The sequence below is a fragment of the Pelophylax lessonae genome, assembly GCF_965119305.1.
Source record: "Pelophylax lessonae genome assembly, chromosome: 6".
Lineage (NCBI taxonomy): Eukaryota > Metazoa > Chordata > Amphibia > Anura > Ranidae > Pelophylax > Pelophylax lessonae.
In genome coordinates this window covers 91477172-91549260 of record NC_138773.1, presented here as the reverse complement: position 1 = coordinate 91549260, position 72089 = coordinate 91477172, and the positions used below count along the sequence as shown (strand labels likewise).

General features: G+C 43.9%; 1 protein-coding gene across 1 annotated transcript; it reads right to left on the bottom strand.

Moving 5' to 3' along the window:
- Nucleotides 1-23974: 23974 nt before the first annotated feature.
- On the bottom strand, nucleotides 23975-55597 carry LOC309557883 (uncharacterized protein; the record flags this gene model as incomplete). The annotated part of the gene is made up of 9 exons (XM_082260701.1): nucleotides 23975-25947; nucleotides 26028-26074; nucleotides 30510-30582; nucleotides 34564-34663; nucleotides 36725-36878; nucleotides 39548-39696; nucleotides 45864-46036; nucleotides 48886-49024; nucleotides 55492-55597. 9 exons carry the CDS (start codon nucleotides 55595-55597, stop codon nucleotides 24156-24158), a joined length of 2733 nt encoding a protein of 910 aa, XP_082116827.1. The 3' UTR covers nucleotides 23975-24155.
- Nucleotides 55598-72089: the final 16492 nt, after the last annotated feature.

Below are 72089 nucleotides of genomic sequence, written 5' to 3'. Positions count from 1 at the left end.
TTAGGGTGCAGTGAACACAATCTTTGTGGGGTACAGTGAACAGAATCTTTGTGGGGTGCAGTGAACACAATCTTTGGGGGGTACAGTGAACACAATCTTTGTGAGGTGCAGTGAACACAATCTTTGTGGGGTGCAGTGAACACAATCATTGTGGGGTGCAGTGAACTCAATCTTTGTGGGGTACAGTGAACACAATCTCATACTTCTGATTTGAGGGTGCTGCCTGTTCCATACCCCCCCTACTCCTCATCTAGCCTTTTAGGGGTACAAACAATAGTAATTGGGGCCTAGTGTGGTTGTGTACGTGTGATATACATACACTTTTTTTGGATCATATTTTCTATTCCGCTATTTAATCAAAAACCTTTGGGGATCAGTTAAATTGGGGGATAGTCTGTGTTGGTACGTGTGAGAGAGATCCACCTTTCCAAGTTTTTGGGGTTCATCTCATACTTCTGAAGATTTGAGGGTGCTGCCTGTTCCATACCCCCCCTACTCCTCATCTAGCCTTTTAGGGGTACAAACAATAGTAATTGGGGCCTAGTGTGGTTGTGTACGTGTGATATACATACACTTTTTTTGGATCATATTTTCTATTCCGCTATTTAATCAAAAACCTTTGGGGATCAGTTAAATTGGGGGATAGTCTGTGTTGGTACGTGTGAGAGAGATCCACCTTTCCAAGTTGTTGGGGTTCATCTCATACTTCTGAAGGTTTGAGGGTGCTGCCTGTTCCATACCCCCCCTACTCCTCATCTAGCCTTTTAGGGGTACAAACAATAGTAATTGGGGCCTAGTGTGGTTGTGTACGTGTGATATACATACACTTTTTTTGGATCATATTTTCTATTCCGCTATTTAATCAAAAACCTTTGGGGATCAGTTAAATTGGGGGATAGTCTGTGTTGGTACGTGTGAGAGAGATCCACCTTTCCAAGTTGTTGGGGTTCATCTCATACTTCTGAAGGTTTGAGGGTGCTGCCTGTTCCATACTCCCCCTACTCCTCATCTAGCCTTTTAGGGGTACAAACAATAGTAATTGGGGCCTAGTGTGGTTGTGTACGTGTGATATACATACACTTTTTTTGGATCATATTTTCTATTCCGCTATTTAATCAAAAACCTTTGGGGATCAGTTAAATTGGGGGATAGTCTGTGTTGGTACGTGTGAGAGAGATCCACCTTTCCAAGTTGTTGGGGTTCATCTCATACTTCTGAAGGTTTGAGGGTGCTGCCTGTTCCATACTCCCCCTACTCCTAGCCTTTTAGGGGTACAAACAATAGTAATTGGGGCCCAGTGTGGTTGTGTACGTGTGATATACATACACTTTTTTTGGATCATATTTTCTATTCCGCTATTTAATCAAAAACCTTTGGGGATCAGTTAAATTGGGGGATAGTCTGTGTTGGTACGTGTGAGAGAGATCCACCTTTCCAAGTTGTTGGGGTTCATCTCATACTTCTGAAGGTTTGAGGGTGCTGCCTGTTCCATACCCCCCCTACTCCTCATCTAGCCTTTTAGGGGTACAAACAATAGTAATTGGGGCCTAGTGTGGTTGTGTACGTGTGATATACATACACTTTTTTTGGATCATATTTTCTATTCCGCTATTTAATCAAAAACCTTTGGGGATCAGTTAAATTGGGGGATAGTCTGTGTTGGTACGTGTGAGAGAGATCCACCTTTCCAAGTTGTTGGGGTTCATCTCATACTTCTGAAGGTTTGAGGGTGCTGCCTGTTCCATACTCCCCCTACTCCTCATCTAGCCTTTTAGGGGTACAAACAATAGTAATTGGGGCCCAGTGTGGTTGTGTACGTGTGATATACATACACTTTTTTTGGATCATATTTTCTATTCCGCTATTTAATCAAAAACCTTTGGGGATCAGTTAAATTGGGGGATAGTCTGTGTTGGTACGTGTGAGAGAGATCCACCTTTCCAAGTTGTTGGGGTTCATCTCATACTTCTGAAGGTTTGAGGGTGCTGCCTGTTCCATACTCCCCCTACTCCTCATCTAGCCTTTTAGGGGTACAAACAATAGTAATTGGGGCCTAGTGTGGTTGTGTACGTGTGATATACATACACTTTTTTTGGATCATATTTTCTATTCCGCTATTTAATCAAAAACCTTTGGGGATCAGTTAAATTGGGGGATAGTCTGTGTTGGTACGTGTGAGAGAGATCCACCTTTCCAAGTTGTTGGGGTTCATCTCATACTTCTGAAGGTTTGAGGGTGCTGCCTGTTCCATACCCCCCCTACTCCTCATCTAGCCTTTTAGGGGTACAAACAGTAGTAATTGGGGCCTAGTGTGGTTGTGTACGTGTGATATACATACACTTTTTTTGGATCATATTTTCTATTCCGCTATTTAATCAAAAACCTTTGGGGATCAGTTAAATTGGGGGATAGTCTGTGTTGGTACGTGTGAGAGAGATCCACCTTTCCAAGTTTTTGGGGTTCATCTCATACTTCTGAAGATTTGAGGGTGCTGCCTGTTCCATACCCCCCCTACTCCTCATCTAGCCTTTTAGGGGTACAAACAATAGTAATTGGGGCCTAGTGTGGTTGTGTACGTGTGATATACATACACTTTTTTTGGATCATATTTTCTATTCCGCTATTTAATCAAAAACCTTTGGGGATCAGTTAAATTGGGGGATAGTCTGTGTTGGTACGTGTGAGAGAGATCCACCTTTCCAAGTTGTTGGGGTTCATCTCATACTTCTGAAGGTTTGAGGGTGCTGCCTGTTCCATACCCCCCCTACTCCTCATCTAGCCTTTTAGGGGTACAAACAATAGTAATTAGGGCGTAGTGTGGTTGTGTACGTGTGATATACATACACTTTTTTTGGATCATATTTTCTATTCCGCTATTTAATCAAAAACCTTTGGGGATCAGTTAAATTGGGGGATAGTCTGTGTTGGTACGTGTGAGAGAGATCCACCTTTCCAAGTTGTTGGGGTTCATCTCATACTTCTGAAGGTTTGAGGGTGCTGCCTGTTCCATACTCCCCCTACTCCTCATCTAGCCTTTTAGGGGTACAAACAATAGTAATTGGGGCCTAGTGTGGTTGTGTACGTGTGATATACATACACTTTTTTTGGATCATATTTTCTATTCCGCTATTTAATCAAAAACCTTTGGGGATCAGTTAAATTGGGGGATAGTCTGTGTTGGTACGTGTGAGAGAGATCCACCTTTCCAAGTTGTTGGGGTTCATCTCATACTTCTGAAGGTTTGAGGGTGCTGCCTGTTCCATACTCCCCCTACTCCTAGCCTTTTAGGGGTACAAACAATAGTAATTGGGGCCTAGTGTGGTTGTGTACGTGTGATATACATACACTTTTTTTGGATCATATTTTCTATTCCGCTATTTAATCAAAAACCTTTGGGGATCAGTTAAATTGGGGGATAGTCTGTGTTGGTACGTGTGAGAGAGATCCACCTTTCCAAGTTGTTGGGGTTCATCTCATACTTCTGAAGGTTTGAGGGTGCTGCCTGTTCCATACCCCCCCTACTCCTCATCTAGCCTTTTAGGGGTACAAACAATAGTAATTGGGGCCTAGTGTGGTTGTGTACGTGTGATATACATACACTTTTTTTGGATCATATTTTCTATTCCGCTATTTAATCAAAAACCTTTGGGGATCAGTTAAATTGGGGGATAGTCTGTGTTGGTACGTGTGAGAGAGATCCACCTTTCCAAGTTGTTGGGGTTCATCTCATACTTCTGAAGGTTTGAGGGTGCTGCCTGTTCCATACTCCCCCTACTCCTCATCTAGCCTTTTAGGGGTACAAACAATAGTAATTGGGGCCCAGTGTGGTTGTGTACGTGTGATATACATACACTTTTTTTGGATCATATTTTCTATTCCGCTATTTAATCAAAAACCTTTGGGGATCAGTTAAATTGGGGGATAGTCTGTGTTGGTACGTGTGAGAGAGATCCACCTTTCCAAGTTGTTGGGGTTCATCTCATACTTCTGAAGGTTTGAGGGTGCTGCCTGTTCCATACTCCCCCTACTCCTAGCCTTTTAGGGGTACAAACAATAGTAATTGGGGCCCAGTGTGGTTGTGTACGTGTGATATACATACACTTTTTTTGGATCATATTTTCTATTCCGCTATTTAATCAAAAACCTTTGGGGATCAGTTAAATTGGGGGATAGTCTGTGTTGGTACGTGTGAGAGAGATCCACCTTTCCAAGTTGTTGGGGTTCATCTCATACTTCTGAAGGTTTGAGGGTGCTGCCTGTTCCATACCCCCCCTACTCCTCATCTAGCCTTTTAGGGGTACAAACAATAGTAATTGGGGCCTAGTGTGGTTGTGTACGTGTGATATACATACACTTTTTTTGGATCATATTTTCTATTCCGCTATTTAATCAAAAACCTTTGGGGATCAGTTAAATTGGGGGATAGTCTGTGTTGGTACGTGTGAGAGAGATCCACCTTTCCAAGTTGTTGGGGTTCATCTCATACTTCTGAAAGTTTGAGGGTGCTGCCTGTTCCATACTCCCCCTACTCCTCATCTAGCCTTTTAGGGGTACAAACAATAGTAATTGGGGCCCAGTGTGGTTGTGTACGTGTGATATACATACACTTTTTTTGGATCATATTTTCTATTCCGCTATTTAATCAAAAACCTTTGGGGATCAGTTAAATTGGGGGATAGTCTGTGTTGGTACGTGTGAGAGAGATCCACCTTTCCAAGTTGTTGGGGTTCATCTCATACTTCTGAAGGTTTGAGGGTGCTGCCTGTTCCATACTCCCCCTACTCCTAGCCTTTTAGGGGTACAAACAATAGTAATTGGGGCCTAGTGTGGTTGTGTACGTGTGATATACATACACTTTTTTTGGATCATATTTTCTATTCCGCTATTTAATCAAAAACCTTTGGGGATCAGTTAAATTGGGGGATAGTCTGTGTTGGTACGTGTGAGAGAGATCCACCTTTCCAAGTTTTTGGGGTTCATCTCATACTTCTGAAGGTTTGAGGGTGCTGCCTGTTCCATACCCCCCCTACTCCTCATCTAGCCTTTTAGGGGTACAAACAATAGTAATTGGGGCCTAGTGTGGTTGTGTACGTGTGATATACATACACTTTTTTTGGATCTTATTTTCTATTCCGCTATTTAATCAAAAACCTTTGGGGATCAGTTAAATTGGGGGATAGTCTGTGTTGGTACGTGTGAGAGAGATCCACCTTTCCAAGTTGTTGGGGTTCATCTCATACTTCTGAAGGTTTGAGGGTGCTGACTGTTCCATACCCCCCCTACTCCTCATCTAGCCTTTTAGGGGTACAAACAATAGTAATTGGGGCCTAGTGTGGTTGTGTACGTGTGATATACATACACTTTTTTTGGATCATATTTTCTATTCCGCTATTTAATCAAAAACCTTTGGGGATCAGTTAAATTGGGGGATAGTCTGTGTTGGTACGTGTGAGAGAGATCCACCTTTCCAAGTTGTTGGGGTTCATCTCATACTTCTGAAGGTTTGAGGGTGCTGCCTGTTCCATACCCCCCCTACTCCTCATCTAGCCTTTTAGGGGTACAAACAATAGTAATTGGGGCCTAGTGTGGTTGTGTACGTGTGATATACATACACTTTTTTTGGATCATATTTTCTATTCCGCTATTTAATCAAAAACCTTTGGGGATCAGTTAAATTGGGGGATAGTCTGTGTTGGTACGTGTGAGAGAGATCCACCTTTCCAAGTTGTTGGGGTTCATCTCATACTTCTGAAGGTTTGAGGGTGCTGCCTGTTCCATACTCCCCCTACTCCTCATCTAGCCTTTTAGGGGTACAAACAATAGTAATTGGGGCCTAGTGTGGTTGTGTACGTGTGATATACATACACTTTTTTTGGATCATATTTTCTATTCCGCTATTTAATCAAAAACCTTTGGGGATCAGTTAAATTGGGGGATAGTCTGTGTTGGTACGTGTGAGAGAGATCCACCTTTCCAAGTTGTTGGGGTTCATCTCATACTTCTGAAGGTTTGAGGGTGCTGCCTGTTCCATACTCCCCCTACTCCTCATCTAGCCTTTTAGGGGTACAAACAATAGTAATTGGGGCCCAGTGTGGTTGTGTACGTGTGATATACATACACTTTTTTTGGATCATATTTTCTATTCCGCTATTTAATCAAAAACCTTTGGGGATCAGTTAAATTGGGGGATAGTCTGTGTTGGTACGTGTGAGAGAGATCCACCTTTCCAAGTTGTTGGGGTTCATCTCATACTTCTGAAGGTTTGAGGGTGCTGCCTGTTCCATACTCCCCCTACTCCTAGCCTTTTAGGGGTACAAACAATAGTAATTGGGGCCCAGTGTGGTTGTGTACGTGTGATATACATACACTTTTTTTGGATCATATTTTCTATTCCGCTATTTAATCAAAAACCTTTGGGGATCAGTTAAATTGGGGGATAGTCTGTGTTGGTACGTGTGAGAGAGATCCACCTTTCCAAGTTGTTGGGGTTCATCTCATACTTCTGAAGGTTTGAGGGTGCTGCCTGTTCCATACCCCCCCTACTCCTCATCTAGCCTTTTAGGGGTACAAACAATAGTAATTGGGGCCTAGTGTGGTTGTGTACGTGTGATATACATACACTTTTTTTGGATCATATTTTCTATTCCGCTATTTAATCAAAAACCTTTGGGGATCAGTTAAATTGGGGGATAGTCTGTGTTGGTACGTGTGAGAGAGATCCACCTTTCCAAGTTTTTGGGGTTCATCTCATACTTCTGAAGATTTGAGGGTGCTGCCTGTTCCATACTCCTCCTCCTACTGCTCAACCATCCTTTTAGGGGTACAAACAATAGTAGTTGGGGCCTAGTGTGGTGGTGTACGTGCGAGATACATACACTTTCTTTTTGATCATATTTTCTATTCCGCTATTCAATTAAAACCTTTGGGGATCAATTCAATTGCGAGATAGTCTGTGTCGGTACGTGTGAGATCCACCTTTCCAAGTTGTTGGGGTTCATCTCATACTTCTGAAGATTTGAGGGTGCTGCCTGTTCCATACTCCTGCTCCTACTGCTCAACCATCCTTTTAGGGGTACAAACAATAGTAATTGGGGCCTAGTGTGGTTGTGTACGTGCGAGATACATACACTTTTTTTGATCATATTTCCTATTCCGCTATTCAATAAAAACCTTTGAGGATCAATTGAATTGCGGGATAGTCTGTGTCGGTACGTGTGAGATCCACCTTTCCAAGTTTTTGGGGTTCATCTCATACTTCTGAAGATTTGAGGGTGCTGCCTGTTCCATACTCCTCCTCCTACTCCTCATCCATCCTTTTAGGGGTACAAACAATAGTAATTGGGGCCTAGTGTGGTTGTGTACGTGCGAGATACATACACTTTTTTTGATCATATTTCCTATTCCGCTATTCAATAAAAACCTTTGAGGATCAATTGAATTGCGGGATAGTCTGTGTCGGTACGTGTGAGATCCACCTTTCCAAGTTTTTGGGGTTCGTCTCATACTTCTGAAGATTTGAGGGTGCTGTCTGTTCCATACTCCTCCTACTCCTCATCCATCCTTTTAGGGGTAGAAACAATAGTAATTGGGGCCTAGTGTGGTTTTGTACGTGCGAGATACATACACTTTTTTGGATCATATTTCCTATTCCGCTATTCAATAAAAACCTTTCTAGGGCAAGATCTTAAATTACAGAAATATGAGGAGACCGTCAAATAAGGGCCGTGGCCTGGGTCGTGGTGCTGCTGGTAGAGCTCCTGTTGCAAGGAGAGGACGTGGTCGATCTGTGCCAGCTACACGCACAAGTGAAACACCTTCCTCAAGTGTGAGTAGGCGACAGAACCTGCATCAGTATTTGGTAGGGCATCAAACGCCCCTAGAAGTGATGAGGCCAGAACAAGTTGAGGCGATAGTAGATTGGTTTGCTGCTGACAGTGCCTCCAGTTCCTTCACATTGTCTCCCACCCAGTCTACTGCAGAAAGGTCAGAGTTGGCACCTGCAGCCAATGTCCAACCGTCTTTCACCTCACCCCCTTGCAAATCAGGCCAGCAGTCTGAGCCCCAAGCCATACAGCAGTCTCTTATTCTTTTTGAGGACTCTGTCAGCAGGGTTTCCCAGGGCCATCCACCTAGCCCTGCCCCAGAAGTGGAAGAGATTGAGTGCAGCGATGCCCAACCACTTATTTCTCAAGATGAGTACATGCAAGGATCATCGCAGCACGTCTCCGATGATGACGAAACGCAGGTGCCAACTGCTGCGGCGTTCAGCATTGTGGAGACCGACAAGGAGGGCAGGGGTGAAGACTGGGTGGAAGATGATGTGGAGGACGATGAGGTCCTCGACCCCACATGGAATGAACGTCATGCAGGTGACCTGAGTAGTTTGGAGGAAGAGGCGGTGGTCGCACAGAGCCACCAGCACAGCAGAAGAGGGAGCAGGGTGCAGAAGCGGAGCGGCCGTGCCCTAGACACTACGCCCGCTACTGCCCAACGCAGCAAGGGAACGAGCGCACCAAAGTCAGCTCAAAGGAGTTCTCTAGCGTGGAAGTTCTTTAGAAAATGTGCTGATGACAGGACACGAGTGGTTTGCACCCTGTGCAATCAGAGCTTGAAGCGAGGCATAAACCTTCTCAACCTGAGCACAACCTGCATGATCAGACATCTAAGTGCAAAGCACGAGCTGCAGTGGAGTACACACCTTCAAAACCAAGAAACGTCTCTGGCTCATCCTGCTTCCTCTTCTGCTGCAGTCTCGGCCGCTCCAGCCACATCTGTAGTGATACCGGCACCTGCCACCCCGCAAACAGACGATCTGTCAGCAACACCACCACCTGGGTCACCAACAACCATCTCCACAATGTCCCGTGGAAGCGTTCAGCTTTCCATCTCCCAAACACTTGAGAGGAAGAGGAAGTACCCCCCTACCCACCCGCGATCCCTGGCCCTGAATGCCAGCATTTCAAAATTATTGGCCTTTGAAATGCTGTCATTCCGTCTGGTGGAGACGCACAGTTTTAAAAACCTTATGTCGGTGGCTGTCCCACAGTACGTCGTGCCCAGCCGCCACTACTTTTCCAGGCAAGCCATCCCTTCCCTGCACAACCAAGTGGGGGAAAATATCAGGTGTGCACTGCGCAACGCCATCTGTGCCAAGGTCCACCTAACTACGGATACGTGGACCAGTAAGCACGGTCAGGGGCGTTATATCTCCCTAACGGCACACTGGGTAAATGCAGTGGCGGATGGGCCTGAGGCGGATAGCAATTTGGCGCATGTCCTTCCACCACCGAGGATTGCAGGGCGCTTCAGTTTGCCTCCTGTTCCTAACTCCTCCTACTCCGCTTCCTCATCCTCTACCGCCTCCTCATCCGGACAGCGTAACACCTTCACCACCAACTTCAGCACGGCCAGGGGTAAACGACAGCAGGCAGTTTTACAACTTGCCTGTTTGGGGGACAAACCACACACCGCGCAGGAGTTGTGGAGGAGCATGGAACAGCAGACAAATGAGTGGTTGCTGCCAGCGAGCCTCAAGCCCGGCCTGGTGGTGTGCGATAACGGGCGAAATCTCATAGCAGCTCTGGGCCTAGCCGGTTTGACGCACATCCCTTGCCTGGCGCATGTGCTGAATTTGGTGGTGCAGAGGTTCCTTAAAAACTACCCCGATATGTCAGAGCTGCTGCAGAAAGTGCGGGCCGTTTGTGCGCACTTTCGGCGTTCTCACCCTGCTGCTGCTCGCCTGGCAGCGCTGCAGCGTAACTTCGGCCTTCCCGCTCACCGCCTCATATGTGACGTGCCCACAAGGTGGAACTCCACCTTGCACATGCTGGAAAGACTGTGCGAGCAGCAGCAGGCCATAGTGGAGTTTCAGCTGCAGCACGCACGCGTGAGTCGCTCTGCGGAACAGCACCACTTCACCACCAATAACTGGGCCTCCATGCGAGACCTGTGTGCCTTGTTGCGCTGTTTTGAGTACTCCACCAACATGGCCAGTGGCAATGACGCCGTTCTCAGCTTAACTATCCCACTTCTATGCCTCCTTGAAAAAACAATTCGGGCGATGATGGAAGAGGATGTGGCACAGGATGAGGAGGAGGAGGAGGATGAAGAGGTAACATTTCCAAGGCTTTCAGGGCAGTCATTCGCAAGGGGCTCCGAGGGTGGGTTCCTGCACACGCAAACGCCAGGGACGCAATTGTCCAGCAGGGGCACAGTTCTGGAGGATGAGGAGGATGAGGAGGAGGAGGAGCTGGAGGAGGAGATGGAACCATGTTCACAGCAGGGTGGCACCCAGGCCAGCTCATGGCCATCACTGGTGCGTGGCTGGGGGGATACAGAGGACACGGACGATACACCTCCCACAGAGGACAGCCTTTCGTTGCCTCTGGGCAGCCTGGCACACATGAGCGATTACATGCTGCAGTGTCTCCACAACGACCGCCGAGTTGCCCACATTCTAACTTGTGCTGATTACTGGGTGGCCACGCTGCTGGATCCCCGTTACAAGGACAACGTACCGTCCTTAATTCACTCACTGGAGCGCGATCGCAAGATGCGCGAGTACAAGCGCACGCTGGTAGACGCCATGCTGCTGGCATTCCCATCTGACAGCGGGGCCACAGTGGAAGCACAAGGCAGAGGAGGAGGAGGAGGAGGTCGCCAACGCAACCAGGGCACCGCCAGCACCTCAGAAGGCAGGGTTAGCATGGCCGAAATGTGGAAAAGCTTTGTCAGCACGCCACAACAAACAGCAGCACCAGCAGCTCAGATGGAACGTCTTAGCAGGAGGCAGCATTTTACCAACATGGTGGAGCAGTATGTGTGCACACGCCTACATGTAGTGAATGACGGGTCTGCCCCCTTCAACTTCTGGGTCTCCAAATTGGGCACATGGCCTGAGCTTGCCCTTTACGCCTTGGAGGTGCTGGCGTGCCCTGCAGCCAGTGTATTATCTGAACGGGTATTTAGCACGGCTGGGGGCGTTATAACAGACAAGCGCAGCCGCCTGTCCAGAGACAATGTGGACAAGCTCACGTTCATTAAAATGAACCAGGCATGGATCCCACGGGACTTTTCCGTACCTTATGCAGAATAGCAATGGATACCGACCTTACCCACCCATTGTTCCATTTTTGCTCTTTCTCACTCTTTTGGGGTGTACCCTCATTTAAAATTTTTGAAAAGAAGCAGTGTTGGCTACCTCGTCCTCCTCCTCAGGGCCAGATTAATGTAGGGGCTATTGGAGCTGCAGCTCCAGGCCCCTACCTTTTATATAGGCCCCGGGTTGGCCATATTCACTGTTACCGCTCTTCTGTCACTTGTAAACACAGAAGTCTGGCTTCTATGCTCGCTTCCCCAGGCAGCACCCTCAGAACCTCCCCACACAGCGTGAAGGCCGGACAAGGAGGGACAGTTGGCGATGCATGGATGTGTTTATGGGCTTCAGAGACAGCATCCCATGTTGAATTAGGCATGCATGGCTGCACCCTTCCTCCTCTGGGTGCATGGCAAGGCACGGCCCTTAAGGCCCTTCAAAATCCTCAGCACCAAGCCCATGATGCTGTTAATCCGGCCCTGGTCCTCCTCCACCGCCGCTTCCACCTACACCGCCCATAGGTGTGCGCAGCCTATTGCATTAAGGTGTGCACCCCAAAGTTGAAATACACATGCATGTGTTTGCCAGCAGGGAGAGTAATGTATCGGGGCCATGTACCTGTAGGCAAGGAGAAATAGAGCAGAGCAGGTCCCAGGGAGATCTTTCCCATCTCCTCACTGGCAATGCTATGTGCCCTAGGTGATTAGGGTGTGCCCAGGCACACCCAGCACACCCTGTGCGCACGCCTATGTCACCGCCACATCCACCACCACCTCAACCTCCCTCCTACTCCATATGGGCCTCGTCCTTCAGAGATGAAGAAGAACATTGTTTTATTTTTCTGTTTTTTTTTGTTGTTTTAAGTTATTTCCCTATCCACATTTGTTTGCAGAGCACTTGCCATGCTCTTAATTACGTTTTGCTGCCATTTGCAGCACTCTAGCCCTTTCCTTTGGTGTTTTAGAGCCATTTTAGTGCCTTAAAGTTCGGGTCCCCATTGACTTCAATGGGGTTCGGTGTCCGGGAAAAGTTCGGTAAAAGTCCGGGACACGGACCCGGACTTTTTTTTAAAGTTCGGCCGAACCCGTCGAACACGGACATCTAGGTGTCCGCTCAACCCTACATACAACCCTTCTCCCCAAAAGTGCCACTTTTTCTGTACGTGCACGGCTGAACCCGTACACAAATACATTGATAAATGCTGATGCAAAGGCTTAAGGCGATTTGGAATCGCAAGCAGAATCGCCACAATTGTGCCTGTGAATCAAAATTGCTGAAAAACGTGCAAATCACATTTGGATGCCATTATTCATAATGGCAACCAAAACGTTGTGCGATTTTGCTGAGATTATCATGAAACATAATCACGTGGCAAAACGCACTTTTAAAAATTGCGCTAAGCTTGTCGCCCAAAAATAAACAGCAGATTCTTTTAGATGACAATCGCACATAGGGCAGCCTGTTAAAGTGAGCGACTCATGGGCGCGTGTGCAAATCAGAGTCGCAAGCAGAAACGCTTAATGGGACCCTAAAAGAGGTTGATTCAAAGCACATTCCAGTTTCTGAATTTGTTTTCGCCCTTCTAAATCTAATAGTTAGAAAATTCACATCACCAGATGCATGGGACAAATTGTAAATCAAAAGGAGGACTTTAGGCTAAAAATTGCTGGGTGTCAAATTTGCTGTGTAATTATGCTGCAATAAGTAACTGATGAGTGAGATCAAGTGCTGCTGGTCTTCCATAGGAATTATATGTAAATAATATATAGAATAAACAATGTGTCTTATGAATTTGCCAAATGTTTAATGGAGAAGTATGGCCAAAGCTCCTTATGGGTCATAGGAATGCACTAAGTTCTGCTCTCCTTTGACCCAGATTCAGCCGACAGTGGGCTAAAGCCTGCTGATGTCACAAAGCCAGCCCAGGCTCTGTGGGGATCCCGACAATAATGTTGGGATCCACGCAGATGCCTAGCCAGCAGCTGGGTCAGCCTCCCAGCATGCTGCTGGGTGACTGAGCCAACCCCTCTTGCCCCCTGCACAGCCTGGCGTTCCAGTAAGCACACGAGGGTCAGAGCAAAGAGTCAGTGACTGACAGTGATCAGCTGTCTTTGATTGCTCAGTTCTTAATGTAGAGGCAGCGGGACGGGTGCAGCATCAGAATAATGCTGCATCCACCGAGATGAGTACAAATATTTATTTTCTTTAAATCCTGCACTCTTTTTTTTTCAATTAGGTTTCTAGACATTTTTTAAATAGGAATGCCAGGTATGGATATTTATTTTTACATAGTTACATTTGACCCACTTGTAATGCATATACAAAAGCTGGCCAATGCCCCTGGAAGCTGGAAAATATTGAAGTAAACACTGCTATTTTAGTGATCTCCACTTGCTTCCCAAGCAAGTGCTGAGTGATTGGCCTGATGCATTCTGAACACAGCAGGTCGGCCACTTGGCACGGGAGCCATTCAGAGAATGCTTTGTATTTTCTAAATGAATGCAGCACGATCTTTTATTGGATGAGGTGGAGAGGCGGGGTGCTGGACCAAGGTAACTATGTAAAAATCTACCATACCTGGAATTAATATTTATGTTTAACTAGGGTAGGCAATGATTAATACTCCTGTATTTTTTATTCTTATTTTGCTGTGTTTAATTAGGAGGAGATTTGTCATCACTTCCTGTCCCAAAGACACAACAGAAAGTGTAAAATAAAACTCTCCAATCTCCTCTTTGTTTTTACTAAAACAGCTGTCCCTACAGGTGTATTTACTTAACTCATCTTCTAGTGACAACTATAATATTTGTGTCACTTCTCTAGTGACAATGGTGACTGGGATAACTATAGAGCATGTATCTCACCAAAAGGGACAAATACCAATAAAAACTTGACAAGGGTAAATCTGTATCCATCATTGTCAAAACTAAAACAATATACAGTATATGGTTAGAGATAGAGTTTATCCTTTTCATTGCTGTTGGTTGCCTGCTATTTTGCACCTTAGATGACAAAGCTATTTTATAGTTCTGCATGGCAGAATACAAATTATATGTATTGCTTTTGAATCCTAAATGTTTTTTAATCCTAATTGAATTTAAGATTTTCTTCATATTACATAGTTTTGGTATATCTAAAAGAGATTGGACAATTAGATTGTATAGTGTGTGTGGCAAGCTTAAAGTGATACTAAATACACACAGTTTAATTTACATCGTCCCTTCTATTTCTGTATGTGGACGATGGCACTGTAATTATTTTCATAAAAAAAACATTTAAGTACCTTTTTCCTAATCAGCATACAGCTGTCACACGACTCAGCTCTTTCCTAGCCTGTCTGCAAGGAAAGATAGACAGGAGGACCTTCTAGCCCTCTGCTGCTGGTCACATGTTTAAAATAAAAAAACAAAAAACAACCTTTGGAATACAGAGTAAAAATAAAAAATATCAATAAACTGTTTTAAATTGCCATACATTTAAAATATGCAGTTGAAATCAAATCTTTATTATTTTGTGGAAATTACATGGTGTGGGTGGATTTCTGCCAGGCACAGCCTGTGTCACGCCCTTCCAGCCTGTGTCTTAGATTAACAGGGCGGTAAAGCCTCCATCAATCAAGATGTTAACTGGTTAGTTGGCATGGAGGAGGAGGGAGGGAGTGGGCTGTCATTTCTCACTGTGTATATGCCCCCATTTGTGTGATTTTTTTTTAAGTAACATGGGCTGCTCAGATGTGACAGGGAGGATATGATCAGAATAGAAACTCACTGAAAACTGAGCATGTGCGGAGTCGCCACCACATCATCACATTATCAGAAATCTGTTTATGACAGACTTTATAAAAATCTGGTCAAAAATACCCAACTCTTACTGACATCCTAATGCAATATGATGTCTACAAGCTCCCTCGCCATTGCTGACATCTTCATCAGTATTCTTCTGGGTTCATTATTTTTGACCACCTAGTGTGGCCACACTGGGATGATGTAACTTCTGCGAATGTGTAGGAGTTTATATATCCTGATAGATCTTGCAATTGCACACTGAACTGTCCATGCACAGCATAGTGTACGTGGTAAATGTAGCGGTTTATCAGCTTATCAATGACGGCATACGTAGTACATAAATAGCTATGTTGCCATCTTTGTAAATTGACAAGCCACAAAGTCAGATACTTCGGTTAGCCCCTATATATCCTCTAACAATTCCTTCCTCTATGGTATATTTTCCTCAGGCTGTTTTCCACGTATGTATAAGTACCTCCCACAAAGAATATAGGGAATTTCGCAAAATAATAAATTTCCTTAATAATATATATATTTTTTACAAAAACAGAGACTCGATCCACCGATCCTCCATGCTAATGTCAAGCATTTGATCTCCTCTGGGGGACTGCACTTTATCAGCTTATCAATGACGGCATACGTAGTACATAAATAGCTATGTTACCATCTTTGTAAATTGACAAGCCACAAAGTCAGAATACTCTTATCAAGATCTGTACATATGTTTTTATATGTTCGTTTTGTTTTTAAATATTCTCTGCCACTGAGCACTTACAAATGTGATTTCATTGTCTGACCACAAGATGGCGATAGTCTGCATTATGGGACAGCTGAAATCAATTGCCAAAAAAATCAGGACTACTATTTATTCTACCCAAAGAGACTACACCATTTTAAGTTCTGAAGAAGCGTGCGCAGGGCACGCGAAACTAGTCAACTGGTCGACGCCAGCACCTGACAGGCACAGTAGGAAGCTTACCTACCTTCTAGAGGACCAGCACGGCCAGCATGGCACACCCACGTGGGACGCCAGAAGCAAGCAGCGCCGCAGGAGCGGCGGCATCTCACTGCCTGATACAGAGCATCGGAGTGAGAGAGCTTCCCGGCTGCACTTCCGGAGGTCTGAGCACCAGCCAGGGTGAGCATCCCACTGCAAGGGACAAGAGGAGACACACCATCCACTGTGAGTAGATGACTGATCAGAGGTACTGGACTTCTTCATCCCACATTTGAGTCAATCAGAGAGGTAAGGTGAGCGATACGATCCCCACACACAGACACTGTATGTTACATATCCTTGATGGACTGACCCAGGATTATGGATGGATCACCGCTATTAAGCCCTTTTTCCTCTGACTAGGTGGGCCCCATCCCTGATCAGTATCACTACACACACTTTAGGACAGGTATATCCTGTATCCCTATCTTTGCTGTGGTAATACCTCCCCAGTTCCGGACTGGCCTGCTCCCTCCGTGCACCACAGGCTGAGACTGAAGTCCCATCAATACTTCATTGCCCCCACCAACTGTAGATCCAGCAAGATTTTGTCCGTGTCCCATACCTACCGGGTTATACATACACCACCCCCATCACATGATTGGACTCTCTGTCCCTATGATTATAGAAGTGCCGAACAGTCCCTGAGGTCTCCACAGGGAATCAGCAACTGTTTACATGTTGGGTGGCCACCCTTTTTATGTGTATATTTAGATTTGTGATATACCATATTCTTCCTCAATCTTAGATTGGTTGCAATTATGTGCATTCTATATCACCCGAACATGGACAGTCCTTGCTTACCTTAAGCAGGTCCGTTTGCCCTCTGCCGGTCATTACCATACTCACCATTGAGCTTTTCCAAGGTACACACCATTTTTACTTAATCTGAATACAGAGCAGTAGACACCTCTACACACAGGGTTGAGCGAATTGGTGACTCAAATGATTTTATCATAGGTCACCCGCTCCCCATAGTAAGCTCCTAAAACAGAACCCCAGTAGGTGCCACAGGTGCCAGGCAAGGTTGATGCATTTGCATTTCATGCACAACCGACACCGACCCGAGGGGTCGGCCATCAGCTACCGAGTCTCAATCTGTAACTAGGTAGTTTTTTATTTTTTGTATCTATCCTATTGATTTCCATATTTTTTGTATGTACTGCACTCAAATTTAATAAAGGTTATATTTTGTTTTTGCACAAACCAATCCCTGTGAGCTCTTCTTTAGCAACCTTCCAGAGAGGGTACCTTCCCTCTCTCTATCTCTGTGTTTTTGGTTAAATGTAGCGGGTGCCCTGCATCTCCCTTGACCATGCCAAGCTGACCGGGGCTCTCACTGAAAGGAGAGGCACAGCCTTTCAGTTTCTGCGGGGGAATTTTTCCCCTCCTTCTCCTCTTCTCACTGTTCAGTAAGGAGAGACACACACAGAGCTGCTCACTCTGCTCCCTCCCCTGTTTCCTCCTTGGCAGGGGAGGGAACCAATGACACTCAAGGAGTACTGCAGCAATGCGTCATGGGGCCTGTAGTTCTTATTACAAAATGGCCCCTTTGCTTTCCGTGGGGACAGAACTACACAGACCAGCTGCCCTCAGGATTAAAGAAAGGAAAGGACACCATCTTGTCTACCTGGGGCTAGGAAGACCACTATGAGGAGGGAAAGAAGAGAGAAGTGTCCAGAGAGGCTGCTGTGACCCTTGGAGTTTATTTTGGCCTACTGTCACATCCAGTGTTACCGCTGTTCCTGCCCATGAGGAGGGGATCTAAATTGCCACGCCAGATGCCTCCCTGTATTATAACTGACAGCAGAGACACAACCCAGATCGCTGAAACGACCGACCGAGTGGCTGCATAGGGCCTATCGCCAGATAAGGGATGAACTTGCATCGCTCCAGAGTAACCACCTGTTGTCTTTAGGATTTGGAGAGCGGGCACAAGCCCAAAGATCCCTTTGTTAGCTACTAGCACCTCACCTTCGTACACTACAAACAGACATCATAGTTCCGGATTGCCAAGAGGACCTGTCACTTGCCATACCAAACATGTTTAGGGTGGTTATTGACCTTTTTTGTTACACTTTGAGGATCCTTTGCTTCTCTGAGCTCCAACTGCCGGTGAAGATAATAACAAGGCCTTATATTCAGAACACTACTCTTTTTCTCTTAAGGGGAACATGAAAGCTCAACCTTTCATTAGAGTTAGGCCCCTTTCACACGGGCTTTCTGATCCAATCCACTTGTCATTTTTTCAGGCGGACCGGATCAGATGCTCCATGCAGCCCTATCTGCTGCATCCGCTGCTATCCGATCCGATCCTGTCCGTGAAATCTGGATGGATGGAAACCCTATTTTCTATCCATTCGGAGGATCGGATAGGATCGGATGCCAACGGACAGGCGGTCTGTTCTCATCCTATTTCCCCATAGGGGAGAGCGGGGATCTGACAGCTACATCTCTGCATACAGAGCGGGTACAGAGCTGTCATCAGCCTGCTCAGCGGGGATCGGAGGATCGATCCCCCACGGAGCAGAACTGACTCCGTCTGGCACACCGCCCGTGTGAAAGGAGCCTTACTGTAGGCCGGCCCTCCTTCCTTTCTAGTAGTAGCATAATCAGCTGAACTTCCTTTGGGTATCTCATTGCTAAATGTCTGTTATTGTGTTGTTATCTTGAGTGCTACTGTTTTTCATGTCATTGCTATTTGTACTTAACAAGTTTTGCTAAGTTAATTCAACTAGGTCCTTGGCTGCTTTTTCCAGGATTTTGCTGATTGACACTTCTAAACATTTTCTCTTTCTACTCAAATAATACAAGATACTGTTGCATTCAGTTTGCATTGTGTCGGTGTGTCATTCACTGGGGTGTTACACTAACAGTATCACTAGGTGTGCCAGAGGGGCTGAGATGGTTCTTGTGGGTTGAGAGGCAGAGTATTGGATCAAACATTTTCAAGCGGCTCCTGCAGGGATAGCGCTACATAAAGAAGACTGTGAACAGGCAGGTAAGAATCCTTCATTGTAGAATAGTCCTAGTACTGTATGTCTCTTTTGTAATGGAATGCCTGCCTGTTCACACATTTTACATTTTTATTTAAAATTCCATGTTAATTTCCGTCCTTCTCACAGCCTTTATTTAGTGGTTTCTGTATGTAGCCTTGCAAAAACATATTTTTGGAACCTTCTGTGATTTAAAAAAATATTAATACACCTCACTTTAAATTATGTATACCTACTAACAGTGAAGCGCTCCTTAATAAAATTATCAAATGTAGACTCAAATGTGCATATAGACAACAAAGCTCATACATTTACACAATCATCATAAATTTTGTGCAGAATAAAGTAAAAAAAATAACTTGAAAACAATCCCATACATCATCCAAATGATTTGTAATAAAAAAAACGTAAGAACAGTCCCATATGTCGTCCAGTTAGGTTAGGTCATTCAATTAGATTGTAAGTGTCCAGAAAAAAACACCACCACCGTACATGTGCCACAAGTAAAGATACACCTTCCACAGTATCAGAAATCTTCCACCATGGACTGCCATCAAAGAGTGTCACCCACGTGCCCAGTTGGGTGTCTCCTCACCTGATGTAATGGAAACCTTAAAACTATTCAATTATCATTTGAGTCCACATTTGATCATTTTATTAAGGAGCGCTTCACTGTTAGTAGGTATACATTTATTGATGTAGGTGTGGTGATTTCACTGTGGAGTGATTTCTGCTCTTTCACGGTTTTTATTATTTAATATTTTTTTTGGTAGTGTATTATTTCTAAATAATAGTGCAGGATTTTTGCACCTAATTATTCCACATTGTATGATGGTCCAAGGATACAACAAAGACCAACTTGTTAGGATATACTGGAAACCTTCATTCAAACCTATGAGCATCAGGTTCCCTTGATATACTACTGTTACCCAGGATTCCTGTACTCTCCTGCTGCTCCATTTGTCTGATGGGGCCCCTAGGAGAAAAGAGCCTCTGTAGGTCTCAAGTCATAGCTAAGGACCCTCTTCTGGCCCAATGGACAGTGGATAATTCCCCATACCTGGAGGTACTCCATTTGTCTGATGGGGCCCCTAGGAGAAAAGAGCCTGTGTAGGTCTCAAGTCATAGCTAAGGACCCTCTTCTGGCCCAATGGACAGTGGATAATTCCCCATACCTGGAGGTACTAGGCATTTCTATGGTGGGTGAACGGACAACTGGGAGCATGGTAAATAAAAGTGAGCGTTAGCAGCATTGCAGGGTATCAAGTAAACCTGTTACCTAAATGTCTGGTTAAAATAATAAATGAACAAGTAGTCTACATGAGCCACCATTTATGTTCAACTGGCATGACGATAACAACTTGAACCAAACACATATTTTTTGCTCTTATTGTGTGCAATAAATGTGGGCTGCAATGAAATTATACTTACTTACTTCCGGGGGGACCTTCAATTAGTTTGCTGGGAGCTTGCCGGAAAATCACTCCCGCGCGCATGCGCGGGAGTGACGTCATCGCGGCTCCGGCCATTCATCGCGCCGGAGCCGTCTCTTCCGGCCAATCACCGCGCCGGAGCCGCCGAACCCGGAAGAGACAGCGAGGGATCATGGCAGCGCCCGCAGCGATGTCCGGGGGTCCGTGTCGGGGCTTCGTTCTAAGGTAAGTTACACATAATGGGCTAGTATGCGATGCATACTAGCTCATTATGCCTTTGTCTTGCAGGTTTTTTTTTAATTTTTTTTTATTTTTTAGGGTTTACAACCGCTTTAAGTACATATCTGATCAAAAGAAAATTCTGCATAGATGTCCTGGTCCTGCCGATGATAGCAATTCACAGCTGCTGGAGGTGCTCACAGGGCTGGAGGAGATGTAGAGGCAGTCCGCCCGTCCCCATGCTGACCTCACCTCCGCTCTATACCCACAGGGGTCCCAGAACTTCTCCTACAGACCTGTGAGCACCTCCAGTGACTGTGATTTTCTATCATCGGGGACTGGGACAGGGACACCTATGCAAATTTTGCATTTGACCACATATGTACTTAATGTGAGTTATAACATTTTTTATTAAACTGCCCACACTAGATGGGGCTTCCCTTTCTGTATACAGTACACACGCGCACACACACAGGAACAGTGGGGAAAATCACATGTAATTTGGACGGGAATAGCACCGCAATCCTGTTCAAATCGCATTTGATTTTTTGCAGTGCAATTTGCATCCATGTATTTGTATTGAAACAAATATCACCGCAAAGTATCGTTACTCGATATCGGCGAGTACTTGACCAAAAGTATCGGTACTCGTACTAGCTGATTACAAAAACTGTATCGGTGCTACCCTACTTGGGACCTGTTCACACTTATGCTGTAATTTAGGTTAAGACATTTATTAGTAAACAAGGCAGACTGCCGATCTGTCAGAGGAAGATGGAGATCTTGTGTTTCTGCTAAGCAGGAACATGGATCTCTGTCTTCCTCCAGTAAGACCACCCCCACACAGTTAGAAAGCACTTCCTAGGAGAACGCTTAACCCTTTAATTGTCCCTGATTGCTGCCATTACTAGTAAACAAAAAAACACCATTAAAAATATCCCATAGTTTGCAGATGCAAACCAATCAAACCAATTGTAATATTTTTTTGCACAAACCAATCAATATATTCTTATTGGGATATTTTTTTTTACCAAAAATATGTAGCAGAATACATATTGGCCTAAATTGATGAAGAAATTCGATTTTTTGCATTTTTAGATTGGATATGTTTTATAGCAGAATGTAACATATATTGTTTTTTGTTTTTCTTTTTCAAAATTGCCATTAAAAAAATATTCCATAGTTTGTAGACGCAAACCAATCAAACCAATTGTAATAGTTTTTTTGTGCCAATCAATCAATATATGCTTATTGGGATTTGTTTACCAAAAAAAAGGTGCAGAATACATATTGGCCTAAATTGTTGAAGAAATTTGATTTTCTACAATTTTATATTGTATGTTTTATAGCAGAATGTAAAAAATATATATATATTTTTTTTCAAAATTATTGTTCTTTCTTTGTTTATAGCGAAAAAAACAAAAACCGCAGAGGTGATCAAATACCGCCAAAAGAAAGCTCTATTTGTGGGGAAAAAAGGACAAACATTTTATTTGGGTACAGCGTCCATGCAATTGTCGGTGAAAGTAATGCAGTGCCGTATCGCAAAAAATGGCCTGGTCACGAAGGGGGATAAACTTTCCAGGGGCTTAGGTAGGTAAAGCATTAGGTGCAAAGGGACCTTAAGGAATTCCATGCCATACAGATGAATGGGACCTATAGAAGCAGTATGAGAAAACAATTAACAGAAACCTATGTCTTCATTCATACTCATCAGCATTTGCTTTGTTCTTTAATTGATAGAATCACATGATTCATAGATTTATTTTATTTGAAAAAGCAGGACACTGTGGAAAGAGCTTCTAAAAAGTAATAACATGATCACAATAACATAAAAAACAACTGATATAGTTTTTCCTGTGTTCATTTGAGAGGCAATTCCAAAGTTGAAAATCACCAGTGCGTATGTGGCCTTAACAGGGCAAGGCAAAGTGCAAGAGCAAAGTGCAAAGTACAGTAAGTCATAAAACTATGACTACATTTATACATTTATCTCTATAGAAGATCACAAAATTCCACAGAGTGGTCAATTAGGAATATATTCATAGATCTACATTCATAGTATGATACATAAAAACTAGACAATTCTGCAATATATACTGTACCAAAATGGATCTGGTTATTCTGGTGCCAGGATTTTGGTGCTGCATGTTATTGGCACAGGACGATGTAAGTGCACAGCAGAATAGGGGTTAGTGTTAGGTGGTTAGGTTGTTAGGGTTGGAGGAGTGTTAAGGGTTTGGTTTGTTGGTTAGGTGAATGTTACCAGTATGGAGGGGGGGGGGTTAAAGTGTATGTGAACCCATCACCTTGTAAAACAACCTATTCAGTTTAAAATAGAAATGCAAGGAAAACGTGTGCTTATGTATACATTTTTTTTTTTTTATAAATACCCTTTTTCCTTTTTTTAAAAAAATAAGTGATTACATAACCTCTGTTCTCAGCTGCATAAAGGGCTTGGATAGTTGGGAGAGATCTACCCAGTAAAGAGCTGTGAAGGGGGCAGGTCAGCACAATCCTTGGCCACTGCAGGATAGGCAGGCTGTTCTCCCAGTGCAGCTAGAAAACTGACTACACTAAAACGCATGTGCTTCTATGTCTAATGTAGTCAGTTTGAAATAGGAAAGCAGGGGGACTGGCAGGATCACCATGTATTTCACAAAAAGGAAGAAATAGAAAGAGAACAGGATATTTTTTAACACACGTTTGTGGTATAAAAATACACATACTGTATAGGGAATATTGAATGTTGGGTTAAGAAACACTTAAGTCCTACGGTATCCTTTTATGGGCAGAGGTTAGGGAAATTTGGTGTTAGGAACTTAATTTAGTGGTTAAGTTACCTGCTAGGGTTGGGAAGGATAAGTGTTAAAAGCTCTATTTAGCAATTAAGAGGTAAGGGCTGGTTGTAGGATATGGTGAAGTGTTAGGTATTCAAGAAGGTAAGAGTAAAGTGTTATTGGGTGCTTTAGTGTGAGATACATTGTTACTGTAGCTTGCCTGCAACAACATAAATATTAAATCTCAACATTAAGTGTCCATTCACACTAGTCCGACTTGTCAGGCGACTTGGTCAGCCTGACAAGTCACGCACTGTCGCGGTCCATTGACTGGTACAGGAGCCGTTCTAATAGGAACGACACAAGTCGCTCCGACTTAGAAAAAGGGTCCTGTACTACTTCGGGGCGACCTGGAGCGACTTGCATAGACATTAATTTTATGAAGTCCGTGCAAGTCGCGCCGAAGTCGCGCTGCACGCGACTTCACAGGTCGCCCCCTAAGTCGGAGCGATGTAGTGTGAACCGAGCCTGAGAGCTCCATATCAAAATGACCAGAATCAGACTCCCACCACTAAGAAGAAAACATGTTTTCTTATTTTTTGCTGTGCTTTTAAATATAAGATAATTTATTCATAGAAGCATCGGATGTTCTGTAATTTTAGATGCAATAGCACAGTGGGGATGATTTGTCCATCTACCTTGCTTGTGTGGGTGGGGGAATATGTTTTTTGTTTTTTTTTTAAAAAGCCCATTGTCAGATCAAAAATATATAATCCATCTTTGGCCAGCCTAAGAGTTTGGCTTGGGGCAGCAATTTTGTTTTGCAACACTGGGCATCATTATTGGTTATCTACTTTATCTTCATGTAGGAGTTGCCATCTTTATCCAAACTGCTTTGTTGTATTAATACATGTTTAGTTGTCTGACATGAATCTAAGACATCTAATTCATACAGAGGCGTACAAAAAGATGTATTCTTCAAAGTATATGATGTTGAAGGGAATTTTTGAAGACGAAGATTTTTGTTAATTGTGAGCTGTTCAGGAGTGAAAGAAACTTTATCCAGATGGCACTGAAATATTGCCCCATTTATGGGGATTGTACTATTTTCTAGGTTGATGAGTGGCACCTTATGTCCATGTAAGTTTCCCAGGTTCCTCAAATGCTCACATATGTCAAAAGTCAATGCTAACGGTATACCTTCATGTTTTAAGGTCATGTCGTTGTTATGGTTAGGACCTACTGATATCTTTAAAGCATTAAAGGTTTTATTTCCAAAAGATGGATATTTTTCCTTTGCTTTCACAAAATTCTTATATACAAGTTCCATTGACCCTGAAGAGAGAAGCCTATAATCTTGATTGTTGTCAAAGTTTGTGTTATTTTCACAGTGTTTGTCCCTTAAGTGAGTATTTTCACAAGTGCATCCATTCTTATCTGAATAATCATTATTTTGGCATTTAAAACTTTCAAATGGTTTGTATCCTGAGTCAAGAATGGTTTCACTTTCTTGAATTGCTTGATCAAAGCTTTGATATCCATTACCATCGTGCACAGAAGTGTCATCACCTTCCTGAACCGTTTGTTCAAAACTTTTATACCCAGATATGTAACACCCAGACTGATATTGTTGTACTGCTTGATCAAAGCTTTTATATCCATTTATTTCATCTACAGATGTTTCATCACCGTGTTGGACTGCTTGGTCAAAACTCTTATATCCGGACCACTGGCACCCAAGCTCTGGTTCGCTTTCTTGGACTGCTTGATCAAAGCTTTGATATCCTGACACTTGACATAAAGAGTTTGGACCAGTTTTTGTTTCATGACATTGCAATATGATTTGTCCAGAATTGGGTTTTATGTTTGGTTGAAAACTGTCTTCGGGATTATGCGAACAAAGATATTTTGTGTTGTAATACAGAATACTATTTGGACTTAACTGCTGTTCAGAGATTTTAGATTTATCAAGAATTGTGCTTTGTGAGAAATTGTCTAGGCAAAGAGTTTTTGTTGTATGGATCATAAAATCTTTTCCTGCTTCGGATACAGCATTGGCAAAGCTGCTATAACCTGGACTTGTTAAAGGGTTCCCCTTAATCTGACATGAGTCGTCCGTGATACTGACTTGTGGGCTGTATGGCATACAGTCATTTTCATTGTCCGGCAATCCGTCAAAGCATGGCATGTTGACCACATCTATATTAAAAGGAGAGTCCACTGGAGAATTATCAGAGCCATGGTTGTGGGATCCCAATTTCCAGTGTCCTGGGACATTTAAATTGTTTTGTTGTTTCTCCTCTTTATCAAATCCTGTATTTACGTTTTCAAATGTATCTAACTTCAAGCTTGATGAATCACTAAGAATAGCAAAAAACATATTAGCAATAGATAGATCGTCTTCCAGTGGGTGATTTTCAGCCATATGTTCTGGTTGGCCTTCTTGAACTGGGTTGTTTTCATCTTCCTCCTTGGGGTACATTTCAACACATCTCTCAATATCTTCATACTTTGGTTCGAAAATAAACTTTTTACAATCTGAATTTATAATGCCAATGACAGAGCTTCGGACAGTGTCATGCTGGGTGCGCTGGCTACATCTGTACTTGTGGGCTTTGACAATTCTGTTGAAAAATCTTCCACTGAGAAGAGAAAGAGGAGTGTTAATCTGATAACAACAACAACAATGTTTAAAGGCAAAAAATATGGAACGTGAACTTACCAAGATTTTTTTCCAGCATCTTTTTTATGTGGATTTAATTGATGTTTCTAAATAGTAAAATGATAGCATTATTTTATAGGGAAATTTGAAGGAATAAAAATACACACATACACTCTTTGGTGTATATTATTATACCAGAAAAGAGAAAACATATTACCAGTACAGAGAATACGAAACATGACGGTAGGCTTATATTTTCCAATTTATGGGAAACAGTGATTTCCAATATTCCTAAAACTAAAAATTCTAGACAACCAGCTAAATACCCAGACATAAATTATATTTTTGCAGCTGCTTTAACTGCCTCTGCCAGGCAGATGACACTCCACTTTCTTTTTTACAGTAACAAACCATAGAAGGAATACAGTAGTGTCCTTTCTCTTTGCCTAGCCTGTTGATTGGACAGTTAAATAGTAGCATGAGCCTGGTGAGGTTATCTTTCTGCTCACTCTACTCTCTCCTCATATAAGCAAGCTTCTTTTCAGCACATGTGCATGTAATGTAGGCCTAACATGGAGCTAATTTCTTTCCTGCAACCATGGGTTGCAGGAAACAAATTTGCTAGATTCCCCCATCAACACAAGTAGAGTTAAAAGGGGAATCTCTCCCACCGAGTCATTGCATTCTCCTGGCTGGGGGTGGGGAGGAGGGTGTTGGTGGGGGGGGGGGGAGAACTCAGTGATTATTGCTACAGGTATATAAGCCACTAACGATAATCACATGTAAAATCCATCAGGCTGGTTTTACCCAAGTTGATTGATCGATCAACTTTGGTACATTTAGTCTGCCCATACGTGGTTTGTATCTCGGCCGGTTAAGCAGGAACCATCTATGGCCGGCCTTAGGCTGGCCATACACTATACAATTTTCTTGTTCAACTTTCCTTTAGATTTACCAAAACCATGTAATATAGGGTCAAACCTAAACACTTTCAATTTGTATGCAATCAGGCAGGCCCTTGCACTACATAGTTAAAGGTAAATCTAAAGGAAATTGAATAAGAAAATTGTATAGTGTATGGCCAGCCTTACTCACATTATTGGCACCCAGTAATTAACCTCCCTCTCCGAGGCTGAATGTTGCTGTATATGGGACTGCAATAGGCTGGCAAATTCAGGCAACACACATGCAAGGATTTATTAACCACTTTACCACCGGAGGATTTTGCTGTCTTACGTCCAGGCCACTTTTTGCGATTCGGCGCTGTGCGACCTTAACTGACAATTGCGCAGTCGTGCGACTCTGTACCCAAACGAAATTTACGTCCTTTTTTTCCCACAAACAGAGCTTTCTTTTGGTGGTATTTGATCACCTGTGCGATTTTTACTTTTTAAAAAATAAGAGCGTTTATTTTGAAAAAATAACAATATTTTTAACATTTTTTTATATGAAATTCCCCCCCAAAAAAATGTAAAAATCAAATTTTTTAAAAATTTTTGGCCAATTTGTTTTCTGCTACCTATGTTTGGTAAAAAAGAATCACGATAAGCGTATTTTGATTGGTTTGCGCAAAAGTTATTGCGTTTACTAACTAAGGGAAAGATTTCTGTCATTTTTGGTGTTTTTTTTTTTTAACGAGTAATGGCGGCGATCTGCGATTTTCTTTGCGGGACTGCGACATTGCGGCGGACAGATCGAACCCTTGACTGACATTTGACACTTTTGGGGGGACCAGTGACATTACTGCAGTAATCAGTGCTATATATATGCACTATTACTGTAAAAATGACACTGGCAGTGAAGGGGTTAATTTTATTGGAGAGGGAGGGGTTAATGTATGCCTGGTGCTTACTGACACGTGTGGGGGGGGGGAGGTGACTGAGTGACAGAAGGACAGATTGGATGTTCAGCTATGCTGAACACTCCGATCTGTCAGTCCCTGTCACTTAGGAGATCCGGCCGCTCTGTTTACACAAGCGGGCGGATCTCCTCACTCGATTCCCCGACGATCGGGGCAGAGCAGCGGCGATCGCCGCCGCTCCTCCACTGGCCCGACTCCCGCTGTGAATGAAAACAGCGGGAGCGCGCCTCCGGCGGCGCGCGAGCGCTGCCTACAGCGGGAACGAGCCACTGTGCCGCAGTAGCAGCACAGTGGCTGGGGGTAAAGTGGTTAATAAATAGAGAGCTGCAGTCTACCTGGAGTTTATCAGGCAGGTGTCTAACTGAGAGAAGCATTTGCCTTGTTTCACTCTACTGACAGCCCCCTCTTGGTTGAAAAGAATACAATTGTTTCAGAGTAGTGAGTCACTTATTGCTGACCCTAGGCTGGCCCTAGATGATCTAATCCTCGACCATGCATCACATCAAGCCATATAGGCAGTATCGGACCTTCCTGGTACTGGTTTTTGCATTGTGCTTGTTTTTTGTTTTTCTGTTCCCTGGCCTTCCCCTTTTCTTTATTTTATTTTATATTTCATATTTTTTATTTTGCCCCCCTTCCATACTCTCTTCCTTCATTTGTTCTCTCAGACTGTAGTTACCATTTAGAATCCATAATCCTCTCCTTTTTTTTTTAAACAACCACGGCTTTTTTTTTTTTTACAAAAAGTTAATATTCCTTTTCAATGTTTAAATGCTATAGATATGTTTCCCTGATGATATAATTTAGAAACCACAGAAGACTGTTCCTTTAAGGTAATCAGGTGTGTTCCCAGCTACGGAGATGGACTTAGCCTTGTGAAACGCATTGACACTGCCTCCACCATCCCCGGAAGGTGGCGAGCTGAAGGAAAGTGGAGCGAGGAGGACTCTCAGTCAGAGCACCCGACCCAAGATACATGACCCGCTGGCAAGAAGAGGAGTTAGAACAGCCCTTACTTGGAAAGGGGGGCACAGAGAGACATTTGCAGATGGACGGTAGTGCAGGGCACACATCCATAATGTATTATATGCCCATCTCTGAATTCCCATCTCATTTCATTCTTCAGTCACTCTCTACAGCCAATCATTGCTCAAGCTGATGTTCATTTATTATAGCCAATGCAACTGAGTCCTCGCCACCCCCCCCCCCCCCCCAAGCAATACATCCTCCATGCATAGCCCACACGGACATTGCAGAACATTTAGAGGAATACTTATTTTCTCAAAAGGCTTTATAAGAGATTTACCCTCCTCTATTCGACCAGCAGGACCATCGTCTATCATGAGCCATCACTGTTTGAATAAAGGTGGACTAGCAGCCATTTAACAATTCTGACTAGGTGACAGTAGCACTTCCACTGCAGGAGCAGTTCTTTTTACACTGTCCGACATTGGCCACCCCACATCGCCATTCGGTTCTCCCCTGATGGTATCCACCATCCCTCTACTCCTTCATTGAGCTCGAGCTTCAGAGGCTTGCATAAGGAGGGATCCCTAGTATCCAAGTATCCGTGGGAATCTGTCCTTATGCAAGGGGAACCTGGCAACGGCCATTTGTCATTTACATTTTTTGTATTGTGTTTGTCTTGTCTTTCGTTTCCCCTTGGATGTTACTTACCAGATAGGTACAGCTATTGAGTACCCTTATTAGGTTTATTGTACTCCGCTATTATTCAATAAAGATTTTTTCCTTACTACATCCCATTGCCTAGAATTTTTGCCAGCTTTATAGCTCCTTATACCCGTGTCTATGCAGGGCACTTTACATAAGTGTCTGAGTTTTCCACAGACATTAAATTGTTACTAAACCCACAACAGTAAAATCAGTCTATATATGCAGTAAAGTATGCTTGTTATACTCACTGTGGAACCTAAAGAGTTAATCCTCTGCATTGTGTAAAAAGGCTGTTTGATCCTACCTCCTCTGATCCTCCCCCTTTTTCCAGAGTCCCCAATCTATCTCCTGATAGTACAGAGGCTAGGGGACAGGTTGCACATGCTCAGTTTGATATGTAATGCTAGAGAGTTGCTTTTTTCATGTGGAAGTGCATGTGGTCAGCAAAGGGCCAATCAGCACTGTCCAGACAGAGGGTCAGGGGTCCTGCATCCTCATAGGACAATCATAGGAGAATGAAAACTCCTACAAGCTTTAACCAGACACTGATAGAAGTCACAAGACTGCTCTAGCTGCTGATGAGGAAAGGTATTTAGCAGTTTATTTTTACTAAAATAATTGCATTTCCATGTTCTGTGTACTGTGGGAGACCAAATATAGTGAATGCAGACTCCTGGGTTTAGTAACACTTTTTAATGGTCTGGCTGTTAAACCATACACAATCTCAATCTGCGTAAAAGTTCACATTAGGTGCTATGGACAAGGGAGGGAGGGCATTCTGCATAAACCCTATCAGGTGCAAAAAAGTCAAACAAAAGAAGGCCTCTTATATTTACAGTGCCACAATATAAGATACTACCATCCAAAATAAAATGCAGACTATTCTTGTGGCTTATCAAGTGCTGCAATTTGTGTTATGTAATTGTCATTTAAAAAAAAAATAAAACTGTGATGTTTTATTGGCCTTATAACAAAGCAATATTATTGTATTATAATTACAATCTCACCTGTATCGGTTTTCTCTTGACAATCATGCTTTTTTCGGGGTTTGGAATAGTATCCCACCATTTCTTCTTGTATCTGAATATAAACGGATGTGAACATAAAGTTATAGTCCATTTATGTAGGCATTGTCAATTTAAAGGAACATACAGTTTGTTGTGATCAACGAAATGCATCATAAAATCGTTAAAGGAGTTCTAAAGTCTCAAGGTTTTTTACCTTAATGTATTCTATGCATTAGGGTGAAAACCCTTCTTGGTTGCAGCTGCCCCCCAGACTCCTCGTTATTCTTACCTGAGCCCAAACGTTCCAGTGACGAGCACGAGCCCAGCAGCTCCAGCTACTGTCTCGGGTCCTCATTGGCTCCCGCTGTTGTCAATCAAATCCGGTGACCGGAGAGCAGGGGGCGGGGCCAAGTCCTGCTGTCTGTGTCAATGGGCGCAGCAGCAGGACTCGGGAGCGTGCCTGCACGGGTGCCTCCACCAGAAGAGGAGGATCGGGGCTGCTCTGTGCAAAATCCTTGCACAGAGTAGGTAAGTATAACATGTATGTTATTTTATAAAAACAAAAAACGAACCTTTACAATCACTTTAAGTCCCGGTTCACACTTCTTCGACGCGGGAACACTGCAAATATGCTGCGTGTTCCCGCATCGCATCCGCACCCCTGGCAGTTCACACTGCCATATGCGATACGCAGGGGGTGTCAATTAAAAGTTAACGACACCCCCCAGTTGAGATCGCATATCGCAGTGCGATCTGCAAGTTCACACAGAATCGGATCGCACTAGTGTGAACCACCATGCGATCCGATTCTGCTGCGGGTTTAGTGCGATTGCGGTGCGAATTCAGCCATGCAAACTGTATGGCTGAAATTTGCACCGCACAGAGATCGCATGTAATTTAAGAGCAGTGCGCTCCGAATTACATGCGATCTCTGTGATCGCACTAATGTGAACCGGCACTTAAGTCTAGTATACTTGGTATAAATAAGTCATCGTATCATTACATCACCTGTAAATACTTGTACCTTTACTTTTATATTGTTTATTTGTACAATATAAGTACCAGAGATGTGCATAATTAAAATTATATATCTAAGCGCCAAACACACAGTTGATATCTATATAGCTGTAAATGTGAACAGCAACGTGGGCTTGTGCTGTTTCACTTATATGCAAATTGAATGCGTTTTGAACCACATCTGATTCACATGACATGTGACGAAATAACATTGGTTTCCATTGAAGCTGTTCACACAGTGTGAATTGAAAAAGAGTCCTGTGCATTTTCTGCACACTGCAGTGCGGTTCAGATGCGACTTCTATGGGAACGCTCCTGAATCGCACGTTATCTGTTTTGAACACAATTTAAAATTAAAAAAAAAAAAGCATGCAGCCATTTTAACTGTGGGCAGCTGAAGCTGCTGGCTGTTCACACACACACACACACACACACACACACACACACACACACACCACACACGTGTATGTATACATATATACAGTATATATATATATATATATATATATACACACACACACACACACACACACACACTATATTATATACAGACACACACATATATATATATATATATGTATATATATATATATATATATATATATATATATATATACAGACGCACTCACACACACACATATACTGTATATACAGACAGACACACTCACACCACTGCATGGCTGTACATTTCTCCTCTCTTGATGAATACTCATCGATCTCTGCAGTCTCCTGTTATCTCCACCCTAATCCAGCCCCCTCCAGCCCTGCAGCTCTCATTGGCTCTCCTATGACTCAACCCTCCTCCCTTGCTGGCAAACTCTCACAAGAGTGAGAGAGAGAGCTGTGGATGATGTCATTTTCCTAGGCTTATGACCAGACAAGAAAGAGGAAGTGGGCTGTATAAGGTATTTTTTGGCAGAAAAAAATGTTTTACTATCCAAAGTTAAAACAACAAGGGCACAGAATTTAATTGATGGAAAGATGAAAAAAATACTTAAGAGCCTCTTTAACAACCAGCTATTGTTAAGGACACCGGCGGCTGCCTGTTCCTGCAATTCGCATTGGAACCTTATCTAAATCCCAACTTATCCGCTACTTTGGAAATTTGCAGTAAAAACAGACCTGAAATTCGCACTGCACATGTGTGAACCCGGTCTAAAGCTAAACTCTAGACTGGGCTCATTTTCTAATATAAATTTTCTTGCCCATTTGAAATAAATATGCCCAGAAATGATTGCAATAAGCAATTGCAGAGCTGAGATATCTTTACTTCTGCCTGCCATAATGTCATCACTCCTTGGTCATTCATTTCGGGAAGAGGAGATTGCATGACTCTTCTGCAGAAAAGAGCCTGCTTGTTTGCAATTTAAATGTTTTGCCTTCAGTTCCACTTTATATTAACCTCCCTGGCGGTATGATTATGTCAGGAATTACATACCAAAAGCGGTACAATTTTTTTCATGGAAATTTGGCGTTATGTATTATAGGCCTACAATTCTTAGTAATTACTGACTTAAACCTGACCAAAACAAGAGTCTAGTAGACATCCCAGATGTGATAAATTTGAAACACAAACGCATGAATTATAATCGAATCAATAATATAATTTTATTATTTAATATATAATATATATAATAAAATTATATTATTGATTAGATTATAATTCATGCATTATATATTATATATAGATATATGTGTGTGTATATGTATATATATATATAAAATATATAACGCATGAATTATAATTGAATCAATAATATAATTTTATATATATATATATATGTGTGTGTGTGTGTGCATATATATATATATATATATGCATATATATATATACCGGTGTATATATATATATATATATATATATATATATATATATATATATATATATAATATATATAATATAAAATGTGTTATGTGTTTTGTGCAACGTTTTTTTTTTTTTTTTTTGAATTTCCCTCCCTAGTTCCGCTCCCATGCAGCGGAACTAGGCAGTCATCACACCGACGGAGGACGGAGGAGCGGCGGGACTCTCGGCTGGCTGTCACAGCAATGAGAGATCATCGCTGGATCGCCAGGAGAAGGTAAGAGAACACCGCTGCGCTCTCTGCACATCTACCCCGAGCGTGACTTGGGGTTACCGATCCTGACCTAAAAAATCCACCCCGAGTCACGCTCGGGATTACCGCCAGGGAGGTTAAACCTACACATTGCCAGTGAAGTGAAGGTATCAGGCTCACTTTAAAGTGACTGTCTCAAAAATGAGGTTTGAAATAACAGATATACCTGTAAATACAGTATCTCACAAAAGTGAGTACACCTCTCACATTTTGTAAATATTTAATTATATTTTTTCACGTGACAACACTGAAGAAATTACACTTTGCTACAATGTAAAGTAGTGAGTGTATAGCTTGTATAACAGTGTAAATTTGCTGTCCCCTCAAAATAACTCAACACACAGCCATTAATGTCTAAACCGCTGGCAACAAAAGACTGAAACTCCTGAAACTGTAGGTTTCTGCAGAGACCTTGAGGGATGATTTCTCCGAAAGCAGGGCAGATAATTACCTACCTGCTATAACACCCTAAAAACCAGAAAACCATGCCGAAACCACACGCATTGTGTAAGGTTGCGGTGCGGTTGCAGTGTGGCCCCATTCACTTCAATAGGTTGTGCTCAGTGGGTGGTACCACGTGTGTCAGAGGTATTAATTCCTGCTGCTGCAGTGGTATGTGTACACCCCCGGCCCCTGCCTCTGCAGCAAAAGTGGGAGTGGTTAGGAGGCAGTAAAAACTAGGCTCAGCTGCAGGGTTTAACCCCCCCCCCCCCCCCCACACACACACACACACACACACAATCACAAATGTTAATGAGCTCTTATGTAGTTTTTGTACTTACAGTATATACAATTTGTTACATTGAATCACTAGACACATTCTGCTCTCTATTAGGGAGAGAGAGGGTGGCAGCTCTGTTTTATTACACAATATATTTTGTGCTTTACGTACTAGATATAAAAAAAAATATTACAATTACCTGGTCAAGCAGAAATAACTCACTATAATCAGGCATAACAACACTATGCAGATAATAGGGATAATGATATCAATCCGATCCAGTACGGTGAGGCTGTAATCTGCACATAAGAAAGGTATTATCATTTAGTGACAATTTAGAGTGAACCCAGATCATTTTTCCCCCACTAGCCCGCAAGAGATATTAAAGTGGTTGTAAACCCTCACCTATACCCAGTAAAGTGACTGGCCTCAGGTGATATACAAAGATGAAACAAATCCTTCTACATACCTTGTACCTGTTTATCTGTTGCTGTTTTTCCCCTACAGCCATTCAAAATGCAGAATTTACACATGATCTCTCGGACTCTGAAAAGCAGGGGGCGGAGAGCTGATGTTACATCAAACAGGAGAGCTTTAAAAGCTGATTGGAGGGAAGGGGCACACCCCCTTCACACAGCACACAGGAACAGAACTGAGGCTGTCCTGAGGTGGAGGTCCCTCCTCTGTCACCATTTTTCTCTTGGTGTCAGGAAAACTTGTCAGAAGTGACTCATGCAGATAGTGGAGGAATGAGGCAGAATGAGATTAGAACAAGTACCCACTATAGAGGGATTTGCTTTGTTCATATTTCATATCCAAGGTTTATAGCCACTTTAGGGAAATTTGTGCTGAGAGAAAATTGGAGTTATGATTGCCAGCCTCCTCCTGGGAATGCTAGTTACCTGGCTGTCTTTAGCATGAACACTATTGAAATCACTGTCCTGCAACAAGCATTACAAAGTCAGTATAAAGTCAGATTGTCTGATTTTGTTACTTGCTCCAGGTTGTGAAGCTAGCTACTAAAGGCTTTGGATCATCATACAGCCAAGCAGATAGAAATGTCATGTTTGTAAATGTGTACATATAGATGGAGGAAGAAAAAGAAGATGGTCACCTTACTAGAAGATACGTATATACCTTGCGGATTTATAACACATAACTGTATCCAGTGTAAAGTTTTAGTATATTTACAGCCAAAGTGGCGAAGGGTTAGAACCCGTGTCATCTTTTTATCACTAATCCTAAAAGAAGCCAGCCCACCAAAATGAATATCTAGGTGAAACTTTTACTCGAGTCTGATATACTGTGTACTAGTGATCGACTGATATTGGTTTTTTTTTCGTTGCCGATACTGATATTTTGCCCAATGCATATCGGTATCGGCCGATATGGGCCGATATTTTTGTACATTTAAAAAAAAAAAATGTATTTATTTATTTTTTGACAGGTACTTTTGTTGGAGGGATCTGGTGTTCTAAAAGACCCCAAACCCCTCCTCTGCCCTTAAAAGCATTCAAAACGCCAAGTTTGGCTGTTTTGAATACTGTTATTTTTTTTAATCTAGCGCCAGACAGTACTTCCAGGTTTTTGCATGGAGACCCGATCAGAGCCGAATGCGGCTTTGATCAGGTCTTCGGCGGCAGTGCAGGCTGGTTGCCCGGGTCTCCCGGTGGGACGGGAGACCCGGGCGAGCCGCGGAAGGCGTGGGGGGGGGAGGGCATCCCCTCCCGTGGGAGGGGGGGGGGGCATCCTCTCCCACTCCTTGTAATGACAGTCGAGCGGCTTCTTAGCCACATCCTTTGTCATTACAAGACAGCTGACCGTCGGCTATAGACGCCGGTACCGGGGTGATGCCTCTAGCTGCAGGCATCACTCTGGTACAAGCACTTTCCCGAAATATCGGCAATATCGGCCACCTTGGTGGCTGATTCCTATATATCAGGAAAAGTGCATATCGGCCCTCGATATATCAGCTTTGCCGATAATCGGTCGATCCCTACTGTATACAGTATGTTGCACACACAGTGCTGAACAAGGCCTGGTAAGTTAGCAATGGGGGGAAAAGTTCAGCTGCAGGACCTACAGGCACTACTGTGCCCTCTGTTTTCCTTTTTTTTTTGGCACAGATTCCAAAACTCAGGTTCTCAGGAATGTGCTACTCATCAGGTCCATGTATTCATTTAGTGTTTGCCCTTATGTGCCAAAACAAAACTGACTCACTGAAAGAGGGACCTGCCAAGGAGGGCGGAGGCAAATCTTACTATCTACAATATTCACCACATTAGGAAAACAGATGTCACCTCTTTTATGGCCCTGTTTTAACTGATACTGTAAATGATGATGAAGTCATTGAATTTTACCATTTCTCCACTCAGCTTCTGAGCTCCATTCACTCCAGGTCCCTTGGAGATATCCTACTGGCTTTGCTCGGACCCTCACTGCATAATCTTCTCCTTGTTTCAGCTGCTTCTTATTGAAGTGATATTTTATTTGTCTCAAGGTGTCCTCTATTTCCTGAGAAATAACATTAAATCAGTGTTCAAATATTACATTTGTGCAAACTGGAATACTACTGGAATACTAGGAACACTGACCATCCTCCCTACAGTATATCTATCTCATTTCCCAAAGCTATTAGTCTACTACTGAGTTACATTTAGAAATTCTATATATAGTCCTTCAGAACACACAGTGCACAATCCACATGGACTTTGCTGCTTAACTGCAGGCAGGAAACAGAAAACTTTAATACAGAGAAAAGACAAAAGGTGTCAGTTTATCAAGCAGTGGTTATATTCCACTGCAGAGTTCTCCAGCATTCTCAGAGGAGATCTGATTATGAAGCAGTGTAGATTGCTTCTCCTTTTGAGAAGTGACGCAATCTACAAATGCTTTGAACTGTGGAGAACACCTCCTGTTACTGTAATCTTGCGAGACAAAGCGAGATTACAGTACCAGAAATTCAGTGAAACACTTGAAGTTCATTAAGCAGCAGTAAATTACCCCTGCTGAGTACATGGGCATTCTCAGAGGAGACCCATCTCCTTAGTGCCCTAATTATTATTAACCATCTATTTCCCTCTACAGCACTAATTGGTTCCTCCCACTAACCCCTATGCGATTAACCACTTGCCAACCACTAGCAGTACATATACTGCGGCAGGTTGGCTCTGTCCCACGAAACGTCGTAACTGTGCGTGTAATCTTCCTCCTTCCTCCTCAGTTCTCTGCGGATTCTCTCTTCTCTCCTCGATTCTCCACCACCGCAACAGTTCATATAGGGCAGTGTGAACTGTCTGCGAGAGACATGCGATATGGGAACCTGCACTGGAATAGCGCTGGTTCCCACATCGCAATAGTGTGAACCCAGCCTTACCCATGCTAAGACCAGTATTTCACATTAACATCACCTTCGTATAATTTGAGTATCTGCCAAATATTGTGGGTATGCATGCCACTGTTTCCATGCTGGAGGAGAACCTCTGCCGATTGAATGTGCTGCTCATGTGCACTGCTAGACCTGTAACTATTTAATTACAAAAACTAAAGCTGCCAGTTGCCTCTCTGCTTTCTCTCCTTCCTACATTCTGTAGGCACTATGTTTTGCACTAGATTACTTAACGTCCAATCCTGCATACAGTACCTTCTCAAGTGATTACAGGGTGAATGTATGTTTAGTCCCCTGAATACCACCCTAAGTCCTTTTTTTTTTGGTATGTAGCATTTTCAATGACAATATACACCTTGGTACATATTCACATTTTGGGAAACATTTGGCCCATAAAAGCTAATGCAAAAAAATAAGAATCAAATGTACAATATATTAACATTGTAAGAAAATCTGTACTTTGACTATAGAGGGTAAAGTGAAAATTTAGCTTCTTAGGAGACACCATAGTAGCCAATTAAATTATGAGTTTAATGGTTGTCTTTTATGTCTGCCCATACTTACCGTTTCATAGTTCAGCTCTCACACCTATATACCCCTTCACCCCTGTGGAACAGCGATTAATTGGATTTGGCACTTTGATATTACATATATTGTTTTTTTTTTTTTTTTTTTTTTGGGGGGGGGGGGGGGGGGTAGAAGGCAAACAAGGCTTTTTGGCATGACTGCACACCAGTGCACAAAGCAAGGTCCAAAAAGACATGGATGAGCGAGTTTGGGGTAGAGGAACTTGACTGGCCTGCACAGAGTCCTGACCTCAACCCAATAAAACACCTTTGTGATGAATTAGAGCGAAGACTGTGAGCCAGACTTTCTCATCCACATCAGTGCCTGAACGCACAAATGGGCTTCTGGAAGAATGGTCAAACATTTTCATAGACACGACTCTAAACCTTGTGGACAGCCTTCTAAGAAGAGTTGAAGCTGTTATAGCTGCCAAGGGTAAGCCAACTCAATATTGAACCCTACGGACCAAGACTGGGATGCCATTAAAGTTCAGGTGCGGGTAAAGGCAGGCGTCTCAATACTTTAGACCATATAGTGTCAATACAGTATATTAAAAAATAAATAAAAAATCCTGGTAGGGTTGCCTTAAGTGGCAGTTATTGTTTTAGGCAGGAACAAATTTATCTTTTACAAAATTCCTGATAGGGTTGCTTTAAGTCTCCATTCACACTACCGCGACTTGTCAGGCGACTTGTCAGCCTGACAAGTCACGGTCCGTCGCGGTCCATTGCGTGCTGCAGGAACCGTTCTAATAGGAGCGACACAAGTCGCTCCAACTTAGAAAAAGGGTCCTGTACTACTTCGGGGCGATCTCGGAGCGACTTGCATAGACATTCATTATATGAAGTCCGTGCAAGTCGCGCCGAAGTCGCGGTGCACGGGACTTCACGGGTCGCCCACAAAGTCGGAGCGACCTAGTGTGAACCGGCACTAACGGTCAAACTGGCATTGTATGAAGATCAAAGATATTACAATGTAAAAGTATTTTTGTTACATTGTATTTTTGAATGAAGGTTGTGAACAGAGGTCTGGACACTGCTTTACAAAGCGGTGGCTCTAGCTGCTGCTGTGATAAATAGTCCCCGGTGTTGAGCAATAGTAGCTGAGAGAGCGGCAACAGGAGAAGAGGAATTTTCAAGCCAAATCTAGAGAAGGAAGTTGTTTTTATTTTACTGGAGTATGACTAGACAGAAATATGTACATAGAAACAACGAGAACTGAATCTTACCACTTTTTCGTTGTTCTTACAGAAGATCTGAACGTGAAAGCACAGGTTCTCTGTGATTACGACTGACTCATAACCAGTGTTCCATTGCACTACACCATATAGCTCCTCTTGGAAGTCAACTTGGACATTTGATGGCGCTCTTGGCTTAACTGTGTAAAATATACAGCAGCTGGCATTAATCCCTCAGAAGCAAATACGGAACTGAACACAGATAAGATAAAAAAACTGTTGCAGAGGAAATATTTATTTCTCAAAAAAGGATCAAGCTACGATCAACCCGAAGTAGAGGGCTAAACAGGAAAATTGCATGACTGGGGTCAGAAGGTTTTGGCCATTAACCACTTGACCTCCAGAAGATTTAACCCCCTTCTTGACCAGGCCATGTTTTGCGATACGGCACTGCGTTACTTTAACTGACAATTGCGCGGTCGTGCAACACTGTACCCAAATCCAATATTTGTGCATTTTTTCCCATGAATAGAGCTTTCTTTTGGTGGTATTTGACCACCTCTGCAGCTTTTATTTTTGCACTATAAACAAAAAGAAGCTGTCAATTTTGAAAAAGAGAAAACAAAAAACAATATTTTTTTTCCTTTTCCTCTATAAAACATACCCAAAAAAAAAAATCGAATTTCTTCATAAATTTAGGCAAATATGTATTCTGCTACATATTTTTAGTAAAAAATAAAAATAAAAATCCCAATAAATGGAAATTGATTGGTTTGCACAAAAGTTATAGTGTCTACAAATTATGGGATATTTTTTATTTATTTATTCATTATTTTTTACTAGTAATGGCGGCGATCAGCAACTTCTAGCGGGAATACGGGAATGCGATATTGCGGCTGACAAATCGGACACCTACCTGACACTTTTTTGGGGACCAGTGACACAAATACAGTGATCAGTGCTAAAAAAAATATGCACTGTCACTGTACTAATGACACTGGCTGGGACATTCGCTAGAGGGGAAGCTGATTCATTGGGCCGGCGGCCGCGATTGCTGCCCCCCCGTGGAGAGAGAGCGCCGGTCTGCTGTTGTAAACACAGCAGACCGTTGTTCTCTCCGGAATCAATACAGAGCGCCTGTGTTCCTCCTATTAAGGATCACAGGTCTCTGTGTAGATTCCACTAACCCATCCCCCATGCAGTTAGAAAGCACCCCCTAGGCATACACTTAACCCTTTGAACGCCCCTGAGGTAACCCCTTCCCTGCCAGTGTCATTAGTACAGTAACAGTGCATATTTTTAGCACTGATTACTGTAGTAATGTCACTGGTCCCCCACAAGTGTAAAAAATGTCAGTTAAGGGTCCGATCTGTCTGCCGCAATGTCGCAGTCCCACTAAAAATCGCTGATCTCCGCCATTACTAATAAAAAATAAATAAATAAATAAAAATGACAAATATCTTTCCCCTAGTTTGTAGACTTTTGCGCAAACCAATCAAAATACACTTATTGGGATTTTACCAAAAATACGTAGCAGAATACAAATTGGCCTAAAATGATGAAAAAATTAGATTTTTACTTTTTTTTATTGGGAATGTTTTATAGCAGAAAGTGAAAAATAAATTTTTTTTTCAGAATTGTCGCTCTTTTTTTGTTTATAGCGCAACAAATAAAAATCGCACAGGTGATCAAATACCACCAAAAGAAAGCTCTATATATATATTTGGGTAAAGCGTCACAGGACCATGCAATTGTTAGTTAAAGTAACGCATTCCTGAATCGCAAAAAATAGTCTGGTCATTACAGGGGAAAATCTTCCGGTCCAGAAGTGGTTAAAATGTAAGTCTATTTTTCAAAAACAGAAAAAATGAATCAGCGCTCAAAATATAATGGATAAGCAGCTAGCAAAGGAGTATAAAATATACGTACACTAAAATGCAGAATAAAAAAGGTTGCAGCGCTAAAAACTAGTTAATTGCATACAAATTAGAGTAAAAAAATAAGATGCGTTATCCCAATGAGGGGATTATAATAAATTATACAATAAATGTTCATTCCAAGGATATTAAAGAGTTCATAAATATATCCCGGTGCCAATGATGAAAAGGAGGGTTCACAAGTATTGCTGTGTCCACCATCAATTAATGAAATTCAAACTCACCAAAGCCAGGCGCTGTCTAAATTATAGGACAGCAATGAGGTGTTTGTCAACAGGCCTCTTGATCTATGGTCATCTGGATATTCAGCGACATCCGGATCCAGGAACAATCTCCAAAAGGTTTATCAGCTCAACACATCACATGAGAGTTTAAAAATAAAAAAGGAAGAGGCTCATGGACATGGTGTAGTATGAAATGATGATAAAATTTAACCACTTAAGCCCCGGAAGATTTTACCCCCTTCCTGACCAGGGCCTATTTTGCGATTCGGAACTGCGTGACTTTAATGGACAATTGCGCGGTCGTGCGACAATGTACCCAAACGAATTTGACGTCCTTTTTTTCCCACAAACAGAGGTTTCTTTTGGTGGTATTTGATCACCTGTGCAATTTTTTGATCATGCGTTATAAACAAAAAAAGAGCGACAATTTTGCAAAAAATAACAATATTTTCCACATTTTTTTATATGAAATTCCCCCCAAAAAATGTAAAAATCAAAATTTTTTAACATTTTAGGCCAATTCGTTTTCTGCTACATATATTTGGTAAAAAAAAAAATCGCAAAAATCGTATTTTGATTGGTTTGCGCAAAAGTTATTGCGTTTACTAACTAAGGGAAAGATTTTTGTCATTTTTATTGGTTTTTTTTAACGAGTAATGGAGGCGATCTGCGATTTTTTTTTTTGCGGGACTGCGACATTGCGGCGGACAGATCGGACCCTTGACTGACATTTTTGACACTTTTGGGGTTACCAGTGACATTACTACAGTAATCAGTGCTATATATATGCACTGTTACTGTAAAAATTACACTGGCAGGGAAGGGGTTAACTTTATTTGAGAGGGAGGGGTTAAGTGTGTCCCTAGGGGCGTGATTCTAACTGTGATTGGATGTGGCTGTGTGTGTAACAGCAGAGATCAACGGTCCTACATAGCAGGACCGTATGATCTGTGCTGTTACACAGGGGAGAATGACAGGCGGCTTTGTTTACATTAGCCGCCTGCCTTTCTCCCGGTGTAACCGACGATCGCGAGTGACCGGCGGACAACGGGTCCGCCGGTCACTCACGCGGGGGGGGGTCCATGAGCGAGCGGGAGCGCGCCTCCGGCGGCGCGCACTCGCTCCCTAGAGCCTCACAGGCAAGCGACGTAGTACTAGTCATGCGGCAGTCGGCAAGTGGTTAATGAAAAATATTTTTGTAACACTGACATCAATACAGTGTACATCAAAATCTAAAATAAAACATTAAAATCAAACAATATAAGGACTCACATCAAAAGCCACCACTACAAGATGGAGTGATGGCTGGACCTTAGGAGTTTGAGATAATAGCTCTACGGCCGTTTCGCGTCCCACGCGTCATCAGGAGCTTTGCAATGTTTTATTTTAGATTTTTATGTACACTGTATTGATGTCAGTGTTACAAAAATATTTTTCATTACATTTTATCATCATTTCATACTACACCATGAGCCTCTTCCTATTTTATTTTTAAACTCTCATGTGATGTGTTGAGCTGATAAACCTTTTGGAGATTGTTCCTGGATCCGGATGTCGCTGAATATCCAGATGTCCATAGATCAAGAGGCCTGTTGACAAACACCTCATTGCTGTCCTATAATTTAGACAGCGCCTGGCTCTGGTGAGTTTGAATTTCATTCATTGATGGTGGACACAGCAATACTTGTGAACCCTCCTTTTCATCATTGGCACTGGGATATATTTATGAACTCTTTAATATCCTTGGAATGAACATTTATTGTATAATTTATTATAATCCCCTCGATAACGCATGTTATTATTGTACTCTACTTTGTATGCAATTTACTAGTTTTTAGCGCTGCAACCCTTTTTTATTCTCTATTTTTCAAAACGTAAATTTAGAAATAAGCAACTTTTGCTGCAATATGTACAGTAAATTCAGTTAAGGGCTGAGCCCCCACAACAATTTCTCATACCTCCAGATGTCCTTCTTTTTCCAGGTTAAAGCAGAACTAATGGTAGCAATACTTACCTCTGCTCCAATGGTTTGGAACCCGCAAGGTCCCGCACTGGCATTTTCTATCCTGGCTTCTTCTTAGTGCCAGTCTTCTGCCATCATGACTGGGTGTCATTCATCTCGCATACTAGCACTGTGCCAGAAATGTAAATGAAGTTGTACATGTGCTGCTTCATTACATTCTACAGAGGATTGCGAACAGGCAGGTATGTTTATTTTAATTCAGAAGAGACATTGCATGTTTCTTCTGCAACAAGGAGCCTGCCTGTTTGCAAAAAAGAAAAAAATTGTGTTTAGTTCTGCTTTAACCACTTAAGCCCAGGAAGATTTTACCCCCTTCCTGACCAGGGCCTATTTTGCGATTCGGCACTGCGTGATTTTAACGGACAATTGAGCGGTTGTGCGACGCTGTACCTAAACAAATTTGACGTCCTTGTTTTCCCACAAACAGAGCTTTCTTTTGGTGGTATTTGATCACCTGTGCGATTTTTTGATCATGCGCTATAAACAAAAAAAGAGCGACAATTTTGCAAAAATAACAATATTTTTCACATTTTTTTATATGAAATTCCCCCCCAAAAAAATGTAAAAATCAAAATTTTTTAACATTTTTGGCCAATTTGTTTTCTGCTACATATGCTTGGTAAAAAAAATCACAATAAGCGTATTTTGATTGGTTTGCGAAAAAGTTATTGCGTTTACTAACTAAGGGAAAGATTTTTGTCATTTTTGTTGTTTTTTTTTTTTTTTTAACGAGTAATGGCGGCGATCTGCGATTTTTTTTGCGGGACTGCGACATTGCGGCGGACAGATCGGACCCTTGACTGACATTTTTGACACTTTTGGGGGCAGACATTACTACAGTAATCAGTGCTATACATATGCACTGTTACTGTAAAAATGACACTGGGAGGGAAGGGGTTAACTTTATTGGGGAAGGAGGGGTTAAGTGTGTCCCTAGGGGCGTGTTTCTAACTGTGATTGGATGTGGCTACTGGTGTAAGAACAGAGATCAATGGTCCTACATAGCAGGACCGTATGATCTGCTGTTACACAGGGGAGAATGAAAGGAGGCTTTGTTTACACTAGCCTCCCCCGCGGATCCGCCGCTCACTCGCGCGGGGGGGGTCCGTGAGCGAGCGGGAGCGTGCCTCCGGTGGCGCGCGCTCGCTCCCTAGAGTACCCATACGTCACTTTGCCTGTGAGGGGCTGACTGCCGCCATATATAGTCGGGCGGCAGTCGGCAAGTGGTTAAGTGACACCCAGCATTATCAAATCCACTTTCTTGAGCCCCGGCTGTCATAGGCAAGGTGACCAGATTTTTTAAAAAATCCGGGGACATATTTTTTTTTTATTTGCAAATGGCACAGGACTGTATAATACGCAGAGCATTGGGCACAGGACTGCATAATACACAGAGCTCTGAGCGCAAGACTACATAATACACAGAGTGTAGGGCACAGGACTACATAATACACAGAGCTCTGGGCGCAAGACTACATAATACACAGAGCGCAGGGCACAGGACTTCATAATACAGAGAGCTCTGGGCACAGGACTAGATAATACACAGAGCACTGGCCCCAGGACTGCAAAATAAACAGAGTGCTGGGCACAGGACTGCATAATACACAGAACCCTGAGCCCAGGACTACATAATACACAGAGCAATGGGCACAGGACTTCATAATACAGAGAACGCTGGGCACAGGACTAGATAATACACAGAGCGCTGGTCACAGGACTGCAAAATAAACAGAGTGCTGGGCACAGAACTGCATAATAAACAGAACCCTGAGCCCAGGACTACATAATACACAGAGCAATGGGCACAGGACTGCAAATTACACATAGCGTACAAAATTAGCATATGCAGAGTGATTCCAAAGGCTCTGTCTAATCAGGAGAGGGATTGAGGATTGTGGAAAAAGAAGACAGGATCAAACAGCCTTTTTACACAATGGGAAGGATTAACACCTTAGGCTCCACAGTGAGCATGACAAGCATGCTTTACTGCATACGCAGACTGATTTTACTGTTGTGGGTTTAGTAACACTTTAAAGAGCTGCACATCTAAATCTGCCTTTACATGTTTTTTTGGGTATACTATATGAGATTGTATGAACACTGAATCTGTTAATATGTGCAATAATTGTACAACTGCTTTCATTTTAATGTTAGCTTTCACCAAGTCAATTCTGTCTTACTTGTGGATCCAATGTGAAGTGTTGTATTGCCCACTTGTTCTTCATGTGATTCCACTTTTATTTCATAACTTTCCATAACTGTAAAAGCACTCACAAGGATGTTGCATAAACACTTATTAGGCACCACAGAATCACCAAACTGCTCATTTTGCAGGTCATGACATGATCCATTCCTGAAAAAAAATTCCAAATTAGGATGTCTATGAAGCAAAAAAAGATTGAGAACAATATCTAAATATAGAACAAAGTTTATGTAGAAATAAGTCATATATTTATGAAGAGAGATAAATCAAAATTATACTATCAGGGCCGGGAGAAGGGGTGGGGAGGAGGGAGAGTTGCCCTGGGAGCAATGGTTTATTGCAGGGATGGGGGAGTGCCTTGACCCTAACCCTAAGGGAAAGGGGGGCGCAGTTTGGCATCCTTGCCCTGAGTGCTGGGTGACCTTGTCCTGGCACTGGATAATATAATGATGGCTGCTGAAAAGCATCTCACTTTTTTCCTTGCAGAGGTTGCAGTCCATGCTACTTTAAACTGGATTAACCTGTTCAAACCTATTTTAAACTGGCCCAACTGGATTAACCTGTTCAAACCTATTTGAACTTTTACTTTAAATCACTCAATACATTCCAGGTGTTTCAAAACTAAAGTCATTCAAAATATTACAGCTCTCTTTTTTTTCTTAGAAAGCACACACAACTTAAGTAGAAACACTAGTTTTCTGCCAGCATGCTGTAAAGAAGGACCATTGCTCTCTGTGTGCAAGTAGTGGTCTCTCCGCAGAGGTCCAACACACCCCCTGCTGAGTCAGAGCTACAGCTCTCCAATCAGCATGGTGGCAATAACTAGGCTGATTACAGAACTGTCAACAAGGGGTGTGTTGGACCTGTACAGAGACACAGATGTTGCTGCTCACTGGTGGCTTCAATGAAAATGAACAGTAAGAGTTTGCACACATTTTGTTTTGATCCCCATTGAATGTATTTAGCTGATTTATTTAGCAGATTATAGCTGAATGTTCATTTGGGCTAAAAGCGAAGATGAGTGATGTCATGTTTGCAAAATATCACTGATGGACATGGTAATCCTTGTTAGCCTGTTGCTGTCACTTTCAAGGTGGAAATTAGGAAATTAAGGAACTTTAAGTCCAGGTTCACATCTTTGCAGGCTACCTTTAATGCATTTTTCAGACACAATTTGTGGTGCATTTTGCGTTTTTAAACCCTCATTTTTTATGCATTTTTGCTCGCAGTTTTCATGCATTTTGCGTTTTATGTTTTTTTCTCTGTAAACACACTGTATATAGCTGGGGGGGGGGACACAGTGGAGGGAGAAGAAACCACTGGAGAGAAGAGGGAGAAGAAACACCAGAGGGAGAAGACACCGGAAGGAGAAGAATCCACCCGAGAGAGAAGACCAGAGGAAGAAGAAACACCGGAGGGAGAAGACAGCGGAGGTAGAAGAAACCACCCGAGAGAGAAGACCAGAGGAAGAAGAAACACCGGAGGGAGAAGACAGCGGAGGTAGAAGAAACCACCCGAGAGAGAAGACCAGAGGAAGAAGAAACACCTGAGGGAGAAGACCGCGGAGGTAGAAGAAACCACCCGAGAGAGAAGACCAGAGGAAGAAGACAGGTTGGAGCTACGACAGGGGACATTCTTCATTTTTAATAAAGGACTTGTCATAAAATTGTTTTTAATACAATGTTCCCCATACTCATTCACATAGGATGGGCAGGATCTAGGGGGTTTCCAGATTCCTATAAGCCCCCTGCCCGCAGACCCCCCAACCACTGCCCAGGGTTGTCAGGAAGAGGCCCTTGTCCCTATCAACATGGGGTCCTGGTTCTTTGGGGTGGGGTGGGGTGGGGTGGACAGATCCAAGAAGCCTGGATGCCACGTCAGTTGAGGGAGAAAAAAACATCGGAGTGAGAAGAGGGAGAAGAAACACCGGGGGGAGAAGACAGCGGAGGAAGAAGACAGCGGACGGAGAAGAAACCACCAGAGGTAGAAGACCGGAGGAAGAAGACACATTGGAGCTACGATGGGGGAAATTCTTCATTTTTAATAAAGGACTTGTCAAAAACGACCTCTTGTTTTTTGTAACACTACACTTCTTTCTTTTGGTAAATGGGTAAGGGTACAAGGTACCCCATACTCATTCATGTAGGGGGGGTTCGGGCCCCCTTTCTTAGAGGGGGATTCCAATAAATCCCCTGCCCGAAGAGCCCCACAACCACTGCCTAGGGTTGTTGGGAAGAGGCCCTTCTCCCCATCATCATAGTGCTTCCCCCCCGCCCCAAAGCACCCCACGCTAGGCATGCTTGAGGGCATGTGGCCTGGTATGGTTTAGGAGGGGGGGCTCACTCGTCCTCTCCCTTTCCTAACCTGCCGGGCTGCATGCTCAAATAAGGGTCTGGTATGGATTTGAGGGAGTCCCCTCCAAATTCATATCAGAGCCGAAAGGCCTGGCATGGACCTGGGGGGGACCCCACGCCAATTTTTTCATGATTTTCTTTTTTGCCGGCAATTCTTTTTTTTTACATTCAGCTGTCAGCGGGGAACCCTGCACTGTTTTTTTTTTGTGAAATTCAAATAAATTTCATCTGAAATGTGCGTTGTGCAACTTGTCATTCACACCATGGCGTTTTGAAATCGTGGGCAGAATCATGGCAGATCTGCCTGCTATTCAAAATGCCCAGGCGTGAATGCAGCCCTAGGGCCTGTTTCCATTTTTGCAGTGTGTTAAAAGTGCATTACTGTGTAATGCAGTAAAGAAACAATAGCCTGTTAATGCTCTATAAAGTCCAGAAAATATGATGTGTCCCAAAATTTGTAACTCCTCTTACCACTAAAACATGTGCATTGCCTTAGTGCGTCGAGGTGCTGTTAAAAACGAATGCCACCACAACGCGGCAAACATATAAAGTGCATTAATGCAATGATGTAAATGACTCCTATGTAGAAAATTTAAATAAATCATATAGACATTTATGTAGTTAAAATCTCTTATAGCAACTTACTTTTTTAGAAAGTCTTCATATAACAAAACAAAATCTTCACTGCAATTGCTGTTTGAATCAACAACTTCCCAGAAACATACTATTTTCTCAAGGAAATCATTGAAGCAGCCCAGATTTGATATTCTTGGAATGTTGTCAGCTGGAAAGAAGAACAGTATATTATTAATAGTTCCAAGTATCTGCTGCTGTCAGACAACACATTGTGCCAGTTTCTTTCTATGAAATTTTGACATCTGGCAAGAGATGATGTTCTCAAATTTAAACCTCATGTATTAAAGTATGGGGTCTACCTCTCACGGACTCATGAAAAAAAATCTTCCAGTAGGGCAAATACACCAGAAGTGACCCATGATCTATACCTCCTTATCCAGTCACCCTATTCCTGTATAGCTATCATAAGGATGCTCATGTGCACCTATGGCATATAGAGTGGGGAAGGCTATTTCCTTTTAGTTTATAGGATCCACAACTAAAAACCTAAAGGAGAAGTACAGCCAAAGCTCGTTTGGCTGTACTTCTCCTGTGGCTCACTGGAGTGCACTTCGTTCTGCACTTCTGTGACCCATTTTTTGCAGACAGTGGGCTGAAGTCACAGAGCTGGTCCACGCTCAGGCAGGACCACGGCCATATGGTCAGGATCCGTCCACATGCCTGGACCGGCATCCAGCTCAGAGAGCCTGAACCGGCTGCTTCCACCTCCCCCTCCACAGCCCACCAGCACTCCTGAGCATGGGGGGGGCAGAGCAGAGAGCTGCTCACTGGCAGTCACCAGCTCTTTGCTCAGGGAGCTCTGAGAACCAAACAATTGAAGACATGGATGAGCGAGTTTGGCGTGGAGGAACTTGACTGGCCTGAACCCGATATAACACCTTTGGGATGAATTAAAGTGGAGACTGCGAGTTACGCCTTCTCGTCCACATCAGTGTCTGACCTCACAAATGCGCTTCTGGAAGAATGGTCAAACATTCACACTCCTAAACATTGTGGATAGCCTTCCCCTGTAAAATGTGGTCCAACTCAATATTGAAACCTACGGACTAAGAGTCATTAAAATTCATGTGCGTGTAAAGGCAGGTGTCCCAATACTTTTGACAAAATAATGTGTATAAATTTAGAGCAACATATTCTACCATCCAGATGTCTTTTTCAGGGAAGGCCTTGCATATTTTAGCAGGACAATTCTAAACCACATACTGCATCTATGACAACAACATGGCTTTGTAGTAGAAGAGTCTGGGTGTTTAATGGCCTGCAATCCAAACCTTTCACCAATTCAACATATTTGGAGCATCATGAAATGAAAAATACAACAAAGAAGACCCAGAACTGTTGAGCAGTTAGGATCCTATATTAGGAAAAAATGGGACAACATTTCTCTCCCAAAACTCCAGCAACTGGTCTTGTCAATTCCCAGATATTTATAGAGTGTTGTTAAAAGAAGAAGGGAAGCTACACCTTGGTAAACATGACCCTGTCCCAACTTTCAGACATGTTGCTGCCCTCAATTTCAAAATGACCTTATTTTTTTCTCAAAATTGTCCATTTTCTTAGTTTAAACATTTGATGTTTTCTATATTCTGTTGTGAATAAAATATGGATTCATGAGTTTTGCAAATCATTGCATTCTGTTAATGTAGGTTTTACACAACGTCCCTACTTTTTTGGAATTGGGGTTGTAATATGAGCTTGTTAATGAAAATGGAAAGGTTTTATTTAAATATTTAATTAACATGTAGATGAAGAGTAAGGGATGAACCTGGGAAGGTAAAATGTAAGCACTTGAAATTGCAACTTTTAACTAGGAAAATTTTTAGTAAATAGCAATAGCCATTTTTTTGTAGACCAAACGGAAGCAAAGAAGCTGCTGGGGTGAGTAGACTGGAGACTGGCTGCTCAGTAGGTATGAATAATACTACAAGTAAGAGTATTTTCTTGTTATTCTGTTATGGTATAGGTAGTACTATCTTTTTTTTGGTATTACACAGAGTTTATTGTAGTCTGTGTGGACTCTATCTTATGCATATTATTGTATTAATACAACATATATATCAAAATACAATTAAATATGAGACTCAAACTACTTAACTACTTGCCGACCGCCGCAAGTAAATTTACTGCGGCGGTCAGCCCCGGCCAGGCAGAGTGACGTTAATTAACGTCACTCGCCTGTCACTCCTTTTAGAGCCAATAGCGGGCGAGCGCGCGCCCGCCTCGGCGCGCGCACGCCTCGGCTCGTTCACAGAGGAGTGCGGGCGTGTGACCGGCGGACCCGATGTCCGCCGGTCACAGTACGATCGCCGGTACAGCGGGAGAAAGGCGGAGCGGCTTATGTAAACAAGCCGCCTGTCATTCTCCCCTGTGTAAAAATGAAGATCAGAAGGTTCTACTATGTAGAACCGTTGATCTTTGTTTTCACACTAGGAGACCTGTCCCTGCACAGAAGGAATCACGCCCCTAGGACACACTTAACCCCTCCCTGTCCAATACAGTTAACCCCTTCCCTGCCAGTGTCATTTTTGCAGTAACAGTGCATATATATAGCACTGATTACTGCAGTAATGTCACTGGTACCCCCAAAAGTGTCAAAAATGTCAGTCAAGGGTCCGATCTGTCCGCCGCAATGTCGCAGTACCGCAAAAAAATCGCAGATCGCCGCCATTCCTCTTTAAAAAAAAAAACACCAAAAATGACAAAAATCTTTCCCTTTGTTATTAAACGCGATAACTTTTGCGCAAACCAATCAAAATACGCTTTTTGCGATTTTTTTTACCAAACATATGTAGCGTAAAACAATTTGGCTGAAAATGTTAAAAAATTTTGATTTTTACATTTTTTGGGGGGGAATTTCATATAAAAAAAAGTGAAAAATATTGTTATTTTTGCAAAAATTACGCTCTTTTTTTGTTTATAGCGCATGATTAAAAAATCGCACAGGTGATCAAATACCACCAAAAGAAAGCTCTGTTTGTGGGAAAAAAAGGATGTCAAATTCGTTTGGGTACAGCGTCGCACGACCGCGCAATTGTCCGTTAAAGTCACGCAGTAAAAAATCGCAAAAAACCCCCTGGTCAGGAAGGGGGTAAAATCTTCCGGGGCTTAAGTGGTTAAAGACAAAGTCTATGTTTTATAAATAGTTGCCCAGCATTTGAGAAAATAGAAAATAAAAAATACACCTCTTACACAGAGCTGGCCCAAGACATTTTGCTGCCTGGGTCCAAGAGTGAAATACTGCTCCACCCCCTGCCCCGCTCCCCAGCCCCGCCCCACTCTGCTCCCCAGCAATACAGCTGCTACTGTTCTGCTGGGGAGCGGAGCGGGGCTGGGGAGAGGAGCATGATGCAAGGAAGACCCTGCACGCTAGAGGGAGCCTCAGGTCCTCGGGGAGTGCGTCCCTGTTTCTGCCCCTCTTAAAGTGCCGCTTGCGTCCCATGGACCCACCGGGACCCATGGTAGGGCCCGCTCTGCTCTTACAACAAAACTCAACTTTTCTCAGTTACCGTTTCCTGCAGCCTAATCTGCTCAGTGATCAAACGCTGCATGTTTTCTGGGCACAATTTAACCAACTTCCTGGAGTGCAGATCATCACCATGGAGCCCTGCACTCACAGTATATGGATGCAGAGACATCATCATGTCAGCTTTTCTTGCTAAATTTTTTGAGGACTGCTTGATGCCAAAGAAGAGGCAAAGCAGGGCCATCTTACTGAATGGGCACGCTGGGCAGTTGCCCGGGGACCCTGCTTGCCCGGGGGGCTCCACTTGCCCAGCGACCCAGCCCCAGTCAAGTCCTGATTCCCACGTGCATCCTGCCGCCGAACTTAGCAGGTCGCAAGCGCCTGTCGACCCTGCGCTGCTGTCAGGCCACTTGGGCCTTGGAGGGGGAGCCCACAACTGCAGGAATGCCTGTCTGCCTCCACAGGAACAGGCACATACAGGACAGTCGAGTCTGACTCCTGTCCCTGTGTGTGTTCACCGGACCCAGCTGCTGAACTTGGAAGCTGTCATTAGCCTGGCACTGCTGTACCAAAAAATATAGTCTTATGGATACTTTGCATTTTTATTCTCGTGGGTGATTGTGTAGGCAGGGCCCCAGTGTACTGCATTGCCCGGGCCCTTTAATGCTCTTAAGATGGCACTGAGGCAAACAGAACCCAGCATGTCATATGACTAGCCAGAAGAAAAAAATGACAGGGGACATCCTTGGATGGGTGGGGCGTAAAGGTTGGGGTGGACAAGCACTGGAGTTGGGCTTTAAGATAATTCAAATGTGGCCATGCTCATTTTTTCATCGATGTGCAAAACATTCAAGCTAAATCAGAGAGAGACACCCAGGAGACTTTTCTGGGTTCTGGTGAGTAAACCTAAAAGCAAGCAGCTGTTTTTAGGCAAGACTTTGAATTGAAGCACGGGAAATTATCCAATCCCCACAATACCTACAAACACTTGATTTCCTTTTTTGTGTTTATGATATTCACTTATCGTTACTGTACAAGCTACTAAGGCTTCATGTACACGGGACGTTTGAAAAACCTCTCCTAAACGCTGGAACTTTTGATAGAGTAAGACCGCATTCACACTGAAGCTGCACGACTTAGGGGGCGACCTGTGAAGTCGCGTGCACCACGACTTCGCCGCGACTTGCACGGACTTCATATAATGAATGTCTATGCAAGTCGCTCCGAGGTCGCCCTGAAGTAGTACAGGACCCTTTTTCTAAGTCGGAGCGACTTGTGTCGCTCCTATTAGAACGGGTCCTTTAGCACTGCATGGACCGCGATGGACCGTGACTTTTCAGGCTGACAAGTCGCCTGACAAGTCACGGTAGTGTGAATGGAGACTAAGTGATGGTTAAACTAGCATTTTTGCTTTCTGTATTTTGCTGGAGATATCCCTCTTTAATTCCTATCTGGAAAACAAATCGGAAGTAAGACATCTCACCAAAATGAGGGGGATTCACATCTTACTTAATTGTGACCAGAGCATGTGTTCTCATTGGAAGACCCCCCCATACTTCCTGCTCTTATGGCATGGCAATTCTAAAAGTTAGGATTTCCCCTAAATTTCTGTCTCAGTTACAGATCCACAAGATCTCAGATCCAAAAAATAAATTAAAGTGTTTGTTACCCTATAAAAAATAAAGTTGGTCCTGTTCCCTTAAAGCATGTTTTACAGCACAGTGCTTGTGCTGTGTAATTTGTCCCTTTCTATTACAAAAAATACCTGGCTGATCCTGCCAGTTTCTGCCCTCCCCTCTGTACACTGACAACGGTATATCATGGCTGCTGAGCCCTGACACCGTGGTCAGTTAATGGGCCTCCGTCAGCCACAGCTCTCCTGTTTTTTCTGTCCTCCTCTCCCCCCCTGCCTGTCGGCTCCTGTGTCAGGGCTCGCCCCCTCCCCTCTTTATGCTGAAATAACATTTCATATCATACATAATCCTCCTTGTCTCCTAAGGATAGGTGCTCCCGTGTCTGTGTTTTATAACAAAATATGCAGTGTATTTTTCATTTCAGAGCGCTGATAGGCGTTCACGTGATTGGCCACCTCTTTCCTTCTCCCAATCCGACTGAAGTCAGCGGGGGAATCTCATCCCCACCTGCTGCATCTATCAGACAGGGAGAGGAGAGAGCCAGCCGGTCACGTGAGCGACGATTGGCACTCTTAAATGAGGTATATACTGGATTTTTTTTTATCATTAGGAGACAAGGAGGATTATATAAGGTTCTTACAGTGGGTTAACAACCACTTTAAGCAAAATCAGAAAGATGTTTACACTGCATGTCCTAAGGTACAGTTTTCTCTCCAGGAAACAAAACAGTGACCAGCGCAGAAGTGGCGTCACCAAATCTAACTCCAAATCTGGTAAGACTGGCAGCTATTGGTAGCATTGCCTTAGATGATCTCACACTGCAGATATAATGTACAGAGTCTACAAATGCTCATGAGCCAAAAAAAAAAATACATTTTTATGAATGAATAATGAAAATTTAAATGAATGAATAAACATACTCTGTAAGATAATACATTTACATCAGAAGCCCCCCCCCCCCCTTCACATCAAAAGCCCCTCGTTTTGCATCAGAAGCCTCCCATCACTTTAAAGCCCTCCCTTTCACATCAGGAGCCCTCCCATTACATCATAGAGTCATCTTTCCATCAGAGCCCCCCTTTTACATCAGGTTCCCTTTTCACCTAGAAGTTTACCTTTTTACATCAGAAGTCTCCCCTTTCCCATCAGAGACCCCCCCATCATATCAGATGTGCTGTGGGCCATTAATAATCTTGTAGTTGGCCAAATGTAGTCCACGGGTTGTAATTTGGAGGTCCCTGCTCTAGTCACAGTGTGACCAGGCTAACCAGGAAATGCTCTTGCTGATTTTTAGGGGCAATACAGGAAAAAAGCACATTATTCAGGGTACTGCTTAGACACAATGAAAATTTCTAATTGTTCCCTGTAAGTTAGAACATTTTAATTTTTTAAGTTTATGCCCACTTTAAAAGTGGTCTAAGGGTCTCTTACTCTAAATCTGGCTTGGAATGTATTCTGGAGCAGATATACAGTAATGATATATAGTAAAGGAAGAAAACAGTTGCCAATTATACTTACATTTGCTTGGTGCTGTTAGTGACATGACAACCCAAATGAGGCTGATCTGTATAATTCTGTTGTTCCCCATCTTGAGCAGTGCAGTTGTTATCTCATCAGTTGTCATCTCATCAGTGGGCTGCACAGAGACCTGTGGTAAACATGAGAGAAACAAATTCAGAGTCTATAAGAGTTTCAGCACATTTTAAATAATAAACTACAATATAAACATGCAGCTTAAAGAAGTTCTTCAGCCTCCCTCCCCTCAAAAAAAAAAAGAAATTGCAAGTATTTGTAGCTGCTGACTTACCGGGCCAGTTCTTCGGGTCCTCGACCCCACCATGCTAACTGTTGAAAGCTGGCTGTGACTCCTTGTGGCTTCACAGCTAGCTCTCTCAAGCGTGAGATGTGTTGCTCTTTTGGAAGAACAATTCAAAATAAATCATAAATATCAAAAAGCTAAAAAGCTATTTTATAACTCCCTACATATCTTTAATAAACATAAGATGTGTATTTTTTGTGCATTAATAAGGTGTAGGCGGAGTCAAAGGTTATTGACACTAGCTTTAATTTTGTTTAGACGGCATCTGCATCCAATTCTCTTTTTTTACTTTACAGGTATTTGCAAAGTACCTTTAATATAGATGTAGCCAGGTGCAGGAATCAGTTCCTGCATGATTAAGACTGATGCACTCTCTCTTTAATATCTGGGCTTCTGTTAAGCGAATGGTGTGATGGATAGTGGGAAATGTAGTCCCGAAGGGAGTGAAGATCGTGGATGACCTAATGGATTGAACTATACTCCCAGGGAGCTATGGGTTGCGCAGAGACTGATGGGAGAGTCTATAAATTGGGGGCGGGACCAACGGTTCGCTCTCTGGCCTCGGGGACAGCTCGCTGTGCTGAAGGAGGGGAAGAGCTGCTGCGGTGAGCAGAGGAGAGATAGGCCAGAGGCCTAGCGAGAGACGCCGAGGACAGAGTCGGTGGATGTCACGGAGCCAGGTGACGGACTGAGAGCAGAGACACTGAGGAGAGGTTGAGGGTGCTATTGCGGAGCAACTGGCCTGGTTGAAGGACTGCTGAACACGAACCTTACTGGATTGGGTGAGAGATATCTTATTACTGCAGACACTACAAGTCATACATTCAGAGCAAGGAAAGGTCTGTGACGCATCTCTGATACAAAAGGGGAGTTGCGCTGCTATAGATTGGTTGCCATAGGACACTGTGGTGCCTTGTTGGTGCGTGGCAAACCAGAAGGCCTAAACATTATACCCTCAAAATCCCTAGACTGTGTGTATATTTGACAGAGCCTGGATATCTACACTTCTTCCCAGATTGGATTACAAATATTCCCCCTCCTTTACCTTGGATTACAAATAACAATCTTTGAATGATTGAGAGCTTCATTGCCGGTGAAGACTAGCAAGGCCTTGCCCAGATGGAGACTCACATAATCCATAGAGAAAGGGGGCCCCCTATAGGTGACAGAGTGCACTCTGCTAGATTGTAATGCAATAGCTGATTAGAGCCACTGATTTAAGTTAAACTGGTTGCATTATTCTTCAATAACTCCAGAATATCTGATTATATCTGTTTGGTCACTCTCACATTCTCAAAGAAGGAATGGCTTATTGAAGTAGCAATTAATATATCATTCCTCATTTAAAGCAGTATTATAATTACATTTGTGTGTCTTTTAAGCAAACAAGATCCTGAGTGCTGGGCCCAGAATCTTTCTTTGATTCTCTTTCTATTATATTTCCTGTTGTGTTGAATCTACAATTGTTATCCTTTTACTAAAGACAGTAAAACTGATCTTTTATTATTGAAACTTGTGGTGTCTACTTCAGTGGCGGCCGGTGTATATGGGGCGCAGGGGCGCCGCCCCCACATCCATGCGTCCGGCCCCCTAATCTTCATGCAGGCTCTAATAGGGCGATGCAAAGGGTGGAGCCGGGGCACAGAGCAGTGCGTCCCGACTCCACCCATTGTGTGACAATAGCGAATGAAAATTCACTATTGCCACACCGATCCTCCTCCTGGCCAATCCTGATTGGCCGCAAGCCAAACCCCTTGCCATTGGCTGGCAGGGCGGGACCGGAAGTACTCGTGAAGACGCGCCGGGGGGACAGAGTGAGGAAAAGCCGCCGCCGTCATGACTGAAGAGAAGCCGCCGCCAGGTAAGTGCATTGGTCTCGGGGGGGGGGGGGAAGCCCACACTGCATTGAAGGGGGCACGCTGTGGCGCTCTGCGATAATTGGGGACAATGCTGAGGCGCTCTGCAATGATTGGGGACAATGCTGTGGCGCTCTGCAATGATTGGGGAGTCTGGGGACAATGCTATGGCGCTCTGCAATGATTGGGGACAATGCTGTGGCGCTCTGCAATGATTGGGGACAATGCTGTGGCGCTCCGCAATGATTGAGGACAATGCTGTGGCGCACTGCAATGATTGGGGACAATGCTGTGGCGCTCTGCAATGATTGGGGAGTCTGGGGACAATGCTATGGTGCTCTGCAATGATTGGGGACAATGCTGTGGCGCACTGCAATGATTGGGGACAATGCTGTGGCGCTCTGCAATTATTGGGGACAATGCTGTGGCGCTCTGCAATGATTGGGGACAATGCTGTGGCACTCTGCATTGATTGGGGACAATGCTGTGGCGCTCCGCAATGATTGAGGACAATGCTGTGGCGCACTGCAATGATTGGGGACAATGCTGTGGCGCTCTGCAATGATTGGGGACAATGCTGTGGCGCTCTGCAATGATTGGGGAGTCTGGGGACAATGCTATGGCGCTCTGCAATGATTGGGGACAATGCTGTGGCGCTCTGCAATGATTGGGGACAATGCTGTGGCGCTCCGCAATGATTGAGGACAATGCTGTGGCGCACTGCAATGATTGGGGACAATGCTGTGGCGCTCTGCAATGATTGGGGACAATGCTGTGGCGCTCTGCAATGATTGGGGAGTCTGGGGACAATGCTATGGCGCTCTGCAATGATTGGGGACAATGCTGTGGTGCACTGCAATGATTGGGGACAATGCTGTGGCGCTCTGCAATTATTGGGGACAATGCTGTGGCGCTCTGCAATGATTGGGGACAATGCTGTGGCACTCTGCATTGATTGGGGACAATGCTGTGGCACTCTGCAATGATTGGGGACAATGCTGTGGCGCTCTGAAATGATTGGGGACAATGCTGTGGTGCTCTGCAATGATTGGGGACAATCCTGTGGCGCTCTGCATTGATTGGGGGCACGCTGTGGCACTCTGCATTGATTGGGGGGCACGCTGTGGTGCTCTGCATTGATTGGGGGGCATGCTGTGGCACTCTGCATTGATTGGGGGCACGCTGTGGCACTCTGCATTGATTGGGGGGCACGCTGTGTCATTCTGCATTGATTGGGGGGCATGTTGTGGCACTCTGCATTGATTTGGGGGGGAATGCTGTGGCACTCTGCATTGATTGGGGGGAATGCTGTGGCATTCTGCATTGATGGGGGCATGCTGTGGCACTCTGCATTGATTGGGGGCACACTGGTCACTCATTTTTCTGTTTGCGCCCCCCCCAAAAATTTTGAGCACCAGCCGCCACTGGTCTACTTAATCAACATGTCAGAACCCATAGTGTCAGTTGGGTCAGAAGATGCTCAGGGCCCAGGAAGTGAGGAGTAGGGATGATCGAACTTTTCAAAAGTTCGGTTCGACCAGAACACCCGAACTTCCCGAAAGTTCGGCCCGGATTTCAGAACCCCATTGAAATTAATGGGACCCGAACTTCGGTAATCAAAAAACACCTTTTTGAAGCCCTAAAACCCAATGAATGCCCCTAAAAAGGGCCTAGGGTTCTGGGTCATGCCCCAGAGACTATTAATCACACAAAAAAAAGTTCTTAAAAATTGTCATTTTTGATAGAGAGCCAATTATTGAAAAAAGTATTGAAAAAAAAAAAAAATGAGATTTCTTTGGATTTAGTGTCTGGTGGGTCTAAAAAGTGTACCTGTGAAGTTTCAGCTCTGTAGCATGTCCAGAACCAGAAAAAAAAAAGATTGTTTCTCTTAGGTCACTTATAGAACAGGGATATGGCTCCGCTATTTTCACACCTTGCCGGTTTTGTAGCAAGCGTTTTTTTGGGCATTTTTTGGGGATTATTGGAGGCAGGCATAACATCAGAACTTCTGTGTAGGGGTATATATACACACACACTTATATGTATATATACACATACACATATATAGTTGTAAAAATAGCAGAACACTATGCTTGCGCTAATGAAATAATTAACAGGCATATGGCTCCGCTCCTATCACACCTATATGTGTGTATGTGTATAATACATATAAGTGTGTGTGTATATATACCCCTATACAGAAGTTCAGATGTTTTGCCTGCCTCCAAAGACCCCAAAAAAATGCCCAAAAAAAAAAATGCCTGCAATAACACACCTGGGCGTTTTTTTGGGCATTTTTATGGGGTCTTTGGAGGCAGGCAAAACATCTGAACTTCTGTATAGGGGTATATATACACACACATGTATGTATATATACACCTACACATATATAGGTGTGAAAAAAAACGCATGCAATAACACACCTGGGCGTTTTTTTTTGGCGCAGGCGTTTTTTTGGGCATTTTTTTGGGGTCTTTGGAGGCAGGCAAAACATCTGAACTTTTCTATAGGGGTATATATACACACACACTTATATGTATTATACACATATATAGGTGTGATAGGAGAAGATCCATATGCCTGTTAATTATTTCATTAGCGCAAGCATAGTGTTCTGCTATTTTCACACCTATATATGTGTAGGTGTATATATACATACATGTGTGTGTATATATATACCCCTATACAGAAGTTCAGATGTCATGCCTGACTCCAAACATGTCCTCAAAAAAGCCCTATAAACGCCTGCAGCAAAAAGCAGGCTGACCGGCGAGAAGCCATATCCCTGTTCTATAAGTCACCTAAGAGAAACAATCTTTTCTCTATAGCGGTCACCCTGAAATGGAAGGGTTTGGTCATGGTCACCCTGCCATAGCAGTCAGAGTCAATTAACCCTACACTACACTACGGTCACCCTGGCACTTAACACTTTCCCTACAGAAACTAGATTTTTGAAGCTAACTAAAGTGGAAAATAGCACCCTAATTACACTAGATATTCCTTTCCTCACACTAATAATTTCTAAATGACACTTTTGAAGCAGAAGTAACAGAACTGCTTCCACTCTCTTCCACATCCCTGTATTACAATGCTAGGAATTTGGCGGGGCTATCTTATATACTGGGGGGCGTATTCACTAATGATTGGCCTCTGGACCCCCTAGTCACTCTAATCACATTCCTAGCATTCTCCTGCCCCCTCAATTGGCTTTTACTAATGGTTCTGGTCCAATCACGGGCTTTTAAAGCCCATTTCCTGTCCCATTGCATTTTAGTCGGTTCTGGTTGCTAAATTCCGAACTTTTTCAGCAAAAAGTTCGGAATTCGGCCGAATTTCGAACACCCAATGTTCGGGTCGAACCGATGTTCGACCCGAACCGTTCGATCATCCCTAGTGAGGAGTATCTGAATACACTCAGCAACCCCTGTGGGGGTCGTGCTATATATTTAATACTGATTTATATTAAAACTGAGATTTTCTGTGAGTTTCTTAGAGAATGTAATCAATCAGCATACTATATCCCAACCCCCATAGTGTTTAGCAATAAGGGGGGGGGGGGGGGGAGGAAGGGAGGGAAGGGAGGGTAGTGTAATTTACCACTGTATATATGCCCACGTGTATGACTCTATTGTCATGTGGGCTGCATAGATAAGAAAAAGAAGGAAATGAAGAGCTTAGATGGGAACTGATATATGTGCATGCTCAGTAGAGGACACCAAGCTGGACTACACAATCTCAAGCCGCAGTGGGGACACAGAAAAGATGGGAGGGACAGCTGAAGGCAAGATAAACCAGGTATATTTCACTCTACACAAAACAAGTGCTTTAGAGGCTTTGTGAGTATGAACACTTATATAGCATGTAATTCAAGTTTTTCACAGTCTGGGTTTATGACACTTTAAGGTAAAACACTTTTTGCCTTTAGAGACACTTTTTTGCAACAAACAATTGAGTTTAATGTCAAAAACACACTGACATGTATTTCTGTTTACGCAGCTTGATTACATTAGTCATAACACTTGGGATTTAAACAAATAATCACTTAAATATGGGTTGGATAGGAAATCGGGATAGGGATTTGAGTACAGAAAATGAAAATAGATAAATAAAGGGCCAGAATGAGATCACTGGGTGGTGAGTTTATTCTAGATTTTGTAAATCCCCTCCTATAATCATATATCCTTTTTGAAAACCTTTAAAGTTGAACAGTAATTTCCCCTTCCTGGGTAAAGTAAGAGGCAGACTTTACTGTAAGGCCCCTAAGAGCATTTATTACCTTGCAATGTAACTCTGCAGCTCCATTGCACTACCAGAGCTTGTAGAAACATCCAGTAATTATTAGTATGACATACTTCCCAATCCCAACTGTCTCTCATTTGGAGAGACTGTTTATCTTTTGTAACCAAAGCCCTCTGTCCCTCTTTCCTTCTCGGCTGTCCATCATTTTGGACAGATGTGTAGGTCTTATTAAAAAATGTAATACCTAATTACCATAGGTGTTACACTACAAACCTTTCACACAAATCTTTTTATTATCACATTATTGTTTTGAATAGCCTGTATAAAGGAAACGTAAAAAAACAAAACAAAAACAAAAAAAAAAAAAATCTTTTGGATTTAGCCAATCATTTTTGTGCTTATTAGTTCTTCATGGGTCATATAACTGCTTCTTTGCTTGCACACTTTGTGCTATAGGGTGCTCAGAGCCTTGGGAGGTAGGGTATGGCGAAACCTGTGACCCTCTGTACAGGGCAGTACTCTGCGCACTTTGATGCCGAATTTATGTCAAATGAGAATGGGGAAGGATACACAATAAGGCTCCTTTCACACTGGCTTTCCGATCCGGTCCTCCTGTCAGTTTTTCAGGCGGACCGGATTGGATGCTCCATGCAGCCCTATGAAGCAGTGGATGTCAGCAGTGACATCTCCGCTGACACCCGCTGCTATCCGATCTGATCCTGTCCTGTGTGGAGTCCTGCTCCTGTACATTGTTATCACAATGACAATTTATATGCACATTGCCGCACAATTTTCATATGAATACAATCAGTGGTATGCAATTTGCATATAAATAAACCCATAAGGTTTGCATATGAAAAAGCTATAGTGGCTCTTTGATGTGAAAATCTCATCTGTGGCTCATTCATATGCAAAGCCAAGCGATATAGTACTCCTTTATACCTGTCACATACACATCTTACTGCCAATCTCCAGCAACTGGTGAGTGGGTTTGGGGGGGGAAGGGGCCTGGGCTGGAGCAGGTCTGTACTGTGGGGTGGTCTGTAATTAGAAATTATTCTGAGGAGTTGGTCTGCACTACAGAGGTAAACTGTACTGAGGAAGTGGTCTGTGCTAAGGAGGTGGTCTGTGTTTGGGGGGGGGGGGGGGCTGTACCAAGAAGGTAGCCTTTACTGAGGAGAGGGGGTGGCCTGCACTGGGGGTCTGTACTGAGGAGGTGATCTGTACTTAGGATGAGTTCTATACTGAGGAGATGGTCTGCACTGGCAGTCTGCACTGAGGAAGAGGTGGTCTGTTCTGGGGGTCTGTACTGAGGAGGTGGTCTGTACTTAGGATGAGGTCTATACTGAGGGGATGGTCTACATTGGCAGTCTGTACTGAGCAGGAGGTCTGTTCTGGTGGTCTGTATTGAGGAGGTGGTCTGTTCTGGGGGTCTGTACTGAGGAGGTGGTCTGTACTTAGGATGAGGTCTGTACTGAGGGGATGGTCTACATTGGCAGTCTGTACTAAGCAGGAGGTCTGTTCTGGTGGTCCTTACTGAGGAGGTGGTCTGTTCTGGTGGTCTGTACTGAGAAGGTGGTCTGTACTGAGAATGGGGTCTGTACTGAGATGGTCTGTTCTGGTGGTCTGTACTGAGGAGGGAGACTGTACTGAGGAGATGGTCTGTACTGGGGGTTTGTACTAAGAAGGTGGCCTGTACTGAGGAGAGGAGGTGGTCTATGCTGGGGGTCTGTACTAGAGAGGTGGTCTGTACTGGGGTCTATACTGAGGAGGTGGTCTATACCAAGGGTCTATACTGAGAAGGTGGTCTATACAAAGGGTCTGTACTGATGAGGTGGTCTGTACTGAGAAGAGGTGGTCTGTACTAAGGAGCTGGTCTGTTCTGGTGCTCTGTACTGAGGAGGTGGTCTGTTCTGATGAGGTGTTCTGTTCTGGTGCTCTGTACGGAGGATCGGGTCTGTACTGAGATGGTCTTTTCAGGTAGTCTGTACTGAGGAGGGGGTATGTACTGAGGTGATGGTCTGTACTGGGGGTCTGTACTAAGAAGGTGGCCTGTACTGGGGAGAGGAGGTGGTCTGTATTGGGGGTCTACTGAGGAGGTGGTCTGTACTGGGGTCTATACTGAGGAGGGGGTCTATACAAAGGGTCTGTACTGAGGAGGTGGTTTGTACTGAGGAGGGGGTCTGCACTGGGGGTCTGTACTAAGGAGATGGTCTGTACTGAGGATGTGGTCTGTACTGAGGAGGTGGTCTGTTCCGGTGGTCTGTACTGAGGATGTGGTCTGTACTGGTAGTCTGTAATGAGAAGGGGGTCTGTACTGAGGAGATGGTCTGTACTGGGGGTCTGTACTAAGAAGGTGGTCTGTAATGGGGTCTATACTGAGGAGGCAGTCTATACAAAGGGTTTGTACTGAGGAGGGGGTATGTACTGAGGTGATGGTCTGTACTGGGGGTTTGTACTAAGAAGGTGGCCTGTACTGGGGAGAGGAGGGGGTCTACTGAGGAGGTGGTCTGTACTGGGGTCTATACTGAGGAGGTGGTCTATACAAAGGGTCTGTACTGAGGAGGTGGTCTGTACTGAGGAGTGGGTCTGCACTGGGGGTCTGTACTAAGGAGATGGTCTGTACTGAGGATGTGGTCTGTACTGAGGAGGTGGTCTGTTCTGGTGGTCTGTACTGAGGAGATGGTCTGTTCTGGTAGCCTGTAATGAGAAGGGGGTCTGTACTGAGGAGATGGTCTGTACTGGGGGTCTGTACTGGGGAGGCAGTCTATACAAAGGGTCTGTACTGAGGAGGTGGTCTGTACTGAGGAGTGGGTCTGCACTGGGGGTCTGTACAAAGGAGGTGGTCTGTACTGAAGGGGTGGTCTGTTCTGGTGGTCTGTACTGAGGAGGTGGTCTTCTGTACTGGGGGTGTGTACTGAGGAGGTGGTCTGTACTGAGGAGGGGTCTGCACTGGGGGTCTTTACTGAGGAGAGGGGCTGTACTGAGGAGGTGGTCTGTACTGGGAAGGGGTCTCTACTAGGAAGGTGGTCGGCACTGGGAGTCTGTATTGAGGTGGGGGTCTGTACTGAGGGGGGGGGGGTCTGTACTGACCCCTGCACTCTGTGAGTTACCCACCCCTGCACTTTGTGCACCATGCATTCCAGACCCAGGGCCGCTGATAAGGCAGTACAGCCAGCCCTCCTGTACTGGGCCCAGGCCCCATCAGTTCAATAGGGGGGCCCAGGCACTTGCTGAGCAGGAGGGCCAGCTGTACTACTTTACTGCAGACACTGATTGTCTTCTGCCTTCCCCTGCAGCGCTGCCAGGCGCCCCATGAATTCTAACAGCCGCCCTGTCCAGACCCTTGTACTCTGTGCAGTATTGAGAGCCCTGAAGCTGATGTGTTATGCACTCTCCTGAACAGGTGTCACAGTAGTAAGCAGAAAAATCAGTATCCAATATGGTTCTCTAAATGTTTCATGCCAAATGTGTTTACTGTGTGTTGTTTTTCACTGTATTCCCTGCAAGAGCCTTTGGATTTGCCAGTGTACTTTAAAGGAGTTAAAAAGGTAGAAGGTCATGCATTAAGATAAAAAGCCTTGTGTGTGAAGCAGCCGCCCCAGCACCCCTAATACTTACATGAGCCCCATCTCTGTCCAGCGATGTCTACGAGTCTATCGGCTGTCTGGGACTCTCCCTCTTAATTGGCTCAGACACAGCCATTGACTATAGAGAGATTATATAATAATATATAATAGCTGGGCACGACCAATTAAATAAATTAAATAAATAAATAAGTTTGAATAAATTGACAAATATTTAAATTAAGCACATATAGCAAATATCAAAATATTGGTGTCAAGTGAATGAATAAGGTATAAATATCAGGTGCAATAACTTATTAAACAACGCTCATAAAAAGTCGATGTGCACATAGATAAATGTAATAGTAAATAATTAATAAATTAATAAATAAATGAATATGTGTTCTAAAGTGCAAAGTGAGTGATAGAATAAATATGTGAAAACAAAAGTCCCAACAATAGATGATAATGGACCACAGGAAACAGTCCAAATGGCACCGTCCTTAATAGAATAACTGAAGGGTCCTATGATAGTGCTTCTTCTGATACCAACACCTCCACCAAAAAGCAGGACCACCCGGTGTGTCAAACTGCTTACCAGAAATGGCAGACCCCTAAATTATAGGGGGTCAGTAGAAGCCTTATTGCACAAATGTAGGACAGGGTATAGAGCCAATCTCCACTGTGTTAATCCAACCGAGTCTATGTCATCCACCTCGGAGTGTTTTCAATGCCAGGATACAAGGCTCCCATAGATCATGTACAGATGACAAGAAGAGACTCCATAGTGAAGTATATCGGTACAACAAAATTTATTAAAAGAATAACACTTACAGTGTGGTTTCTTGGTTCAAGCGGATAAAAGACAATACAAGACGAAAGCCAGGTGAACGCCGCTTCCGCGTGTCGGTTTGCGTTCCACCCGGAGCCAGAAATGAAGTGGCAATGTGATTGCGATCAGACATACCGACGCGTTTTGTCAGCGCGCAGCTGAAGTTCTCAAGGGTCATGAGAATTTGGCTCCCATACTTGTCATTTAAAGTCAATTAGACAATCAAGAGAGAAAAGGGCGAAACCGAATGGCAGCTCCGTGACTGAAGCAAGCTGCTTGCTGTGGGGGCACTCGACAGGAGGGAGGGGCTAGGAGAAGCAAAGAGGGACCCGAGAAGAGGGGGATTTAGGTTTCCCTTTGCAAAATCAACTGCACAGTGGAGGTAAGTACTGTATATCATATTTTTTATTAAAAAAAACAAAAAACAAGACTTTACAATTAGTTTAACCACTTGCCAACCGCCAGCAGTACATATACTGTGGCAGGTCGGCTCTGTCCTGCGAAACGACATAACTGTACTTCGCTTCGCGGGACTTCGAGTGGGGGCGCACACACACTCCCATTCACCACAGAGGGAGCCAATCAATGGGTCCGGTGGCAGTGATTGCTCTTGGACATCCGCGATTGCTCCCCGTGGAGATAGAACTGCGGTCTGCCATGGTAAACACGCAAGACCGCTGTCCTGTCAGTAATGAACACAGAGATCCTGTGTTCCTCTTATTTAGGAACACAGGTCTCTGTGTTCATTCAGTAAATACTTCCCCCCTACAGTTAGAATTTTATTAGGGTACAACGTCGTACAACTGCGTAGTTGTCAGTTATAGTAACTCAGTGCCGTATCTCTGGTCATTAAGGGGGAAAACCTTCCGGTCCAGAAATTGTTAAACCATAGCATATGGCCACTCCCACTGTCAACACCTACTCTAACACCCACTAGGCAAGCTGAATTCTTTCCTTTTACAGATTGTTCCTCTTTGTCAAATTCAAAAGTTGGGAGGTATGTGGAAGGACCCTTGCTTTCTGTGTGTAAGCAGAGGTCTCTAGGCAGAGGTCCAACACACTTCTGGCTGAGTCAGAGCTAGAGCTCTCCAATGAATGCTCCAGGCTACAGAGATGTCTCTGCTTATACACAGAGAACAAGAGTCCTTCCCTGCAGCATGCTGGTAGCAGACAGGCTTTTCTACTCAGGCTGTGGCTGCTAAAGACAACAAACTGAAGACTTTAGAAGACTAAGACAAACTGCACACTTTTTGTTTTGCTGCACCTGCTATGTTTTTAGCTGATAAACTATTGGGGGCCCTATTACCCATTACAAGGGTTTAGTACTGGAAAGATAGATTTTGAATTTACATAAAGCTCTTTCCCTTCACTCCTGCAAGTGTAGGAGGTAATTTCAAGGAGCTGAGAAGGAACAGGGACAGGAGGGCAGGGGACTAGTGGCGTTCATGTCTCAATGGGTCACGGCTGTTTAAGTGGTGCAAGTGGGATCTACTCAATATTAGGTGGGGGGTCATAAAGGTATGGCTGATCCGAATATGTTATACTGTATATTCTTTATGTAATGGTTTCTTTCATCTCTTCTAGAAAGCAGATTCTCAGCCTGTTTATTGGTGACAGTTTTGACTTGGTGATTGTAGCACCCTACAGGTAGGTGCTAGTTAAAGGTATAGTGGGCCTTGTCTGCCTAACAGCAGGGCTGTGATTCATTAGTCAGGGTGTCATGGTTTCCAGGTGTGTCTGCTGAAGGGGGAGTCTCCCCACTGGCTCCTGTGAGAGGCTTCTCATAGGGCAGTGGAGGAAACCCAATCAGGGGACACATCCAGGCTTGTAACTACCCCAGAAGGCAGATTGTGCTGCAAAGTATTCTGGGAGTGGGTGTAAGTTTGGGGGTGGCGCATGACAAGATGTCTTTGGCGGGAGCAGAGTCCCAGGAGGGGGAGAACGGCTGTCTCTCCTCCTGTCTGAGGAGGAGGATCTTGGGGTGCTGCCTGAAGATCCAGAGAGTGCTGAGCTAAGCTGAGGGGATCCGGTGTGCCAAGAACCTGTGGAGAGTCAGAGGGGTCCAGTCCCAGGAAAGCCTACACAGGTCGTGAGTACTGAGGATTGCCCCTGGGGGTCTGCCTGAAGTTAGAGGGGACCATTCCGGAAGAGGTTTGGGGATCCAGTGCTAGCTAGTGGTGAAAGGGGGTACCTAGGTTGAGGAACCTGAAGTGACAGAGGGGGTACATAGTCAGTGGACCCTGAAAAGATTAAAGTGTAAAGGGGGCGCCTGTGGTTTGGGCCCTGAAGGCCAGTGCACAGTGTGAAGTGTGCCAGTTGAGAGTTGCAGCAGTACAGGGACTTACAAGGAGTTTTCTCAGCCAGTGCAGTGCTGGAGGGAGCCATTCAGTGACTCTGAGTTATTGTAGTGTTACAAGTCAAGCAGCTCTACAGTCCTGGATCTTCTGGACTAAAGTCGAGGATCCAGAACAGTTTCAGTAATTACACAGTGTTCAAGCGTCATGAAGCGTTGGCTAGCGTCGGCTGGCGTCAAGACAGCGCTAACAGGCATTTTTGCCAGAAAAGTCCCACAATTGTATCTAGTTGAGCCTAAAGGAGTATCCCACTCATTCCCTTCTCCCGTCCCCTTAAATCCAATAAAACAACAACAAAACAAAGATGCCGGAGTTGTCAATGTCTCAGTGCCCACACCCAGGGCCGCAGGGCTGGAGGGGTAACCGGTACCGATGGCAGACCCACATCAGGCCACAGGTCTGGAGAACCTGCTACATGATAATTTAGTCAACTATAGATATTATAAAACAAAACAAACCTTTTCAGTGGAGTTGTGAAATTCTTGTTCTGCATTCTTTATAGCAAAGGGAGTGGCTCTTGCATGTATGCCAAAGTACAAAAAGAAGAAGTCGGGTCAAGTCCTTAGCAGCTACAAGTGTACTTTGATTTAGGATCTATTTACCCCTTTGTGTTTTAACACAAGCATTGTAACGCTTGGTGCTAGTTCACATCTATGTGTTGCATTGACGTATTTTGCTGGAGCGATTACCTGCCGATAGATTATCGCCCCTGAACGCAAGCTGTTCGTGTGAGTACATGCGATCACTAGTGGCCAGCTGTGGTTGCTGTCAGCCTATCATTGCTTTTTATTTTTTTGGACCATCTGTGTCTCATAGGGGAGAAGTTCTTTCATGCCCTGTCCTGTAGGCTGTCCTGCTTTGTATAGGCTAAGCAGCAACAACTATCTGCATCCACCCCTACAGGGGTCCATGCATAGGAACATGATGGATTATTGCAACATCTGCCACTAAAATACCGTGAGGCCTTGGATATACCTTAGGCAACATTTCCCCATGTTTTATCCCAGTAAATACAGAAATATTCTAACTGATCTGCCTGAAATACACTCAACTCTTAAAGCTCTTTCGGCGCTAGTTCTCCTGGGTATCACAGGAGTGCACTTCGTTCTGCACTACTGTGACCCGTATTCAACAGACAGCGGGCTAAAGTCAATGATAGCTGACATCACTCAGCCGCTCCAGGCTCTGGATGGAACCTGAACTTAATGTCAGGATCTGCCCAGATGCCTGACCATCAACTGGCTCACCCCCTCCCACCCCCCCTAGACTGGTGCTCTAATGAGTGCTGGGGGGGGTAGAGCAGGGAAACGCTGACTGACAGCTCTCTGTTTACTGAAGAACGGCATTCCCTGATGGCAGAGGCGTAACTAGAACCTTCAGGGCCCTGGTGCAAGAAACCATGAAGGGCTCCCCTGACTGGGGCCCTTCCCTTTAAGCCCGGGGCTCTTCCCACTGATCCTGTAGCCCTTTACTCTCGTTGCAGGGCCCTTTATTACAGTCCCGCGGTGGGACCCTTTCACAAGTTCTGCAGTGGGCCCTCTTCCTGCCATCTTGGGGCTCCGCATGGTGCTGGAATGCCAGGACCGGGTCGCAAGTGTGAGCTTTGCAATCCTGGAAGTTCACCCACTGGTGTCAGTAGTTTTTAATTTTTGGTGTTTTAATTGTATTATTTTTATTATTTTATTTTATTTTTTTACAATGTCACTGACTATGACTCTGTCCATTCAGAAAAGGAAGGCACCTTAAAAATTATATATTTACTGACCCCTTCCTGGTTCTCTATTGTGACACATCCCCTGCAGCAGCCGGCAGGAGAGGGGAGGGAGCACAGTCGGGGGGGGGGGGACCAGGGGAGCACACAGGGGCCCAGAGACAGCAGAACACAAGTGATCTGGATAGGAAGAGGGGCAGCATACAGAGGAACCAATCTCCTCCATTTTCTTCCTGCCTATTTGCTTAGCCTATACAGGAGGAAAAAGGAGGACATTGATTTCTCTACATGCTGCCCCCACCGCCCCTCCTATCCAGGTGTACAGGGAAGCCGCACAGGCCCCCTGGAGCATGGGGCTGGTTGCAGTTGCAACCCCTGTAGTTACGCCCCTGGATGATGTCAGTAGCTCAGTTCTCGGTCTTAAGGCCCATACACATGATCAGAAAATCGTACGAAAAATATCGCTCTTGCAATGCGATTGTACAATATTCTGATCATTAGTACACAGCTTTTTTGAGAGCCGATCATGACAGTTCATCAGAAAATATTAGATCGGACAAGCACAAAAATGTTTCTCGTCAATACCAGATCATACAATTTTCATTTGATCAGTACATTTTGGTAACTTTAGTAAACTCTTTATTTTCCATATGAGATTAGTATGCAAAAGAAAACAAAAGATCAATTATTCGATAATCTGATCGTGTGTACCAGGCATTAGAGGCAGTGAGGGATAGATGCAGCATCAGATCAATGCTGCATTCACCTAGGTGAGTTTGTGTGTGTTTTTATTTCATATCCTGCACTTCTCTTTAAATGTCCTATTTTGTGAGCATTTTTGTAGACTGTGTGGTGTCAGCCCTGCCTAGTGCCTTTTGCTGAACTAGTCAATCACTGCCGCTGTTGTCTTATCTACAGCATAGGGACCAAGATAAGAACTCTAAATTTCTGACATGATCAACAGATAATTTTTGGCACTAGTAAAATCTATATAACAAAATACCTCCAATAGTATGTTTAAAGCGGTTGTATCCTCACCAAAAAAAAAAACAAACCCTGCAGGACAAAGGCATAATAAGCTAGTGTGCATCGCATACTAGCTCATTATGAAATACTTACCCTAAAACATACCCCCAACACGGTCCCAAGGACACCGCTAGAGGTAGCTGTCATGTTCCCTCGGCGTCTCTTCCGGGTTCAGCGGCTCCGGCGCTGTGAGTGGCTGGAGCAACGATAACATCACTCCCACGCGGGAGTTCACTTTCCGGCAAGGAGCCAGCAAAGAGCTCTGAAGACCCGCCGAAACTTCAGAGCGCATGCGTCGCTGGTTTCAGCGGCTGCATGCAGGGCGAATATCTCCAAAACCTTACAGGTTTAGGAGATAATAATTGTACCTACATGTAAGCCTTATTATAGGCATCTAAAAACTAAGCAGGTTTCTGGGAACCCTGCTGGTGCTTTTCAACCATGCGATTAAAATGAATGGGCTGATCCTCAGGTGAGTCAGCAGACCCTCTTTACGCTCCTTCCAGCCCTGCCAGACTCCCCTCACAGGCCTTTATACAATCTCCAGGCCAGGCCTCCCACACCTCCTCTGCTCTGGATAGGGACATGGTGGACATTTTCCTCAGCCAAACTAGTGGACAGAACAGAGATGCTGATAGCCCTGAAGGGTCCCTGGCTCCTCTACCTGCACCATTACCATACTCCCCTGACACTATTCTTCTTGCCCGGTTTGC